A 72,089-nucleotide genomic window follows, 5' to 3' on the forward strand; every position below is an offset into this window, starting at 1 on the left:
TGACCTTCTCTTTCTGTTATACATAAACACACGGACACACACACACACACATATACACACCCAACCACCCACCCGCCACACTCCATCTCCTGTCTCCTGCATCTGGGATTTACTCCCTCCTTACTTCTGCCTCACAGAGGCCCTTTGTCTTTTAAGATGCAGTTTGGTTACCATCTCTAGATGAAGTTTTTCTTGATTCAACCAGTTGATTAGTGTCCTCCCTCCAAAATGGCCTGGTGTGTAGCTACATTGTGTTTGTTTCTATTTATTCACTATATATTTATGCTTAAGATATATGCTCTTGCTGCTTCCTTCATTAGTATGTAAGCACCTTGAGAGTAGCGATTGTTCTGTTCTTTGCACTGGCATCCCACCAGTTTAGATAGCATAATACCTGGCGTTTAATACGTGCCTGTTGCTTCATTGATTGATATGTGATCCACCTATTGTCTCTCAGTTGAATTTCTTAGTTTAAATGACTTACATTCATATACCTCCTTCATTGCTTTGCATGCAGTCAGCACTTAAGAAATATTTCTTTGAAATTAATTGACTTCGTAGTTCTTTTCTTTGAATAATAGAGGCTGACTTTAAAAATATTTAATACTTTATAAACTTTAAAGAGGTTGCAGTAAATCTAATTCCACTCATTTGGAATTTGGCTAGACAGGTTTACTTTTGTGCTATCTACAAAGGAAACCTTTGCAAAGGACATGAATAGTACAAACATTCGCAAATACTTAAGCTATATAAAGTTTTAAAGCTTTGAAAATCATCCTTCAGTTCCTTAGAAGCAGTGATTCTCATACAATTAGTTGGTGTACTAATTATACATTTATCTTAACTCCAATGAAACTGCCTTGTACAATATGTACTTTTTACTTTTCAAATTGGCTTATTGGCACAGCTAATTCAAATCCGTGAGATTTTGCTTGTATCAAATTCATTTTCATCTGCTACTTGCTATGCTTCATTTTGGGATACTAGACCAAAAAGAGTTTAATTTTAATCCAGGTTTTCTTTTCCTTCATGTTGTGGCAATTTATGTTGATCTCCTGTAAAAATCATGCACCTGATTAGGATGTATGTCATGCCCTCCCTCTCTCCTCAGTGAGGCTGTTGAAATACTTCTATGTAGTATCTGTTAAGTGACCTAGTCACTCTTCTAAACTCATTACTAAACTTTGGACTTCCTTACTGTACCCACAATTCTACCCTGAGGCCCCAGGAGAGAAATAGTTTAGGCTCAATCCCAGCATGCCAATCTCTACCATTCACCTGTCATTCAGGCTCAGAAATCACTAGGAATTTAAACAGTCAGAAACGTGCCAAAGTGATTTCTCATATATCAATTGTGAAAGAATCTAGATGGAAATATTGTCTTGATGCCCTTTCCTGTAGATAGAAACAGCACCTCAAATTGCAGATAAAATAAAACTATTCCCAGGGAGTGGGTGGTCCCTTCAGTTATGGTCCTTCCATTCAGATACAGCTTGAATCATCATAGGATCATATGTCGCTGGAAGGAACCTTAGAGATCATGGAGTTCACCCCTTTCATTGTACACATATGCAAACTAGAGCCTAGGAGGTTAAGTGACTTGCTTAATTACAGGCAGACTTAATGCTGCTGTTTGTCCTTTGTTCTTGAAGAGGACCATGACGTCAGGGAGGTGATGCCATGATATGCAAGTGAATTGGATTTAAATGAGGGAGGACTATGCAGTCATCAGTCTCACTTTTTCCTCCAGAGCAATCTGGGTCCGGTGGCCAGATATAGATCAGGACAACTGGAGATGGCCCAGATGCAGTGGGGGACCTTGACCTTTTCGAGCTAGAGTCTTTAACAGGTCTCAGTTTGACTAAGGCAAAGCCCATTTGGGAAACCTGGACAGTATACCAGCACCATGCCAGGAAACGGAATTGCTTCTATCTGAATTGTCTTAGGAAGATTGTGAAGATCACCTGGCAGGATAAGATACCAGACACTGAGGTCCTTTCTCTTTGAACTAAACTGTCAAGCATTCAAACTCTGCTTCAGACAGTGCAACTCCGATGGGCTGGCCACGTTGTTGGAATGCAAAATGTATGCTTGCAAAAAAGACTTTTATGGAGAACTCACACAGGGCAAGCGTTCACATGGTGGTCAGAAGAAGGACAATGACACTCTCAAGGTCTCTCTTAAGAACTTTGGAATTGATTGTGTGATATGGGAGACACTGACACAGGACCGCTCAGCATGGCATGCCCACATCAGAAAAGGTGCTGTTCTTTATAAGCATAGCAGAATTGAAACAGCTCAAGAGAAATGCAAGAGAGAAAATCCACCCCAAAGGTTCACAGGGACTATTTGTGCCTGACCTGTGGTAGAACATTCTGAGCTCCTATTGGTCTGATCAGCCACATTCGGACACACTGAAACTTGACTCTAGCATAGTGCTGTCATTTTGGTCTTCTTCAAAAACAAACGATAATAACAAGATTAAGGCTTAATAAGAAATGAGGCCGAGGATGGCCTCTTAAAAAATTTTTTTCTGGGAGGGGAAACCCCTCAGGGTTTCTGGCCAAAACAAAAACAATTGCTATTTACATTCACTGTGAGCTAATCAGGGCCCAAACCATGATCAAATAGGGCTTGGCCTGGGACCTATTGTGGGCCAGTCAGTGAAAGCCAGGAGAAGATCTGGGACTGACCCTTCTACCTACTACCAGAGTGAGCCTAGGCAAGTACAAAAACTTTCTTTGGGCCTGAATTTCCCCATCTAAAATTAGGGGGTTGAATTTAATCTCTGAGGTCCTTTCAGCTCCAAATCAGTGATCTTATGTTCTCATGAGTCTAGTGGCACCAGGTCTCTCAGACTGCAAGAAATCTATGCATAGAAGTAATGTTTATCAGAGCTCACTGGACTTCCTAGATCAGGAGTGGGGAACCTGAAGCCTCAAGGCCACATTCGGCTCTAGGTCCTCCAATGTGGCCCTTACTTCACAGAACAAATCCAACTCGGACTCAGGCAAAAAGTGGCACCCAAGAACCTAGAAGACCTCATGTAACCTCGAGGCTGCAGGTTCCCCACCCCTGTCCTAGGTTCCTACAAAATTAGTAGTTAAACAAGGTTAGGAAGAAAATAGAAAGGAAAATAAGAGAAAGTATTTAACCAATAAGCACAGATTGTGCACCTACAAATTGCAGTTATGTGGCACAGCACTAGGCCTTGAGTCAGGAAGACATGAGTTTAAATCTAGTCTCAGACACACATTAGCTATGGGCAAGTCACTTAACTTCTGTCTGCCTCAATTTCTTCAACTATAAAATGGGGATAATAACAGCACTTACCTCCAAGAGCTGTTGTGAGAATCATATGAGATAATATTTGTAAAGTACTTTACTCAGTGCCTGGCATATGGGTGCTATATCAGTTGCTTATTCCCTTCCCTTTCCCTTTTAGGCACTAGCAATACAAAGGCAAAAAACCAAAAACAATCCTTGACTTCAAGGGGCTAACGTTATATTATGAGAAACAACTTACCTAAATATAAAAAATGTAAACAGTAAATACAAGATCTCCCTACTCCTATGCAACCTCCACTCAGTTATCAAAGTGTTCTTCCTAAAGCACAGGTCTGATCAATAAACTCCAGTGGCTCCTTCTTAACCTCCAGGATTAAGTATAAAATCCTGTTTGACTTTCAGTCTTCCATAACCTTCCCACCTCTCCCTCCTCTTATGCTCTTCTACCCTCTATGTACTTTACAATCCATTGGCACTGACCTCCTTGGTATCCCTGTCAGGAGATACTGCCTCTACCAACTCTGTGCATTTTCACTGGCTATCCCCCAAGCCTACAATTCTCTTTCTTTTTGTCTGTGTCTTCTTGTCTTGCCTTGTCTATATCCTTCAAGTCTCGGCTAAAATCCCACCTTCTGCAAGAAGCCTTTCCTTTACCCCTTAATGTTAGTGCCTTCCCCATCACCTCCAATTTTATCTTGTATATGTTTTGTTTGTACATAGTTGTTTGTATGTTTGTCTACACCATTATACTTTGAACTCCTTGTGAACAGGGGCTGTTTTGCCTTTCTTTATATCTCCAGCACTTAGCACAGTGCCTGGCACACAGTAGGTACTTAATCAATGCTTGTTCTCTTGACCACATACCTTCCAAGGAAGGCACTGAGTACCTGGAGGGGGCTTTGGGCTCACCAAAAGTAATTAAGCGAAAGCTTTATGCTAAATGAGGGACCTAGGAGTATACTACTAAGGCTTTCCAAAAAGATACTTCTGTCCCTCTCAAAATAACTCACTAACAGTACTAGTCTAGGGGAATGATGGCTTCATATTATGAATGTCTCTTTGTTTTTATTTTGCTTACTTATCACCTGGAGCTGATTTAGAAAGCTGTTACAGGCAGGCAGCACCACTGGAGTTGTGAGTTTCTGGGGAAGGTCTGAGGTTGTTCAAGCTATTTCCCATCTAGACCTGACCCCACCACTGCTGTTGCAGAATGAGTCTACTGCATTATCCAAATTGAACTTGCTTTCAACTTCTATCATCCAAATAACATCCAAAAAACAAAGATTGGGGTATTCATATTCACGTTTTGCTCATCTGGCAAGTAGATATACAAATTGGAAAAGAAAAAAAAAAGATGGACAAAAAACACAAGGGGGAGTAGACTGGCAAGTGCTGGCCAGCATTGGAAATAGAGTATTGAGTGCAATACACTTATGTGACTACAAGGGCAAGACACCAGAGGGGACAGTTAACAAAGAGACTTTCTCTGAAGCTCAGAGTTTCTGGGGAGGGAAAATATCTCTGAGAATCCACCTCATGAAAGCAAATGCACTCTGTACATCAAAGCCTCGTCCTCCTCCACTACAGCATCACTGTAGTGGCAATCCGCCCGTATTTTCTTTGAATGAAAGAATTGCAGAACCAGAATCCTTCCATATGTTTCCAAGAAAGAGAATACACTTGGCACACTGTACTCTGCCTCCTCCTTCTTCTCCTGGTGTCTTTCTCCCTGAATGATGCAGGAACAAGTCCTTATCACAAGTTCATGACTGCAGGGGTCTGTGGAATCTTAGGGAAGTACCTACATCTCCAATGGTCACTCTTTTGCAAGATAACACTCTAAATATCCCAAGGACTCTTAGGACTCACCTTAAAATACTGTGAGTTCAGCAAGTTTTATTTTGGATTTCCCTACCTTTTCTTTCCAACAACCAACAACCCTGCACCCAAACTATTCCTTTTAATGTTCTCTCTGCTCCTTTAACATGACCTTTGAATCAGTGTAAGGGTATCTCAGGTGAAGAAGTTCCCTCCATCAATGCAGACCTGCAACTCTTCTCTAAGTTAGTCTTACAAAGATTCCTGAGAAACTGAGAGATTAGAGACTTGCCCAGGGTCATAAAGACTGTACAACATGAATAAGAGGAAGTACTTGAAATCTGGTCTTCCTGACTCTGAGGCTGGTTCTCCGTCCACTGCCCTATGCTGCCTCTCATCCATTTCCTACCATAAATCATTCACAAGGGTTCCACCCAACATCATTCCAGTTTTGGTATTGTTCAGTCATCCCAGTTGGTCTGACTTTTTGTGACCCCATTTGGGGTTTTCTTGGCAAAAATACTGGAGTGGTTTACCATTTTCTTTTCCAGCTCATTTTACATATGAGGAAACTGAGGCAAACAGGATTAAGTGATTTGCTCAGAGTCACACAGCTAGTAAGTGTCTGAGGCCGGATTTCCTGACTTCAGGCCCTGCCCTCCATCCACTGCACCACCTAGTTGCCCCTCATTCCAGTAGACCTTTTAAAATTACCTGGCCACTAGAGCAATGCATTATGATTTAATTAAATGTATTCCTGTAATACTGTTGTGCTCTAAGAAAGAATAAAGGGGATGGTTCCAGAGAAAACTAAAAATACTTGTATGAACTGATGGAAAGTGAAGTGAGCAGAACCCAGAATATAATTTATACAATAACAACAATATTGTAAAGACAAACAGTTTTGAAAGACTTAGAAACTCTGATCAACACGGTGACCAACCATGATTCCAGAGGACACATGATGAAACATGCTACCCACCTCCAGATAGAAAGGTGATAGAATCAGAATACAGATTTAGATGTTTGTTTTGTTTTTTAGCCAATGCAGGAATTTGTTTTGCTTGACTATGCATATTTGTAGCAAAGGTTTTGTTATTGTTTTCTTTTTCAGTGGGGAGTGGGACTCAGAAGGAAGAGAATGCAGGACTGAAAATAAAATAGAATTTTAAAATAACAAAATATTTCTATGATTGCAAAAATGTAAAACTTTGCTGCTTTCCTTTAAAAGTAGTGAAAACCACAAATTTAGAGGCAAAGGTCATCTAGCCCCTTCTTTCTCATTTTACAGATGAGTAAACTGATGCTCAGAGGTACATTGAGGTTATATAATCAGTAAGTAGTTGAGGCATGCTTAGAACCTAAGTCCTCCAATTTCAAATCTAGTTCTCTTTCCATCGTACCACACTGATGGTAAAGAGACTGTAACAAAATCCAGTTCCCCTGACCCATTCTAAAACACTGGCAAATATATATGTACCTTGGTGATTGATTGTGAGGAATGAAGGAGAAGATTCAAGGTTGAAAATTACACCAAGGTTGTGAAGTGGCTAGAAGATTGGTTGTGCTCTCAACAAAAATAAGGAAATTAGGGGAAGATTTGGAGGGAAAGACAATGTTTCGGATGTATTGTATTTGAGATATCTATTGGGACCTCCAGTTTAGGATAACTAATAGGCAATTACCCATGTGGAACTGGAATTCAGGAAAGAGAATAAAGCTAGAGATATTCACCTGAAATTGTTCCCACAAAGATGATAGTGAATAGATGAAATCACCAGAAGAGATAATGAATTGAGCCTGAAAGTAAAAAATGTAAAGCTAGGGAAAACCAAATTTATTAATCAAATGTGAAAAAAAAGATAAAGATTAAATAAGTAGAACTAAAAATAAAAACAATTGAGCTAACAAAACAGTTATTTTTGTATACGAAAAAAGCTAATTTGATTTTTAAAAAGAGAGCAAAAATAGATGAACAAAATAAAAAAAATGTGATGTAGGAAATTTTCAATGTATGGAGAAGAAATAAAGCAGAAACTGCAACCATGATGAAATGGCATGGCAGCAATATTGAAAACCTAAATAAAAATGTTCATAGGTAGTGAAGCAAAATGGAAAGATTTTGAGTCAGAGGGCCTGAGGTCAAATCTTGATTCTACCATTCCTTGCTTGTGTGGACTTAACATTTTAGGGACTTAGGTTCCTTGTCTACAAAATAAGAGGGTTAGACTAAATGACCTCTAAGATCTTTTCTGGATCTAAAACTATGATCCAGTGATGAATCTCTATCTACAAAAATATGAAAAACTGAAGTTAACAAAATAAAAAATAGATGATATAATAATCTTATTCCAGAAGAGAAATTGAGCAACCCATAAATGAATTCCCATGGAAAAAAGGCTTCAAGTCCATATGGATTTATAAATTAATTCTTTTAAATGTTTAGTAACCACATTATAATGCTACATAAACATTTTTTCCCCAAAAATGGAGAAAAAAGGCACTGTATCAAACTCTTTGCATAGTACAAATGAGGAAGCAATAAATCAGAGAAAGGTAACTGTAAACTAATTTCAGCCATGAGCAATAATGCAAAAATATTAAAGGACTGACAAAGTGATTAAACAATATGTCCAAAAATAGTGATTATTATAAAGTTAGATTTTTAACTTGAATGCATGGATGATCTAATATTAGGGAAAAAATAGCATAATAATTCACATTAATGCAGGAAAAAAACCCTTCAATTTAATGCAGCACTCATTCATGACAAAAACTGAAAACAGGAATGAAAAATTTTTCTTAATATGATCAAAAGTATTTGCCTAAAGCAGTTGTAATTCTTTGTAATGAGAAACTGGAAACTTTTCTAATAAGATCAGAAATGCTAGATATACCCAAACCAATTTTATTTTGAATCATATTGAAAATGGTATAGTAGTAAGAATGGGAAAAGTAAACCATTATATCATTAACAAAAGCAAATCACAGTTATCTCTACTTCTGGATAATAAAATGATATGCTTAGAAAACCCTAAAGAATGAACAGAAAAGGGGCAGCTAGGTACCGCAGTGAATAGAGCACCAGCCCTGAAGTCAGGAGGGCCTGAGTTCAAATCCAGCCGCAGACCAAACATTTGACACTTACTAGCTGTGTGACTCTGGGCAAGTCACTTAACCCCAATTGCCAAAAAAAAAAAAGCAAATGAACAAAAAAATAATCTTCTAGACAGTACTTCTACACTAATGGATTTCACCAATGTAATTACTACAAATAGTGCTCTGAATCACAACCCATCCACGCACACCCTTCTTGTGCTACTCTTGCCCATGTCTTCCTATAAATTTTCCATAAAGGAGCTTTATTCTCCCAGCTTTTTGTGGCTTTCCTCAGCCTCCCATTATCCAGCTTCCTGTATTTTTTATGTATCTCGTCAAGAGGTGAATTCTTCCTTGAGTTTGCCTTCTATTTAGATTAGGTTGCAGAGTTTACAGTACAACCTTTTAAGGGCCCTTTGGGCATGCCCAAATTTTTATGTAGCCAACCTCAAGCTGCCCATTTAATTCCATCAAAATCAGATGTTCACCTTTATTTTTTTTAAGGAATCACAAAGTAGTAACAATAAAACTATAAAAATTGTTAGAAAATTCCTAACAGAGCTTTTCCATTTTTTAAATCCATGTGTTGTCTTTCTTTTAAAGTTTCAGCCTTAAGTGCCCTTGGGATGAGTTTACTTAATTAAGTCTCTCAATAAACTTTTTAAAAACTGATTTTCCCTTCACTGCTTCTCACAGCTTTATGAAACAGTATTTTTCATGATCTTCCACCATCCTTTGCAAATGATATTACATTCTAAAACAATATTGCCTTTGATTGTCTAACCTCTCCATGTTGGCAAGGAGATCAAAGTCTGCTGGCTTCAACGGCTTTTTGGTTTCCTCATTTTGGCAATTGATTTGCATCAATTAAAATTCTGCATTAAATCATTATAATTAGTATTATAAATTAATATTTTATAACATAATATGTAATATATAATATAAATAATTATAGTTAATCATTGAATTTGCCTCCATCTTTTTTTTTACAATGTAACTTTTAAAAAGTGATATACTGTATTCTCTGACTTGATAAGAATTGTAGTGTTTTTCAGTCCAGATTCTAGCATTAGAGAAGATTTGGTCTCAAGAATTTGACAGACAAAAGTATGGTTTAAATCATACAAGCAGACTATATTTTCATGCCCTGCCCTCCTAAAAGAAGTGGTTCATTTGCATAAAAAATAGTCTCATTTGTTAGAAAGGGTTTCTCTGTTTCTCTTTAATCCAGTAGGGACAGCTGACTATTTCCTCACTTTGACCTGTGTTACCAGTTTTTTTTTTCCTTTTAAAGAGGCTATTTATCATCTCTCTACCTAAGAGTCAGCAGACCAACTGGTGTAATTTTAGCCAAGTCACAACCTCAGCCTCGGTTTCCTTATCTGAGAAATTTCCATGTCTTTGAAATACCTGCCTTATTTACTCACCAGATTCCTGTGCTGATCTAATGAAAAATATATGAATGTTTTATAAGATCACAGTTTACATCTCTATGCAAATTATTATTATTAATCATTATCATCATCTCATTCTTTTCATCTTCTCAATGGATCTCAGATAAAGACAGTTCTGGGCCAGGCTACTATCCTATCCAATTCTTTTATGTTTGATGTTCCATAGACCTTGGCATAGGTGAATAAAACAACTCCTATTTGTAATGGAATAAATACTTTGGGATGCAAGCCCATCTTCTGTAGTTTCACTGAAAACGTCACCAGGATATTTCTAGTATCTCCAGAGTTTGAGATCCTTGAAAGTAGAATCATTTCTAAAATAACATTATAATTGCTGATAAGGAAAATATCTTTTCATATATGGCACATTTGGAGTCTGGAGCTACTCTCTCAATCCCCATTTGTACTGGCAGATTGGGTCCTCAAAGGGCAGCTGCTACCTGTCCTCTCAGAATCTAGCAAGTAGCCTTCAGGAAATGGTGGTTATTTTTTCCCTAATGTTATAGTTCATGAATTCCCACGAATATGCTTTCTGCTATGATATTAATTAACCAGGCTTAGTTTTTAGACATAAATATTTACTAGAGTAGTATTATTTGTACGTAATATTCTCTCCCCAAAATCTTTGAAACATTCTCCCCCCAGTTCACACAGAGTACAATGGAAAGTGAGTTTAAACTTAGAGCTTGTGGCAAAAGGGTCAACTCATAGTTCCTGATTGCTGGAAGTCCTGTCCTCCCCTTTGTGTTATGCTCCTGAAATTCCCTGTAGGCATTGTGCAGCTTTTTATTTGGAGGTCCTTGTAGAGCCTTGAATCTGCCTTTTCTCATCACATTGATTCTATTATTGACTCCCTGGGAGTGATACTAGGACTCTGATGGGAAGCTAGAATTCTCCAGTTACTTTGAAACTGTCAGAGCCTTCCTGTGGTCAAGGGGTTGAGGGTGAGGGGTGTTGGGGTAGTGAATAAAATCAAGGCCAAGTCCAAGGTACTCCCCTTGCTCCCCAAATGACTCCTCAGATTGTTAGCACGAACTTCTCTCTGATGGCTTGCCACTTGCTGGAATCTCTTGGATTCTGAACTAGCTCCTGTATACAGGTCTCAGAGGGAATACCAACATCTGAAAAGACTTCACACCTAGAGAAATATCCAGACCTTGTTCACACCTAGTGAAAAAGAGAGATGTTCTCACTTCATAAACATATCAGAAGTAAGTGGGAGTGCTTTCAACGCCTCATTACATTTATATAATGTGAATGTCTGTTCTTGGGATGTGATATGAATGGCTTGACAATTTTCTTTGCATATTCTTTTTCTCTAATTGGCTAAATAACATGATTCCTTTTTTAAAAGCTTTGTATGAAGGCTTATTATAAGATTCATTACTTTTAGATTTTTGTGGTTCTTTCAGTTATGGTACTGACTCTACATTTATTTCTGCTATACAAATCTCATTGAGAACAATATTGTTTTAGGATATGGATAGTAAGATGCCCCTCTTGTCACTGCTAGATTTAATTAGCCTTTTTTCATGAACTCAGACATTTTTTGTTGATGTTTTATTTATTTCTTGACCTAGATTTCTTCTTGACCTTTAACTTTTATATATATACATATATATATATATCTTCATGATTAAAAGTGTTTCTTCACTAATAACTCTATATTTTCATTATAACAGTCTTGAGTATTCAGTTGCAGTGATGTGTCTCTCCTCATAGTTGTACATTTATATTCTTGCTTGTCAGTTTACTCACTAACGTGTGTCTTCTGTAAGTCATAAGTTTACATAATTGTCACAATAGTTATACCCTCTGCTCTATTTTATAAGATATTTTGCTTCCCTGGCTATGCTTAAGATGGCTGTTTTATATCTTTTGGCTGTAGACCCAAATTTGGAATGGAAGATACAGACTTAGGCTCATCATACAAATATAAAAGGAACTCCTTTGTCTGTTGTGTGTGTTATATAATAAGCAAGTGAATTCTTAAAACTCTCTGAGTCAAGGGGAAAAAATGCTGTAAGTCACATTATTACTTTGAGCTTAAATGCTTCCATTTCCTCATCTGTAAAGTGAGAATCACATGAGATATTATCTGTGGAAGAGTTCTGTAAGCTATAAAATGCCAAATGCAGTATATGTATTTATAAGTCAATAAATGGTTGTCTGCCTGTCTATCTATCCATGAAACTGAAGCTCAGAAGATTAAATGACTTGCCCAAGAATACCCAACTATTAAATGTTACAGTTGGGATTTTTATTTGAACCCAGGTATCTCTTGACTCTTGAGTTTAACATTATTTCTGGTGACTACATGTATAAATATCTAAGTTGTTGTTATTATTGTAATGTAAGTAATTATCCTGGCTCTCAAAGCCTTTCACAATGTATCACTTAAGAGATCCAACCTTATTAGCAATTATCCTCCCCACACAAGAAGTACAATGGAAATAGTGCTTAACTTTGGTTAGGAGCTGTCCGAGTTCCAATTACACCTGTGATATTTTATAGTGGTATGATCATGGACAAGTCCCTTAACTTCTGAGCCTCAGTTTCCCCATATGTAGAATGGGAATGATCACATCTGTAGAACTTATATCACTGAATTACTTTGAAGATCAAATAAGATATTGTATGCAGAACACTTAATAAATCTTTAGGCACTATGTAAATATTGGTTATTATTAATATGAACCTTTCTCCCCCAGCCAAAAGAATCTATTAATTTTTCCTAGGACACATGAAACACATTCCCACCTCAGTAGTTTTTGCCCAAGCTTATTCACTCCTCTAAGGGAATTCCTTCCCTTTACCTTACAACTTGTCATAACCTTTCCTTAAAGCTGGAGATAGTTTCAATTCAATCAACAAGTATTTAATATATCCAATAAATTCTGTTGGGAATATAAAACCAGCAAAAAACAGCCCCTCTACTTTAATGAGTCTGGTCTTATGTATTGAAATAAACACTGAATTTGAAATCAGAGGACATAGGTCCAAATTCCAGCTCTCATCCCAAATACTCAAAATACTTAAAATACTCATATCCAAATACTTCCCACATCCCAAATACTCAAAATACTTAAAATACTTAAAATGCTTATACCCAAATACTTAAAGCAAGTCTTGTCATCCCTCTGGGTCCCAGTTTTGTCACCTGTAAAATGAGGGCTTTAGACTAATCAGAGATATCAAACTCAGGGCCTTGTAGCCAGTGTGCCCTGAACCAAATTAAAATGTAATTGGAAAACAGTTAACAATAAAAATAAAAATGCAATACAATATAGATGATGTTAATTTGTGGTTTTCTAAGTCAAAATGCAAGCTGGCAGGGATCCATTTCTAGTTGAATTTGATACCCGTGGTATATGATCTCTAAAGTCCTTTCCATCTCCAAGTCCTGTAAGGCACCAAAGCCCCATCACCTTCATGAAGATTTCTCTAACTGCCTAGCCTTCACTATTCATCTCTTGCTCAGAACTCCTGCAGTATCTTATAGTGTTTATCATTATTTTCACAATATTACCTTCTCTTCTTATCTTTTTTTTTACATCTTTATGACCTGGGTCCCCAACTAGAAAGGAAGCACCTTGAATTCAGGGACTATATCTTTTTATTTCTTTTCCATCCACAACACCTATTACAGTGCTCTCAATGTAATGGCTAATCAGTAAATGTTTGATGATGCTTTTCAGCATCCTACTTCCCTACTTTGCCTTTCTCTTACCTCTTAGCAGTTCATCCCCATGTATTTATTTTTTCTTTTGACTAGCCAATGCTGGAATACCCTTGCTGGGCCCTCCCTGTCTGAAGTATATCATGCTCTAAAATGTCTACTTCTCTGGCATCCGTCCCATAACACACAAAAAATCTCCACCCCACAAGTGCTTTCCATTCCCTCCGTTTTTATTATCCCTAGTAGTAAGTCAGGAGATTATATGAGTACAATAATTTACTCTAATTTTGTGAGTACCTAATTGGCCTAACTCAACTGTGGGATGTTTGTGTTTATAAGAGGAATATCCAATAATCCAGTGAATCTGAATTAGTGCAATATGTGGGGTAGAGTACCACTTATTTACTTTGGTTAGGGGCCTAGTTGTGCTCCTCTCCTCCCAAAAGAATAGGAGCCTATGACTTGGTACCTCATTTCCAGAAAGTTCCTAATCCCTGAGATAATCTATAATCTACCAAGCTGATTTAGAAGCTTTTGTCTTTGCTACAAAATTGGGAGCAGAGCCGCCATAATGTGACAGGTGGTCCAGCAGGTAGAATGATAAGTAATCTTTTCTGAAGAATGCTGGACTTTCCTGTGCCTTTCAGAGTTCCCCAGTTCTCAACATAATAAACCACTTCCCTTTAATCTGTGGTAATCAGCTAGGTCAGAGTCTTCCCTGCTTTCAGCAGGAATGGGAAAATACTGCTAATTCATTTGGCTGTAGCCAAATAGAGAAAATCCTATCTGAGGAGTTCCCAGGGGACAAAGAAAATGAGAATGCAGCTCATTACTTACAGCTTCAGTGTCCTAAACTACCAGACAAGATGTTGAGAAATTTAAGAAAATGAATTATTATGTATTTCAAAGGTTTTGGGGTTTTTTTGTCATTACAATGTTGTTATTATATAAATTGTTCTCCTGGTTCTGCTCACTTCACTTTGTATCAGTTCATGTAAGTCTTCCCAGGTTTCCCTGAAACCGTTGCCTTTACGCTTTCTTACAGCACAATAGTATTTTACCATATTCCTATACCATAACTTACTCAGCCATTTCCCAATTTATGAGCAATTCCTTAGTTTGAAGTTCTTTGTTACAACAAAAAGAGTTACTATTATGAGTCTTTTCTCCATTCGTTGATATAGAGAGCTGATACTGAAACCTTAGCAGAATATAAAGTTTAAAGGACTGCTGCTTAGAAATTTTATAAATCACCTCAGCTTTGCACCATCTCTCTCAGTCTGTGTCTTCTGGGCTTAGGTTCCTCCTCCTTTCAGTGTCCTGTGAAGAAACTACCCTGCCAGTAGGCAGCTTTACTCGATGGACTCGGGACCTTAAAATCTCTCTGACTCATAAGGTTGCTTCCAAGCCTAGATATATTCGCCTCAAAGTTGATTCTTGGTCACACACCCAGAAAAGGAAATACAAAACAGAAAAGGCAGCCAGGGGTCCAGGTGTGAGCTTGCCTAATGGAGTTCCTCTACTCCAGCTACACCCTTAGAGGCAAGGTAGGAAAAGGCCAGTCCATCCTCCTCTCCTCACTTAAAAAAAAAAACCCATAAGATTTATAGATTTTTATTTATTATTATTCATAGGACTTTAAAGTTATTTTGCATTATTATATTACATATGCATATATTGTATTATATATGCATTATTTTGCATATTAAGAAACTAGCATACCCCTCCTCCAAAGGTTAGATTACTTGCCCAAGGTCTCACAGGTAATACGTAACAGAACTGAGTCCTCTGGCTACAAATCCAAGACTCTTTCCACTTAGTTGTGGTACTTCTTTCGTGTTCCTTAACACTGAATATCAGTCAGGCCTTTGCCAACTAGGTTTAAGAAAAAAAATAGGCTGTCTGAATTGACTATTTCCTTTTTCTTAACGATTTTGGTGGTGGTAGTCAATACATTGGGGGAATTTGCTGTGGGAGAAACCACTTTCCATGGTTCAAATGAAGCATTACCACACACCATGCCAATTATGATGCTATAGAAAAAGCAAACACAATAACATAGGGGCAAAAGGAAACTATTCATATGACTTAAGTCTGTTCAGTTGGCAGCCCTGGTTTCACTATGCATTGAGTAGAGGTTTCAGTTTCTAGTTTTACTGCTTTTCACTTGCAAGAAAAAAAGAATTCACCTCTTGATCACCAAGGTCAAGAATCCAGAGATTTGTTTCTTTTTTTCTACCTTGCACATTGAGATATTTTTCCTATGTATGCCAAATATTCTGTAGCTTCTTTCTCATAGTAGTAAAAAAAAAATGCCACAAGAGTTACATAGATACTGTATCACTATCACATGTGATAACGAGGGAGTTACAAAGACAGTATAAAGTTAGATTGCTGTTGTTTGGAAAGGAAGCCTCACAATGCAGTGAAAGTTTCATTAGACTGAGAGTCAAGAGACAGCATTGCAGTTGTGGGGAGCTGCTCCCTCTCTTCTCTAAAATGGACAATTGGGGTTTGGGGGCGGGCTGGGCTAGAATTCTAAAATCTCTCAAAGCTCAAAAGTTTTTATACCAGCTACTGCTTATGTGGTGTGTTAAAAGCTTGCAAAAAGCACTTTAGAAATATCTCATTTGATTCTCACAACAACCCTAGGAGGTAGGTGCTGTTATTATCCCTGTTTTAAAGATGAGAAAACTGAGATAGACAGGTTAAATTACTTGCCTAGCATCATACTCTAGTAAGTAAGTGTCTAAGGCTGATTTGAACTCAGGTCTTCCTGACTTGAGGTCCAATATGCTATCTGACACAACCTATTTCATGAAGGTCAGCTCAAGAAGAGAAATAGTGGATTCACCTGTTTTTTAATTTTTTTATTATAAATATAAGAAATGTCAACAATCATGAATAATCCAATAAACAAAGAGCAGTAAAGGATATTCTATATGTTTTAGGAAACTGACCAATAAAAGCTCATCCTCAGAGTATGCTGAACATGTTCTGCCTGCCTCCAAACCTCATGGAGAGACTTTGGTGAGCTTACTTCTGGAATTTTGTAAGGATGGGTAAAAGAAGATTGCTGGTCACTACAGATCATGGATTGAGAGTGGGGGAGACAGAGAAGACGTGGAACTCAGCCTTTTTTTCTTCCTTAATGTCCAGCAAGGAGAATAAGTTGCTTTGGGCTTCTGCTTAGGGAGATGCCTGAGACTCTGTCATGCAAGGAGAAGGTGTGATGGCCCCAACACATGACCCTGCTGTTGTTGAGGGAAGTAGCAGCCAGTACTAGTGGGCTACCCTCCAGTAGATCCAAAGCTGAAAGCACTTGGCTTTGCCATTTCCTTGGGTCTACTTCTTTCCCATCTTGGGCAACGAATATTGGAGATGGAATGGACTAGGCTGTGACCTTGGGAGCTTTGAAAGGTTGGGACAGTCACAAGAAATGTGGGAGCTGGTATCTACCGCATCCACCCAGAGGCTCACAGCGGCTTGTCCCTCTTCTGGACACCCTTGAAGGAGCTACTGGTAGGAACTCTCACTTCTGACTCAGGTCTGTTTCTTCTGATCACCAGGTGATCAGACCAGGAATAGTCATACCTGCACAAGCTTTGAAGAGGAGAGCAATGTCCTCTATTGTATCAAGCTTCCAGAAGTAGCTTCACCAAACCTTCCCATGTGGTTTGGGAAGAGATAGGGCAGGCATGCTGTGAGAATGGTGCTCCCATTGCCCAGGGTACCCTTTGATATAGAAAACTATAACCTTCTGTCCTGTAGGGTTTTTGGAAAATATTATACACACACACACAAACACACATAAAATTTAACAGGGTAGTAACAAAACTGCTCTCCTTGTCAGTGTCCTTTTCTGATTTCCTTCTGCTCTCTTCTCTTTATGTTTCATTGACGCTCTTTCATTTCTTCTCTTTATTCTGTACAACCCTCTCACCATAATAATAATAATAATAATAAAATAACAATAACTAACCCATATACTTACTTATAAATGCACTTACTATATGCCAGGCACCATGCTAAGCATGTTACCAGTATTATATCATTTAATCCTCACAACAACCCTGGGATATAGGTCCTATTATTATCCCCATTTTACAGATGAGTAAACTGAGGCAAACAAAGATTAAGTTATTTCAGTACTCTATCTGTGATGCCACCTAGCTGCCTCATTATTATATAATTAATGACTTGACATCTCAGAAAAGTCCAAGTTCTTATGACCATTGCGGTCTCTTGGGTTTGGCCTTTAAAAAGTCTATATTGAGCCTGGGATCTAGAAGGAGGTCTGTGAATCCTCATGAGAACCACATGCACCGAGGAGCCACTGCCATTTGGAGACCTGAGAGAATAATCTGGCCCCAGAGATAGAGAAGTAGGCCCACAGAGAGGAGATGGACCAGGCACAGACATCTGTGCAGCGATAGCCTCTACAGAGAGACACCTACACTGAATCCTACGGCTAAATGGAGACATAGAGAGATCCTGTGCCTGGATAAGAGATGGAATGGAGAGAGAGATAGAGATCTGCCTCAGATCTGAAGAGAGGCCTGAAGGCTCTACTTCAAAAAACCAGCCCAGCAAAGAGTGATGGCCAAAAGGAACCTATGGCTCCCTTTTCACTAGTATGAAGTCCAAGGGACTGTTAGGGAATAACACTTTTCTAAAAGAAGAGAGTATTACTTATTGTCTAGGGGATCAGATATGAGCCTAGTCTGCATTTTCTGTTGATTCAGATAAAATGGTTCTATATTTGGTACCTTATTAGCCTGGATACTTTTAGGGAAGCTGAGAGCTAGAAACAGAACTAAAATCTCCTATTTCCAGGGGAAAACCAAGGCATAGGCATGAGCCAAAGGGAGGCTGCAAGAGCCTCCTAAATGTCGGAGCATAGAGTCCAATTACCACATTAGTTTCATGTATCTTCACATCAGACAAGAAGTGAAATAACACTAATACTATTTATCCAACTGTCTTAAGGCATAGTTTATTAGTTTAACAAATAGTATTCAGAGTGTCTTTTTTTTTAATGATCAACAAGGCTAATCTATGGGAAAGTATTCCCAAAAGTAGTCTTGATTTTTAAAAAAGCTTTATTTGGGCTTTTATTTTTTTTTAATTGGGGGATAATAGGGAAAGGTATAATTGATAGAGTTCCTAAAAAGAAAAGGAAAGGGAAAAAAAAGGAGGCAATGATATTTTTTTAAATGCACAGAAGACAATAGAAGGAAGGTCAGAAGGATAACTTTGAAAGTTGATTTTTATTGTATTATTGATTAATAATTAATATTAATTAATTAATAGAACTCTTCCACCTCTGCAAGGAAGATGAATAACAGGTGACTTTTATTTATTTGTTTATTTTTGGTTAGCTTTATCTAGGTCTGAAAAGGGTGCATTGAGGTTTCTTCACTATTACATTTTACTATGTCTCCTTGTAATTCATTTAGTTTTTCCTATAAGTATTTAGACACTATGACATTGTATATATGTATGTATGTATGTATGTATATATATAGGATTATTTCATTGTCTATGGCTCTTATCAGCATATGGTAGTTTCATTGTTTATTTCTTTTAAGTCTTTTTTGTTGTTTTTTTGGGTTGTTTGTTTTGTTTTGTTTTTGTTATTTGGTTGGTTTTTGCTATTGCTTTGTCTGAGATCAAGATAGCTACCCCTGCCTTCCCCTACTCCTACTTTGTGTTTAAAAAGAATGAAAGGCAACCACTGAAAACAAAAGATTTAGCTACTTCATAATTTTACTTGAGGTCATTCCTACTTAATTGTGTTAGGAGAAATAGAAACTATGCTCTGAGGTACCTTTGTCCTAGTGCCGTATAGGTAGCCTAGATACATGCGAATAAGTAGAACATTGCTGTTTAGTTTTTGCTGGTTGTCAATGCTGATTTGCACAATTTATGGAGGGGTTTTTTTTAACATATTTTTATTTTTTCATTAAATATTTATTCATTAAAAAAATTTTGAGTTCCAAATTCTCTTCCCCTTCCTGCAAGTCCCCCAACCCTTGAGTAGGCAAGCAATATGATATGTGAATCCAGGCAAAACATGTTTGTGTATTAAACATGCTGCAAAAGAAAACACACACAAAAAAAGAAAACCTCAAGAAAAATCAGTTCATCAGTTCTCTCTCTAGCATTGTTTTATCATGAGTCCTTTGGAATTGTCTTGGATCATTGTCTTGGTGAGAGAAGCTAAGTTTTTCACGGTTGATCATCGTTACAATATTGCTGTTACTGTGTACAATGTTCTTCTGTTCTGCTCAATTTGCATCAGTTCATGTAAGTCTCTCCAGGTTTTTCTAAAACCATCCTGCTAGTCATTTCTTATAGCACAATAGTATTCCTTCATAATCATATACCACAATTTACTTAACCATTTGATTGGCATCCCCTTAGTTTCCAATTCTTTTTCACCATGAAAAGAGCTGCCATAAATGTTTTTGTATACATATGTCCTTTTCATTTTCTTTGATCTCTTTGGGATACAGACCTACCTGGTAGTGGTATTGCTGGGTCAAAGGGTATACACACTTTTGTAGGCCTTTGGGCATAGTTCCTAAATTGTTCTCCAGAATGGTTGGACTTGTTCACAACATCACCAATAGTGCCAATTAGTGTCCCAATTCTTCTACATCCCTTCCAGCCTAATTGACCTCCCTACAAAGAGCCAGTTGGGAGAATTTTCCTTTTCTGTCATGTTAGCCAATCTGATAGGTAGAAATGGTCAATTTATAGAGTTTTTCAAAATAGTTTTTGTAACTTTATTCCACCCAAGCCTGGAGTGGTTTCCTGAGGAATGGTTCAGTGGTACTGACAGATGTCTGGTGGAGTGGAAGAGAGTTGAGATGTGACTCCTGATTGACAGACATCTAAACCCTCCAAGGTGCATTCCTGTATGAATGAAGATACTTTTTTGGGTAGGGAGAGGCCAAGAAGGAGTTGGAGGCAGAGGGTGAGAGACAAGCTTGACTGTGTAACTGGCAGACATGTGGGAAAGCTGTCCCCCAACATGATCCTTTGCTTGAAGTTGCTGAAACTCCAGTGATCACTAAGAGAGAATCCTTCCCATCCATCATGGTTCTCAGTTGAGCTGTTATTGTCTTGCTACCCAAGTACTCACTTTTATGTATTCATTTGCCTACTGTATAAAGTCTCTGATTTCTGGATTCTGATGAAGCAGTTTGCTAATTTTCTGTGATTGTCTTTCATGTAACCAGCCTTTGATGGTAGGGAGCTAAGCTGGTGAGAATAAGCTAAGTATTACCTTCCTCTTTAGAGCAACCAGGGAAAGTACCTTTTATTCTGAACCTCTAAAATGGAAAGCTTAATACCCTTAGACTACAAATATTTGAGGCATGGTAGATTTCCAGATCTCAGACCAGATATCTGTCTATCCAGCCATGCTTATTTATGTTAGAAGCATTCACATGTGGGTTAGGAAAATAGATGCGTAGTCTGACTTCACTTATTTTTAAAGAAGTTTTTGTTTTTGTTTTAGAATGTGTTAATCATTATATCATCATTCTAAAGAAATTTTCTTTTTGTTTTCTTTTTAATTAATTTTTTTGAATTAACAAGCATTTCTTTTTCTCTTCTTCCCACTTTCCTATCCCCCTCCTCTGAAAAAGAAAAAGAAAACCCTTGCAACCAATATGCAGTCAAGAATAAACAAATTCCCACATTGGCCATGTGCAAAATTTTATATCTTATCCTGCATATTTATTCCATTATCTCTCTGTCAAGAGGTAAGTCAAATTCTTCATCACTGGTCCTTTACAATCATGGTTGATCATCATATTGATCATTGTATATTGATTAGAGATCTTAAGTCTTTTAAAATTATTCATTTGGGTAAACCCATTTTCTATATAACATTAGTTTCCTGGTTTCTTAGAGGAGTCAGAGGCTAGCAAAGGATAATCTGAGTTTAGTTGGGTTTATCTTTAAAAAAAAAATCATCTGAAAGGAAAGAAATACACCTTATTTAATCAGCTTTAAAAACCAATTAACAAAACACCACCTGACATTTGGTTTTTTTTTTCTATTTTTAAATATTAAATACTTCTGACCACTCATTCAAATGGGGTTGGAAGGGTGGTGGTGACTTTACAAGTAAAGGATGGGTAATGTAGTCATACTTGACCACCCTCCACAGAGCTAGCTGGAAGGATTTTCATGATGTCAGGCCATCAGGCAGCTGGAGGGCTGTGAATGTGTAAGGGTTGATGGGGAGGGGAAGATATCGGTGCTGTATGTTGGTGTTGCTAATGGTAGGCCACTGTTATTCCTTTATCTCCATTACATATGTAAAAGTACAAGTTACCCAATGGGTCAAAGACCAACTGTTGTACTAAATGGTCTTTAGGAAATAGTCCCAACACAATATTTGATGACATAATCACCTTTAGATTGAGAAGCACTGAACTAGGAGTTTTTATTTGTCAAGAGGCAGGAGGTGGAACAGAGAAGTAATTGGAGTTTTGGTTTCTGTTTGACAGTGTGGCCCAAGGTCTAAGGTTTGTGGAAGTGATGATACATAGTAAGGTAACACAAAGGTAGATCCTTTTATTATACAGTGTCCAAAAACAATTATAATACTCAAATGCCTCTGTGATCTCATCAGTGTGGATGGTCCCTCCCACAATGAGTCTTACAGCCTATCCATGCCTGCCAGTCCTGTTCAACTTTTGTCTATGTCCTTATGTAAGTTCACCACAGGATTCTACTCAACCTACCAGAGGCCTTTGTTGATTTCTGTTAGCTTCATGAGGACACCAGTGGAGCATAAAGCTGCCCATCGTTTGTCCCTGCCTATTATCACATGACCAGGTTATTTTTCTTTTTTGGTCATATATTTCTTTGATGACATCCTTTACTTCAGTCCTCCTTTGTAAAATTCCTTGTTTCTAATGTATGAGGCCATGTGACATAGTGGATAGTGACTAATATAGAAATGTTGTACATGATTGCACATGTATAACCTATATCTGATTGCTTACCATCTTAGGGAAGGGGGAGGGAAGGGAGGGAAGGAGTGATAGAATTTGGAACTCAAAGCATTAAAAAAAAAAGTTAAAAATTGATTTAACATGCAATTGGGGGAAAATATATATGTAATGTATATTTTTATATATATATATATATATATATATGGTTTTTTTTTTAAGAGAGAGAGGTGACTTCAGCATCAAGGAGATCTGGGTTAAAGTCAGGGATGTCCTGGAGTCACCTCAACTCAAGAGCTGATTGTTATATTTTCAGCATGAGCATTTATACCTTGGGCAAATGAGACAAATTAGGGCTTGATTTATTGTTTTGGTGATTGTCTAGATTTAAGAAAGTGAGGGATAAAATGGTAATAATGCAAATCAACTGAAAAATGTGTCCTAGGTTTATTTTGTCCCCCTAGACAGCTGATTGTTAAACTTTATCAGCACCCCCTTGGTTCCTGCTCCAACTTTGACACATACTACTCGTGTGATCTTGGGCAAAATGATAGCTTCTCAGGAAGTTCTCTAAGATTACAAGTTGCAAAACAGTGACTGATAAGCAGTGACAGAAGGAGTTTTTATGCCAATGAAATCACAGGTCTTGTTTCCCCCTGCTCCCCCAAAAAAGGGTGCAATATAGACAGAAAAAAGAACATTGCCACTGGTTATAATAATTTCATATAGAAGTTTAACTGGCATGAACCAACTGCTCTTATTAGGTGACTAGAAGAGCCAATAAAGCGTTTATTCAGCAAGCAATAGATTTGCTTGCTAAGCAGAGAGATAAGGCAGGCAAGGCTAACACTGGTGGAGAATAAAAACTTGGTTGTAAAGCCTCATGGGGAAGAATGGTGAAGAGTTACAAGCTGTATTGCCCTGTAAAATAGCAAAAGAACCTAAAGGATAAGACCATTTTAAAGAAGGCTTGGTGAGAGAACCAACTAATTAAAGTCAGCCTGAGGCCATTTTTAGGATGAGAGTGGAAGGATAGCAAAAAGATATAAGATGGAAATAATTTTCAAAGAATTTTTAGAACGAACTTTGAGTTACAAATTCTCTCCCATCCTCCCTCCTCAGCTCCCCGCCACTGAGAAGGCAAGCAGTTTGATATAGGTTATACATGTGTAGTCATGAAAAACATATCTATAATAGTCATGTTGTGAAAGAAAACAGACAAAAAAACCCCTCAAGAACAATAAAGTTAAAAAAAAGGAATTTTTAGAACAAACTCTCTTTACCCAAAGGACAATGGAGCCACCATACTTGTTCTCCAACATCCTGGTGCTGGATGTCCTTAGAAAGGAAATAGAAATTACATGGAATGTAAAAATGAAAAGCAGCTATGCTAGACCAAGTGTAGATGGACAGACAGATCTATATCTATATCTATAATTATACATCTATTCCATAAATATTTATACCTCTTTAGGCCCATACCCCAAAGAGACCAAATAAAGAGGAAAAGGACCTATTTTTAAAAAACTATTTATAGCAGCCCCTCTTTTATGGTGACAAACTAGAAACTGGACTGAAATAAGAACTGGAAACTAAGGGCTACCTATAAATTGAGGAATGGATAAATAAATGATGTTGTGTTGATACAATGGAATATTATTGTGCTGGAAGAAATGATGAAATGGATAATTTCAGAGAAATCAGGGAAGGCTTTTGTGAGTTGATGAGGAATGAGCAGAACCAGAACAATTTATATTACATGATAACAATGTTGTAAAAATAAACAGTTTTGAAAAACTGAAGAACTCTAATGGATACATTGACCAACTATACTTCTAGGTGACTGATGATGTAGAATGCTGCAGAGAGGTGATGGACTAACTATGCAGCATGAGACACTTATTTTTGGGTAAAGCCAATAAGAGAATTTGTTTTGTGTGACTATGCATATTTGTTACGAGGATTTTGTTGTTGTTGTTGTTGTTTTTTCCTGGCGGGGATGACAGTAGAGAAAATAAATGCTTAGTAATTGGAAATAATTAGTTTAACAGGAGGCAATGGAATACTTATCACTGGAGTTCTTCAAATAGAGGTTGGGTGCCAACTCATCAGTAATAGAAAGGATTCCTGACCATATGCGGGTAGCATTTAGACTTAGAGATCACTTCCAACTTTGGGATTCTGTGATTTAGGAACACCAGGCATAGATCTCTTACCAATCATCTACCCAACTGTGGCTGCAGAAACTCCCCATCTCTCCCCACTGCTTTTGGTGATTTCCCTTTCCTTTCCCTTCCCCACCAGAAGTACCAGTGCTGTACTCCTCTTCCCCCAACATTGATTCCTTATTTTCACTTCTCTATAGTGAAATCTGTAGGGCTAAGTGGGGGGAAGGTGCTTGTAGAGGTGGAGGAGAGAGGAAAGAGAAAAGCCTTTCCCTCACCATCAACTAGCACTTGTTTGTGAAGCCAAATAGGGAAGAAGAAAAATCCATCCCCTAGGCAGGCGTACTTTGGAGGAGGCAGGGTGATGCAGGGCAGGACAGGGTGTAACAGGAGACAGTATATCCATGGTATCCCAAATTGGCTATTTTGAACCCATTTTCCCATTGGAAAAAAAAATTGTTGTGCTTGATACTTAGATTCTTTAGAATTCTCTCTTACGGCACTGCAGGTACATTGCAAGTTAATTAGATCATCTGTGTTCTGATTTAGAAACAGAACCACTAGGTGTAATTACTTCTATAACGATGATGACAGTGAAGTTTGTTAGGAGGTAGTATAAGGGCTTTGGAAAGAACAAAAATGGGGTTTGGAGTCTTGAGGACTTGACTACAAATCCTCTGTGATTTACTACCTTGAGTGACCTTAGCTAAGGTTACTTCACCTCTCTCTGGGTTTCAGATTCTTTATTTATACAATGAAGGGGCCTGACTACATGACCCCTACTATCCTTTCAGCTCTACCATCTCGTGATGATGAGTTTCAAACAAATGAACGTAACCCTGCTTATAAGCTGGGAAGTTTGGGATCAGTCTTCAGTCCCTAGGTTGCTCTCCCCTTTGAAAGTGAATTCTGGGTGCCTCAAGTCAACAATTCTGAATATCTGTCATTTCACCTTCATTCACACCCTCTTTCAGTACAGGGTCTCAGTTTGCTCATTTAAAAATCACTTTGTTGACACAGACACTTAGTTGGTGCTTAATAAATGTTTATTAATTAAATGGTTGATTATCTTGGATTTAGCTATGTGAATTAATGAAGTTTCACCTAGACTATTGCAATAACTTTTTAGTTCATCTCCCTGACTTAAAGTCTCCCTTCACTCCAATCTAACCTTTACTCAGTTGCCAGAGTAATTTTTCCTCAAGGATAGGTGGGGTCATGTAACCCTCTGCCCTACTCAATAGACTCCAATATTTCCCTGAAGTCAGGAAGACTCATTTCCCTGAGTTCAAATCTGGCCTCAGACACTTACTAGCAGTATGATCCTGGGCAAGTCACTTAACCCTGTTTGCCTCAGTTTCTCCATGTGTAAAATGATCTGGAGAAGGAAATGACCCAGTACTCCAGTATCTCTGCCAAGAAAACCCCAAATGAGGTCACGAAGAGTCAGTCTGAACAGCTGAATAACTGAAATGACTGAACAACATAGAAACAGATATGTAACATTTAAAGCTCTTCAGAACCTGGCTCCTTCCTATCTTTTTGAGCTTCCTCCCTTCCCACAAATTCTGCAGATACTTCACTTCCTGCTTTTGCACGACTGATTCCCATGCTTAGTGCTTTCCCTTCTCATCTCCTCCTTTTCATTTCCCTGGTTTCAAGTCCGAGTTCAAATACTACATTCCTTAGTTCTCCCAGCTGCCCCTGCTTCCTCTGAGTTTACCCTGTTTGAATCTTGTATTTATGTAGCTAGTTAGACACATGTTGTTCCCCCCTTAAGGATGTGAACTTCCTGAGGGTAGGGACTGTTTAGATCTTTCTTTGTATCCTCAGTGCTAACAGAACCTAAAACCTCTGGTCAGTATAATCACCAATAATCAATTAAGTGTGAAGGACTGTGCTAATTACTGCAGATAACCCCACCTAAAAGAACTCAAAAACCAGTCCCTGCTCTCAAAGATTTTTACAGGCTAATAGGAAAGACAATATACAAATAATTATGGTGTGTGGGTGGGTGGGTGGGGGGGGAGTTGTGTACCTTGTAAATGAAATGTGAACTTGGTGGGGGGGGGGCAGGGATGGACCAGAAAGATAAGAAGATAGGATTTGGACTAAGTCTTGAAGAAATAGAAGGAAGCCAGGAGGTGGAGCAGCTCTCTGAAACACTTATCAGGTACCATCTGACTTTATAGCTATTTGTGTGTGACATACCCTGAATCCCTGCTATTTCATAAATTACCTAAAGCAGAGGTGCCCCTGTTCCTTCTGCCCCTCCCCTCCTAACATGCTGTTGTGTGCACTATAGATGATGATGATAAATGGTGATTGAATTGAATTGAACTTGCTGCATCTTTGATGGGGAGGGGGGTGAGAAAAAAACAAGCACAATGTTTCAGGATCAAATGAAACTGCTGAATACTTCAACATTTTACTTCCAAGTACCATGGAGCCAGAATCTATGGAGAGGGTAAACCATTTCCCTAACCTCAGTCACCATTGTGGTTCTGGTTAAATCGATCTCCCAGTTGTGAGTTTGAACTGGCCTCTAGCCACCTCTCCCCCAGGTCCACACCACCCTTGTCAGGACACCAATTATTACTTTGGAGGCAGGATGGTAGAATGCAAGGAACCCTGAATCAGGAGGCAGAGGGTGACTGCAGAGAGGGTGCTGAATTTGAATCCAAGCACTACCACTTGCTACCTGTGTGATCTTGAACAAGTCATTTACTATCCTGTGCCTTAGTTTCCTCATCCACGAAATGGGAGGGGTTGGATTAGATGACTTCTAAATCATAGATGTAGTCTGAGTCCTGACTCAGCCACTGCACAAACCACTTAATTCTCTGACCCTTCAATAAGCTTTTTCACTTTGTGAAATGAAGATAATAATACCTAAATTACTGACCTCACAGGGCTCTTGCATAAAGCAATGTCAATGAGTTATTTTTCAAGTTTACTGTCACAAAGTGAAGTCCTAAGATTATTCACCCTACTGCAAAAACCAAAACAACACAAAACACAAAAACCAACTCCCAATCACACAAATGCATCACAAAATCAAAAAGTTAAAGTTACTACCCTGTGAGGTGGGACAAGTGTCATTGTCCTGATTGTTTGGATGATGTAATTTGTCCACAGTCACAGTTAGTATGGTAGTCAGGAAGAGAACTTAGGGTCTCCCCGACTCCAAGGTCAGCTGCACTCTTTTCTTGATACCTACCATACAGCATTCACTTTGTAGCATGATTTCCCGGCATAGCCTTTCAGGAGGGCAGGGCCATGGCTACTGCTTAGGGCACTGAAAATCTCTATTCTTGTTACAGACCAAAATAATTGGGCTTTGCACCTGATTTGCAAGAATAAGCACCCATTGCCCATATCCCATATGACCTGTGCCTAGCTTTCCTACTCCCTGTACCCTAGGGGCTTCAGTGTCCAATGATCCCTCCACCCCCAACATGTTCCCTCGCCCAACTAAATTCTTTAAAAGTTGGCCTTTCATGTTGCTTGCCTTGGTCCTAGAATATCCAACTGTGGTTCCAACTCCCGGTTAATAATTTTAATGATTTTTCTGTTGGGGTGGAAGGTAGGAAGTATAAACTCTGCAAATCCCAAACTGCTAAATATAGCATACACCTAATAGCAATCTGCTGAATAAGCAACTTTCAGTATTTGCAATGTGTTTATTAATGTTCCTTGGAGATTGTTTATTATGATATCATGATCCCAGTCATAACCTACTTTACTATAGAGCAGAGAGGTTATAATGGTTGTCCAAGTTCATACAGACAAAGATTGTGAACCACCCCCGCCTTTTTAACCTCAGTCTTACAAAAGGTTTCATTTAGCGTCTGTCTTTAAAAATGTATTGCTCTTTTAAGATCTTCATTTTCAAGTATCTCCACTCCAACCTCCACCAGTCCCCTCCCCATCCTCCTTGCCTCCATTTAGAGAGTTACTACCGTCCCAACAGAGAACAAAAAAAGGAAAAAATCAGCAAAACCAAAACATCAATAAAATCTTGTGCTATATGAAATACTCCACACCCTTAATCCTCTAGTCAGTCCGTCAGCCAGTCAGCCCACAAGCATTTATTTAACTCTTACTAAGTGCCAGGCACTGTGCTAAGCGCTAAGGCTACAAGAAAGGCAATAACACGGTCGCTGCACTTAAGGAGCTCACGTTCTAATGAGGAACACAATGTGTGAACGATTATGAACATACGAGACATATACAGAATAAATGGGAAATCGTGTCAGAGGGGCTGGGCAACCAGGAAAGGCCTCCTGCAGAAGGTGGGATCTAAGCAGAGCCCTGAAGAAAGCCAGGGAAGCCTCTGCGAAGAGGGAAGTGGGTACATTTTTTCTACTTTGAGCTCCGGTAATTTTCAAGTTACTTTCGCAGATCCTTTTACCTAGCCATCCGCAAGTCAAACGATACGGGAGTTGCTAAGATAAGGGATCCTATTCCGTGTTTTGAAGTTAGAAGAAAGGATCAACTCAATCAATATTTATAGTGGAACACTGCCAAAGTCCAGATTGCAAGTTGCCTGTCTGATCCTTGGGGAGGGAATCGGGGTGGAGTAGGAATAGATAGGCAGTGCCCCAAAGCTCTTTCACCGAGAGACCAGAAAGAATGAACAGCTCCTGTAAATGCAGTTTCTACTGAACTTTCCACTGCCCCCCTCTCCTGAAATCCCTCAATTCTCAGAACATACTTAGCATTTTCTATTTAAAAAGCAAAATATTGTCAAGAACTTTCAACCCTTCTACCAAGTATCATACGGAATCCTCAAATCACAGATGTTCAGAATTTGGGTCCTAATTAAAGTCCCGCAAATACTTTCGATTCCAATTATCTGTGCAGGCTCCCCAGGATCTAATTAAGCTTAACAAGGGGTGAAGCTGGTCACCCCCTTCAGCTTCCGGGCCGGCTCCTGCGTTCATCTGCCGCCGCAAACACAGAGATGATGAAAAAAAATGACCATTAATACAAATTGCTGCATTCCTGAAGTGGGAAGACGGGGCGTGGAAAGCCCAGGTTACTGGCAATTGGCTCAGTAGAAGAGGTCCGCGGGCCAAGACTGGCCGCAGCCGCCCTCCCCGACCCAGGAATGGAGCGGCTGCCAGCGGAAAGGGAGGAGGGAGGAGGGGGAATAGTGGCGAAACCTTCAGGGGCAAGGGAGTGAGCAGGCCGTTCCCAGCAGTGAGGAACTCAACTAAGGGTGGAGCTCGACTCTCTTCCCAGCACTGTTAGGCAGGCTGTTAACATCACTCCTCCAGGGCCCTCCCGCACGGGACTAGTGGCGTATCACAGGGTATTAGAGTTTTGGTTAGAGAGTCCTTCACTTTACTAAAGGGGAAACGCAGGCCCAAAGACATTAAGTAACTTGTCCATGGTCTCACAAACAACGGTTGCAGAGCTGAGATTTGAACCTCTGTCTCCAAATCGAGTAGTCGGAGGCAGAGGACCAAGGCTCAAACCCCTCACTGACACTTAACAGTACTTATGAGACACCGAGGAAGGCACTTAACCTGTCTGGTGGAGCTCGGTTTTCTCCCGGGCAAAATGAGGGAGCTGGGCCCTAACCACCCCGTCCTTTCTAGATCTAGAATGTAAACTTGTTGAGGCTGGCTTGCTTATGCCTGGTATATGGTAAGATCGATCGATCCCTATGCCACTGAAAATATAGTGACTGAGTTAATGAAGTGGGATGGGAATAGGTTTTGGCCCAATTCGGAGTGGGAGTAGCGAGGAGCCTTTGGTGGGGAGGTTAAGGATGGGGAAACAGGATCTTCGAATAGTAGAGCTTGCTCCAAACTCATTGGCGGGGCAAGGTGGGAAGAATACACACTCTCTGCACACTGGTTCTTTTCCCAAGCTCGCACTTGGAGAAAAGATCAAAACCCGCAGCTCCTCCTACTCACCAGGACAGGGTGTCCTCACTCTCTCTCCACTGGAGTTTTTTGGTTTTTGTTTTTTTTTTTTTTTGAGGGGAGTTGGCACTACAGCTGGGAGCTGCGGGGAGCTGCTTCCTGTCTCGCAGCTCCCTTCCAGAATTATTTGGGAATTCCCCAGTAGAGTAAATCGTGCCCCTCAACTAGTCTCGCCTCTCTCCTCTCTGGTTTCCCTGGGCCCTAAGTTCCACCCCTAGCTCCGCCCCCAACTCTTCTCGGGTGCATTTAGACCCTCGGCACCTAGAGGGGAGGGGGAATTTCCCACCTCCGGGACGCAGGCTTCCCCTGCGACCGGGGCCACCTCTTTCTGATTACACATTGAAAGGGGAAATGGAAAACACCAAAGAGAAGGGGGCGGTGTCGACTGGTCTTCTCCGCAGCGCCACCCGTCGCCGGGCTCAGACGCAGTGAGTGAGTCAAGGAGCTGGCTGCGTCTAGGCGCTTAGCAGCCGCCAGTTCACTTTTTGCTGGGGCGGAGACCCAGGGCCCGCACCCTGGCTCTCTCCGCGGCTCTGAGCTCTTGCTCCACCCCCTCCTCGTTCCCGTCGAACCTTTCAGGCGACACGGCTGCTCGGCGTGCGCTCGGCCCTGGCTGGGGACCCACTCTGGCAGTGCGCGAGCTGCGGAGCGCTGTGCCTGGACGGGTCCAGCTGCCCGCCCGCCGGGCTGCACGGGGACTCCAGGTAGGAAAGAAGCGCGAAGCTCAGGCGTCTCGGGGGCATTAGGGGACTCGGGTGGAGTGGGGAGAGGACTTTTTTTTTTTTTTTTTTTTTTTTTTTTGGGCAGCGTCGTCTTCTCCGTCCCTGTGTTTCTCCGCTTGGCTGCCGGGAAGAGAAGGGGAACTCCCCGGGGGCTAGCTGAATTTGTGAAGCAGCCGCTGCTGCCGAGTTTCCTTCCTCTCGGACCCGGTCGGGATGCTGCGAGATCCCGCTGGAAAGCACCTTGCAAAACTCTAACTGGTGGCCGTCTTTCGACCCCGCCCCCTTTCTTCTCTCTCCCGGATCCCTGCTGTCCGCAAGACTTGCTCGAGGTTGGTAGTGCAGGTCTGGGCTGTGCCCGGGAGGGGTGGGATGGACGCCTCACCTCCCTTCCAAGGCCACTGGGGAGCTCGCGGAGCTCGGTCCCAGGTGAATGCCACCCAGACCAGAATCGGCGGTATCCGGCCCCGGCTGCTCTCTGCGTCCCTTCAAAAACATCAGTAGACCTAACTATACTAACAGATCACCCTCATGCATTTTGTTGACCTAATCCTAAGAATTATTCCTAAACTGCAGGTGTTCTAGGGACTGATAATTTTAATGAATTAACAGGAACTGGGGAGGCAAGGCTGGGGGCTGGGGGCGGGGGACGGCAGGTTCACTGGGGAGGGAGGAAGGAGTTTGGGGCTTTTGGGAGTCCGACTCAGTTGCTCCGAGTATTTTGTAAAGGGCTTTTGCGTCATAGCATCAAGACTGGGCTTTGGGGCTAGAAAGGCTATATCAGCAAGCGGGGGTGGGAAACTTCATTGAAGGTATTAACTGAGGGCTGCTTTCATTCTGACACCCTGAGGCTCAGCGTCCAATGCTTGTGGGCTCAAACTGACAGGTTCAACCTGAAAGTGTTGAAGGCTATGCTTCAAGTTGTTGGATGGGATTTTTCAAAAGGGAGTGAGGAAGGGAGAGGGTAGAGCCCAATCTAGCCTGTGTGAAGTGATGTAAACTCTTGCTAATTTTCATCTTGGAGAGTGGGTGGTTTGAACCAAAATAAGGGGCTGTTCCTTGAAACTAAAAATACATCAGCTTTACATACCATTACTTTGAGTAATCTATATAGGCCAAATAGATTATCTCACCCGAAGATTTTCCTTTGTGCTTACTATTTGATGACCTTCAAACCAGTTTTTCTCTATAGTATAGATCTTTTGGCTTTTTGTGATTAACTAATGCAGTGCTTCAGTCCAATTAAAATACATCATCCTTAGGCTTTATTCTGAAAGGTCTCTATTAAGAGATTAGAAATGCTATTTGGACAGCTGGCTACCTGTGAGAAAGGGTACACCTTTTATTTGCATATTAAAGCAAGAAATCTTTGCACCTGGAGTAATTGACCACTAAGTAAAGCTTCCCCCCCCCTTTCCAGGGGAAAACTCTGTTTAATACACACTAGTGAGGGATTCTTAACATTGATTGCAAGGGAGTAGCCACCTCCTCTATCAGAATTCTTGCAACCTACATCCCACAACAAGATTCTTGCAGATGTTTAGGACCTTATATTTTTAGGGGGCTGCAGTTTTAAAAGCCAAATAGGTAATCTCTTTTGCTTCTCCAGGAGTTTGAGGTAAATAGATTAGTATTATTTTTCCTAGTTGCTTTTTTTTGTTTTTTTACAGATAAGAATACACCAAGGCTAATAAGGTGTGAAAGTATTGGGCCTGAAGTCAGGAGACAGTGTTCCTGAGAGAGTACATACACACTTACTATGTGAGACATTGTGAACCTCTGTTTCCTCAAATGTAAAACATAGTTAATAATACTTATACTACTTACTACCTCAAGAGTTTGCTATGAGGAAAATAATCCTTAAGGCACTAGAGAGGGGAGTTATAAATAAGAGCATTAACTTAGGTGACAGCTGGCCAGTTGCAAGGTAGGAACTGGAAGCCAGGACTTCGGATTCCACTTTTGATATCAGTTTAACTGAAATTAACCTAGAATATTGTATTGGTTACCTCTTCCAGGGCTTTCACCTGGTGACTTCAGGCAAATGATTTTGTACTCCTCTCTTCCAGGTGTAAAGTTTTGCAAGGATATGTTTTTTGTCAGTAAGTTGCTTGTGCTCTGTAGAGGGGAGGCAGTGCATTTGGCCTACACATGCTACAACTCATTGATTGCTATTCTAGAACAACTTTGCAGTTAATTCATTCTTTCTGTAGCTGCTTGCTTTTATTCTGTCCAAGTTGTCTTAGCTTTTTGAATCTCACTTTGCTCATCTGTAATACAGAATTTTAATGGTACCTGCCCTACCATGTGTTCTTGAGACTAGCTCAGAAGGTATCAGTAGATTGTCTAGTCAACTGAAAAAGCAACTCAGAAAACTTCACCACCTGCATCTGTAGAAGTATTAAGATGTAAGTTGTCCTCAGGGCCGTATTGCTGGTATGTCAGTGAGAGGGATGTGGCCAACAGAGCTTGGATACTGCTTAGGTTTCATTGAGCAGTTAGTTGCAGTTTCTTCTTATACAATCCAGGCTTGAAAAACAGAAGTTGTGACAAAAAGTAACTCTACTTAGCATCCTGTTGGCTGGGGAGGACTTATTGACTTACTAATCAAATATGTTTCTTAAAAAAAAAAGTCCATGGGTTCACATGACTTCAGAGAGGAAGCAGGGGAAAATTCCACAGAGTTTGCAGTTTGCTCAGTCGGTGCCAATGTGAAAGGCACGCTTTTTAAATTCCTGCAGATTGTCTCAAGAGTTTACACCAGAATAACTTAAGAGGTAAGCCTGATCAAAAGATTTAATGTTGGACCCTAAAATTGTTTTCTTCTGAGACCTACAATCTGAAGTTAAGATTTTGGAGAGCCTTTTTTTTTTTTTTAACTGCTCTGTAACTTCATCCATGTAAGGAACTCCCTCCTCCAATAGAGATTGACCTCTGCTCTTCAACCTACAGTCTAGAAGATGAATTAAAATAATGTGAGGATGAGAGGAATTAATTAACTTTTCCCAAATGTCAACAGTATCCATAGCAAGATTTGTCTTTTTTCATAATCACCCTTCTTTACACAAGGGCCATGAGGACATATTAGCTGTACTATACTGTAGTATATGTAGGTTGTCTTCATGTGACAGCTAAAGTACTTCATACTTTAAAAAAAAAATCTGATTTCTAGAAACTCCACTTATGGTAGCTGTTTGACCACATCATCGTTTTTCAAAGAAGCATCTAAAGTGAAATGTATCCAGTAACTAAGGCTAGGTACTAGCCTTCGGTACTACTAGGATTCAGTTCATCCATTCACAGCCTAACACTGTGCACTATATTCTCAGAACTCTGATCTGAGGTACCAGTTTGCCGGGAGGAGAAGGTTATGATCTTTCTCACACTATCTGGAGACTGTTGGGCAGTTTATGGTTACAAGATCCTTAAATATTTGTATATGTATGCAGGGTGGGGAGGTGTTATCCTTTCAGGAATGCATGTCTGAACTAAAGGTCATTGCCCATCTTCCAGGACCTGTTGCCTGGTTATTGCCTCTTAGTTATCCCAGTAAGAGAAAATATAGGATAGGGATAGGAATTGGACCTTTAATTTCATTGGTATAGGATGGTGGTTCTCAAATGTTTTGATCTCATGACCCCTTTTACACTCTTAAAAATTGAAGGCCTCCTCCTCCCCCCACTTTTATTTATGCGAGTTGTATTTATTGATATTTACCATGTTAAAAATGTCTATTATTATAAAGATAGTTCTGACCCCTTGAAAGGATTTTGAGGCACAAGGGGTCCCCAAACCATAATACTCCAAACCACAGCCGGAAATCATTGGGAAATATTTAACAAAATAAAAACACAATAAAATATAGATAATACCGTGTTTTATCTAAGTTAATCTATGGTGCAAAGTGCTGTATTTGTGGATTAGTGGCCCCAGTTCCTATTTGAGTTGAACACCACTGATTTAGAGCATTGTGCGGTTGTGATTTGCTTAGTCACAAAACCAGTATATGCCTGAGGTTAGACTTGAACCTAGATCTTTTGAACCCAATTTTCTATCCACCAGGTTGTGTTACCTCTCTCCAAAGAAAATATCCCTTCTGCTCCTTTTTGAATTGAAATGTTCCCTTGTACTAAATAACTAGTTAAATTCCTTCCCTTCCCTATTATCTTCTTTTCTTTTGAAAATTCCCAGATGTTGCACCTGATGTATATACTATAATTATAGAGGCAGCTAGGTGGCACAGTAGATACAGCATAGACCCTGGAATCAAGAGGACTTTTTGTGTGACCCTGGACAAGTCACCTAACCCTAATTGCCTCAAAAAAAAATGATACTGTAAGTGTTGGTTAACTTTATTGTAAGAGCTAACAGATTTTTCACTTTTGAATTACTAATGCTGTATTCCTTTACCTGTTCTTACTACTGCTGCTTGCAGCAACCTTATAAACAAAATCATCTTCCATAGTAGCTTCCAAATACAGTGGAAGTATATGTTTTTGGTGAAGAGAGGTTAAAAAAAAAACCCTACTGCTTAAGTGGCATGTCTCCAGACTTGCAGGCACTGGCAGAACTAGAATCTGAAACTATAATCTTTTTCCCTATTAGCTCTTTTAACCTATCTATTCATTTAGATCCAGAACTACTCTCAGAAATAGAACTTCTATCTGATGAGCTCCTAAAGAATGTAAGCCAAATTATTTGCATACAGACTGACTCCAGAGGGTGAATTTCATTTGCCAAGTTAACTAATTGAAAGCTGTTTTATGATGTGCAGATTTTGCATATAGAGATTCTTGTGGAGAGAACAGTGTTGTTTTTTCAGGGGTGAGAGCCAAGGAAAGGTGTTTGGCTTGAAACTAGAATTATGTTGGGCAAGTGGCCATAGAACTTCTGATCTTTGGACCTCCTTGATTTGGTTTTAGTTAACTGCAAGGTTTTGATTTCAAAGTTGTATCTTCTGCTTTTTTTCCTTTCTACCGAGCTTTCCATGGTTCTACTGGGTTTTGCTTCAGGTTCTTATCATTTGGGCTTTGAATATTCTATGCCAATGGAGAGATGTTCCTCTTTCCATTATGTGAGTAGCTGAGAAGGAAATACATTTCCAGAAGCCTGCAAGAAGGAGGAAAAGTGTATATTAGATTGTTTTCATACTTCCATATTTTCTGCATAATATATTATGCAAATTATATATTTATATTGATATGTGTGCCCATGCATTGTATATACAAGTGCTTGCCCATGGCATGTAGGTGATTTTCTTTCTGATCCCTGTTTTTGCTCTGTCTAGTGCTTTCATCTATGCAGTAGTCTTTTTCTTTTTTTTAAAGCTTCTACCAGGTTTGTCAAATTGGACTAGACCTTTTTTTAATGATTACTGAATTTAATGTATTTGTGTCACTTGTGTTACTTAAATTTAAGGAATTGGTGTCCAGAAATAAACTAAAACTGATCAAGTTGGAAAGGTTCATTTATTATGCACTTGTGGTATGGATCCCGAGCTTAAATCACAGTAAACCCTGTTCTGGAACACAGCTAGTAAGTGTCTGAAGCCAGATTTGAACTCATGAAATTAATGAGTTTTCCTGATTCCAGGCCCAGAGCTGTGTGCGCTATGGTGTCACCTAGCTGCCCTAAATGTTGGTGTCTGGGGTGGGGAACCTGCAGCCTCGAGACTACATGTGGCCTTGTAGTTCTTCAAGTGTGGCCCTTTGGCCCATCAGTTGGGGAATGGCTGAACAAGTTGTGGTACATGAATGTAATGGAATACTATTGTGCTATAAGAAATGATGAGTAGGCAGACTTCAGAAAAACCTGGAAAGATTTATATGAACTGATGCTGAGTAAAGTGAGCAGAACCAGAAGAACATTGTACACAGTAACAGTCACATTATGTGATGACTGACTTTGATAGACTTATCTCTTCTTAGCAATGCAAGTATCTAAGACAACCCCAAAAGACTCTTGATAGAAAATGCTGTCTACATCCAGAAAAAGAACTATGGAGTCTGAATGCAGATCGAAGCATATTATTTGCTCTCCCTCTTTTTTTGTTTTTGTTTCTTCTTTCTTGTGGTTTCTCCCGTTAATTCTAATTCTTCTTTACAAAGTGACTAATGTGAAAATAGGTTTAATATGAATGTGTATGTTGAGCCTGTATCAATTTACATGCTGTCTTGGGGTGGGGGGAGAGAGAAATGGAGAGAAAATTTGGAACTCAAAATCTTTTGAAGGTGAATATTGAAAACTAAAAGTAAATAAATTTATTAAGAAAAAAGTATGGCCCTTTGACTGAATCCAAACCACAGAACAAATCCCCTTAATAAAAGGACTTAGCCTACACTGTAGGTTGTCTTTATTTCAAATGATCTGTGCTCCATAGAAGCTGATGCTCTTGAATTTGACCTTGCTTCTCAATTTTCTTTCCTATAATTTCTCAAGGGGATAACTGTATAATGCCATAATGCACAATGATATTTTTCTCTAACTTTAAACTTATGGAGCTTAAATATCAATCAATCTGATACTTACAAACTATATTAGCAAAACTTTGATACTTAAAATAAATAACAATTTACCCTTCTGGCTGAAGACTTACTTAAAAATACATAATAATAATTTACCCCTCTGGTTGAAGACTTACATTATTTTTTTCCCTGCTGGGCAGAATTAATGGTTACATTTATATCATATGATAAAATCTTTGACTTACACATAAAGATGTAAATACTGAAATCTGTTCTCAGCCTTTTTCTTTTTATTCATTTCAGTACTGATTTATGCTTCTTACTGTAACCAATCATTGTCCTTTGACTTTGCAGTTGATTTAGAAAACACAGCAGTAATGGAGTATATGAGCACGGGAAGTGATGATAAAGAAGAAATTGACTTGTTAATTGAAAACCTGAATATGTCTGAAGTCATAGATATGATGGAAAATCTCTACCCAAGCGGAGAACCTGCAGTTTATGAACACAGCCTTGTCAAGATGGGCCAGGACTCTAATCAAAATGAAGAGCGTGCAGAATCGCTTCTGCTCAGTGGCCAGGAGGTTTCTTTGCCATCATCTGTCAGATATGGAACCGTGGAGGACTTGCTTGCTTTTTCGAATCACGTTTCCAATGCCACAAAGCATTATTGTGGACGCCGGCCACAGGAATCTGGAATCCTACTGAATACAGTAAGCAATTCACCTGTCAAGTTTTTTGCTTTTCATGATTTTTCCATTTGTATTGTTGCTAAATGTTGACTAGTCTAGAGATCACCCAGTGGAGAGAAGGTAGCAAGTAGACCAGTGTAGCTTAAGAGTAGTTTAACTTTGGCCAGCTTTCACAGCACCTACAAATGTGGTAAGAATCACCTTGAAGTTAAAAGCTCAATACAAAATCTTTTAAGATTTCAGTTCTGATTTTTACTGAATGAGACTGAAAAGCAGTAATTGCAGCTCATGTTTCTATGGTGTATCCCCAGAGTCTACGTATAAAACCCTTTCCCTGCAATGACCTTCCAAAGGGGATAGTATGAGTATTATTATCTCTAGTTTACAGATGAGGAAACTGAGGCTCAGAAGTCACACGACTTGCCTGTGGTCTTATAACTAATAAGTATTGGAGCTAGTATTCCTCCTCAGATCTTTCCTCACTCTGAATCAGGATGCCTTTTAGCTAGCCCCTATACCATATTACCTCTCTTTAAATATTCAAAGACTAGTGTTTCTAACAGTGGCCAGTCTGAGTATTCTGAATGAGGGGCCTCATAAGAAAAGCTCCTTCTCTCTTATCATGTAGTTTAGGCAAAATGATAGTAAGTATTCTGCTGAAAGAAATATTCTTATTCTAAACTAGAAATAATAACTGTACTTAACTTTTATTTGTGAAGACCGAATTTCTTGTTCATCTCAGTCATTTGGGGGGAAGGGAGGACTGAGTGAGGTTCATCAAGTCACTGGAATTTTACCGGTAACTAGAGTGAGTCTTTGCAACTATACAACTTATAAGCTACAGACTGCAAATATCTAATCACAAGCTCATCCTTTTTGATTGGCAGACCGTGAGTGAGTGATGAATGTTGTGTTTGCTAGTCATCCCTAGAATGCAAATAATCTAAAACATTATGGCAACAAATTGATGTCCCAAGAGAAGATCATGTGACGTGCTCAGGTGTGCCAGTGTTATGTTGATGTCCTTCATGTTTGCAAGGTGGGGTTAGGTATCATCAGAATCTAACCTAATTTAGAAACAACTGCCCACACAGTACTGAGAGTAGTAAGCAACAACTTATAAATAACACTTATTGAAAGTGAAGACCTTTATGTTATATCCCTTAATCACAAAATAGGTAACTTTGAGGAGACCCATGTGGAAGGAGTAAAAACAGCCCATGCCTAAAATCTGCACTTGATGATTTTTTTCATTTTTATTTTGAAAGTCTGTTGTCCTACATTCACTTAGATAAAAACAGTATTCTCACTTGGGTCAGCTGGGTGGTTGAATGATTTGTCTTTACTGGAAGCTGGCCATGTTCAGCTGTAATCCGATATTGTTCAAGATAAATCTGTACAGTTGGTGTTTGCTTTGCTTGATAATATGGCGACTGTGAACTCTGCTGAATAGTAGACTGAGTAGTAGTAGTAGAATAGACTGAGTAGAGTTCCTTCTTCTTGGGTGCCTTTGCTTTTTTTGGATGTTAATTTCTTCTGGAAAATATCTTGAATTATGTATAATGCTATGATCAGTCAATAAACATTTATTTAGCACCTACTGTGTGCCAGGCACTGTGCTAAATGCTAGGGATTCAAGTATGAATAAAAGACAGTTCCTGCCCATAGAAGTTTACAGTCTATTGGGGGAGCACACTACAGAAAAGGGAGCTAGGAAGTGGGGACAAGGGATAGAAGTTAGTCAGAAGTCCCAAAGTAGTGCAACCAGGTGAGAGGTGAGGATTAAGTGGCAGCCTGTTATTAAATATTTAGCTAGTCATCTTGAAGGTTAAAATGATCTATATACCTGCAGTGAGGCATACATATTATAATTTTATATATATATACATATGCACACACATATATCTTATTTAATATATGGTTTAGTAAAATTGATGCAGAAAAGGAGACGCTTTCTTTGTGTTGGCTTCAGTCTCCATTTCCATTGTTGGCTGCTACTATTTTTCTACTACTAATTCATGTTTTTAGCCAAGTTGGACAATTTAGTGTTCCTTGAAATGCTTCCTATACTTTTCTTATCTCTTTCCCTTGGTTCATGCCATTCATTTCCTTCTACCTGGAACAGGGAGAACGGTATCTCTGCCCATCAAAGCCTTTTCCATTTTTATAGGACCAAAGTAAATGCCACCTCCTTCACAAAATCTTCTGGGATTCACTAGTTTCTCCTTCAAAACCAAATCTGATCTGCCCTTTCCAAGTGCCACCATACCCTACTTGACCATATAAGCCCTAACTGGCTTATACCCCTGTTATAATATGGATGACATTCTACCTCATCTTAGTTATTTGTGTGCTTATCTCTTCTCCCCACTGGACTCTGTAAGCTTCCTGAGGAGAGAGGACAGCACTGTCTTGTTCATCTTTGAATTCTTCTTCCCCTGTCCTAAGACCCTCGTGCAATGTCTGATATAGAAGAGGTGTCCAGTAAGTTAACGGCTGGTTCACATTGCAAAATTGAGTCCTCCAAAAAAAGTGACAGAAGTCACTGCAGCATCAGCTCTCATTGTGAAGAATCTGCAGAAGGTTTTGGAAGTGGGCGAAAAAATCCCAAGTAGCTCCAATGGTCTTGGCAGTGCTTTTAGAGAAGGCTATGGATCCGGACCCTGGAAGGTATAGAAGTACAGACTTTTAAAAATTTGTTCTCCAGGCCTGTAAAGATCATAATTACAAATAGAAGGTTATGGCAGCAGAAGAGTAGGTAGTATTGTTCTAAACATGTCATTGTTGTCTTCACTAAAAGAGTTATTAGGAGCAGAATGGCCTGGATACTCAACAGGACTTTGTGATAAACTGATTCTAATAGATTAATCTAGCATGATTTCGTGCTAGTGCCGGATGTGATGGTGGTGGTGGTAGTAGTGATGGTGGTAGTAGTAGTGGTGATGGTGGTAGTAATAGTAGTAGTAGTAGCAGTAGCAATAGTAATGGTGGGTGATGATATAACAATAAAAATGATAGCTGGCACTTGTTTAGGGCATTGAGGTTCACAGATTGTTTCAGAATGTCTCCTTTAACCTTCACAACTCTGTAGATGGAGGGTAAGTATAATTTCTGGAACGTATGTTTCTGTTAATAAGGTTTCTGATTCCTACTCTTCATATATTCCAGCATAGCAAACTGTGGTGACATCATCTGAAACAGACTGGATGCTTGTGGTTTTGTAGCCCAAATTAGATACTGCTGCCCTTGGACCCGTTGGTCCAAGACATGTATTTTCTGATTAGTAAGCTTTTTTTGAAGAGAAACAAAGATCCATATCATATTTATTTATATTAGGGAGGTAGCGTGACATTGTGAATGCCCATGGCCTTAGTTCAGATCTTGCCTCTGACACTTACTAGCCCTGGGTTGTTGTTGTTGAGTCATTTCAGTCATGTCTGACTCTACAGTGACCCCATTTGGGGTTTTCTTGGCAATGATACTGGAGTGGTTTGCCATTTCCTTTTCTAGCTCATTTTACAGATGAGGAAGTTGAGGCAATGATACTGTCCAGGGTCTCACAGCTAGTAAGTATATGAGACCAGATTTAAACTCATGAAGATGAATCTTTCTGGTTCCAAGCCCAGTGCTTTATCCACTGCATCATCTGGCTAACTGGTTACTAGCCCTCTGACTCTAGGCAAATTACTTATCCTCCCCAAACCTCAGTTTTCTCTTCTGTAAAAAGGGCTTAATAATATTTTTGGTACCTATCTCATGGGGCTCTCATGAAACTCAAGTGAGAGAATAAAGAGAAATCATTCTGTACACTTTAAGGTGCTGTATAAATGGCAGATGTTATAATTATGTCATGACACAGAGTGACCCCTGGCCCAGACGAGTATGTAGCATATAGATAACCAATCAAGGCTTTTTTACATTTGTTTGTTTGTTTGTTTTGGTGAGGCAATTGGGGTTAAGTGACTTGCCCAGGGTCACACAGCTAATAAGTGTCAAGTGTCTGAGGCCAGAATAGAACTCGGGTCCTCCTGACTTTAATGCTGGAGCTCTGCCCACTGCACCACTTAGCTGTCCCTCAACCAAGGTTTTTGCTCAGTTTTCTCCAAGTTTTTTGAAGAGATGATATTTAAAATCATCTTCAAAGATTTGTCCTGAGTCTAGAACTTACTATGTATATCAGCAATCTGCATAAATAGGAAAATGCTTAAAAATATGTATTAATTTAAAGTGGATGTGTTTTTCACACATCCTGGATCATTCATTCAGGAGAGGAGAAGGTAGATGTGTGCTTGGTGCCTTATAAAGGTAGGCTGCTAGTAAATTTATTTTGATGTTGTTACTTTAATGATGCCATTCAAATAAGTAAAGGGCTCTTACTTAGAGGGTGGTAGCTACTTGTTCTCTGTCTCTCTGGGAGGAGATGGACTTAAACTACAGCATGAGGAATTAGGGATAGATAGAAGTAGTGTTTTTCTGATAGAGAAGATTGTTAAAAATCGAATTCATTTACTGAAGGAGCTTATGGAATTTCTATTGTTATTATTAATTTTTTAAGAACAGGAAAACTATACTCCAACAGAGGTGGCAAGAATTATTCTGTCTGAAGTCATATGATGAAGTAAATTAATCACTTACTGTATTCCTAGTATAGTATTAAATGGTTTCTTAAAACTCCTGCCAGCCCCCAAGATAATGTGGAAGGATCTGGTTTTGCCAAGAGGCCAACATTATGTTTTATGCTTTTTAACCCCAATAGTGGCCTGATCCAAAGTTTTGCACGCGTTAGGTGCTCAATAGATTTTGATTTCTATAGTGTTAGACTTATTCTCTGCCCCAGTAGGTGCATCATTTGGAGAATTTTGGCTAAAGTAAATTATTTGGTCTCTACTGTTTTTAATAGTATACCCATACAGAAGGCCAAAGTCATGATCATGAGAATGTTAGACACAATGAAATATAATTTAAATTCTCATTCTCTCTCCCTTATTCATTAACTTTTTAGTACTATTAGTCACACACCCTTTTCCCCTTCCCCCATCTACAATCTTTCTTTTACTGAAGCTAAATAATCCAAATGTCATGTTGCAAGATAACCTCCTATTTAATAATATTTTGATTCAAATTCATTACATTTGGGAAAAATTATGGCAGGGTTGATTTTTTGGGAAGAGTGGGCATATATTTAGCCCATTTACTAAAGGCTTCATGTGCAGCCTATTATGGTTTGATTTTAACTTTCAAATTTGGTTCCCAGTGTTAGTGTAGAAATGGCTGTCTTTTGTGTCCCAAACGGTGGAGACAGCCTATGCAGAAACCGCCCTTTGGGAATATTTTTACATTATTGTTCTATATAACCATTCTTTAGGTAGTGCCTTTCTTAAAATGGTTCAGTCTCACCTTGACCTACTGTTTTTAGAATGCTCTGTGACCATTGGTTAATGTCTGAGGTGTGCATCATGTGTTAGTAATAGCTATGTAGACTAACAGGTTATCATATTCTACTTAGAAACAAATCAACCTGCAGATCTGTTTATGCAGTCATTGTTTTAAGTCAATCAGCGTGGTATGGCAGTGGTGTTCCATGGTGAAAATAATTTTATAGGTTGCAATTTAAAGAGCTTACTCATGCTAGATGGAAATTTGAGCAGGTTTCACCAGGAATGAGTTTTCACATGCTTCCTTTGCCTTGTCAATGGTTCTAAATATAGCTTTCTGTATACAGTGTGTCATGGTGATCACATATGGTCGGTGGCATCTCTTCAGACATACAGTACTTTGTAACATGTATCCAAAAGGATCTTTTTAATTGAGGCTCTGCCTTTTTAAAAATCATTTAACAGGTCATCACCCCCCAAAATGGAAGGTACCAGATCGATGCTGATGTTTTCCTTTTTCCATGGAAACTGACTTACAGGAATATTGGCTCTGATTTCATTCCCCGGGGAGCTTTTGGAAAAGTATACTTAGCACAAGACAGGAGGACAAAAAAAAGAATGGCATGTAAACTGGTATGTATTTATAGCAAAAAATACTCCTTCCCATTCACATTTTCCCCCTTTTGCATGTTTCAAATATTTTCACTGGATTATAGTTCCTTTGGCTGGATCCCGTCTATGAGATGACCCATTTAAAAACATCTGTATTCACTGATTGACTCGCTACCTAAATTCTTGCAGACTCTGAGTCTGTGTGCTTCTGTGACAAAAAGAAAGGGCTTGCAGCTTACCCAGAGCTGGGATTTCACTTGTTTACCCACAGCTTCAATGCTGTTATTACTCCCACATTTGGGGGGAGGCGTAGGACAATTGCAAGTTGTGGTTGACTCCATGACTCTGAGCCCACAGACCCCTTCTTCCTCTTTTTGAGGATGAGAACTGGGCAGGGAAATAATCAGAGGCTGGGAGAGTAAACTCGCCGGGTTGTTTGTTTTCCTCAGTTTGTAGGACTTCTCAAAACTTAGACCCATCTAAGAAGCAGATAACTTTAAAAGGATGCATGTATACGAGAATGCTTAATAGTGGGACTGTTGTCATATTTTTATCTATGCTTTTTATTTATGTAATGCTTTTAAACTATATTACAGATTAAATTTTATATTTGTGTATTATATATATAAATACTTTTATAAATATAGACATAATTTGTAAATGTATCTTGAGTCCCCAACTTATGCTAAGATATGAAATTGATATGGTTGGCCTCGTTGGTTGCTCCATAAAACACCAGTGATTGGAGCTTATCGGCTGCCCCATTGTATGAGACACATCTTCACATCATTCTGAAAAGTCAGTGAAGGATTGTCTAATTCTGCTAGCATTTGAGAGCCCAACATTTATAGGAAGCAACTGATTTGGGTCCCTTTGTTATACTAAAAATAGAAAAGGACAGTAAATCTAGGGTTCTATCTAAAATCTAACAGTAATATTTCTTGTTCTGGCCCCACTAATCAAAATATACTTTTGTGGCATAGAAGAAAAAGTCTTCCTTTATTGGAGTACCCATATATTTAATAATGAAAGATTACAGTCTAGGTAAGAAAATCGCACAGTTCAGATATGTGTATATATACATAAATATATAATATATATATCACACACATATACATACATATATGTATATGTGTATATATATGTATTCAAAGACAGGATTTTACACACACACATATACGCATACATACATATGTACATATCTATGTATATTTTTATATATATATGTAATCCTGACCTACAGGGTAGGTCAATGTTACGTTAAGCAAACACTTTCCCTCAGACCTTATGTGATTCCACACGGTTCAGACCATTCTAGAGGGCAGTCAGCGTGTCTGAACTGTGAGGATGACCACTCTTTCACTTTTTCAGGGGGTGGGAAAGATAAACAGTAATGACCCATCACTCGTGGGAAGTCTGACTTAGCTGCGTAGCATTATGTGGATTTTCCAGTCTGGCTCTGTGGAGGCTAGCCTATGGCTTAGTCATTATTGTTACAATTATAATAATAATTATTTGTCCTGTTGCATTGGCCATCTAAATATATCCTTTTGGCTACCTAGTTTATCTCGATTGATTCTCTGCTGGATCCCCATCGCAAGAAGTGAAGGAATTAGCATTATACTGTCCTTAATCTGCCTCCTGTTTTTTGTCATTTAGATCCCAGTAGATCAGTTCAAACCATCCGATGTTGAAATTCAGGCCTGCTTCCATCATGAAAATATTGCAGAATTATATGGTGCTGTTTTGTGGGGTGAAACTATCCACCTCTTTATGGAAGCGGGCGAGGGGGGATCTGTTATGGAGAAGTTGGAGAGCTGTGGACCTATGAGAGAATTTGAAATTATTTGGGTCACGAAGCATGTCCTGAAGGGGCTTGATTTTCTTCACTCAAAGAAAGTAATACACCATGATATTAAACGTAAGTTGTGTTTTGTAGTCTTGGAAGGGGGTGCAGGGGACGGGCTTGGGAGGGAGAGGCAGAACTGGATCTGTGATTTCATTTTTCCAACAAAATCCATTTTACCCTTGCAAATTGGAAGTAATTCTGCAAATTATAATTTTGGAGCATTACTTGGGGGCACCGAGAGATTAAATGACTTGCTTAGGGTCTCATAGCTAATATGTGTCAAGAGGCCAGACTTGACCCTCCTCTTCCTGATTCCTCGTCTGGCTCTGCCTCCTGTTGTCTTGCTTAATATATTACCATTTGTTGAAATATTTGGTGGGTTGGACCCATAATACTCTGACAGGAGACAGATGGTTTTTCACCTCTAAATTTTTAAGTCCCTTAAAGGCAAGGGTAGCATTTTCTCTGAGAGCTGGTGGCAGTAATAGATATGTTTCCATCGATTTTTTTTTCCCCCTTTCCTCCATGGAGCTCTTCCATATTGAAAAAATGCCACGGCACTGACTTAGAAATTTGACAAGATAGACATAAAGAAGATCACCCTATCTCAGTCTAATAAGTGCTACTATTCAACTACTCTTTAAGTCATTAAATATCCTTAAAAGACATGCTTCCCCACCCCCCCAAACAAATTTTATTAAAAAAAAATTGGTATCTTTTATTTTTATACTGCCCTTTCCCCTGTATTCCTCCTGCTCTCCCATCCCTAAAGAGCCATCACATATGACAAAAGATTTTTAAAAAGAAAAATAGGAGGAGGAGGAGGGGAAAAATGAGCAAAACTGATTGATACATCAGGAAAAAAATCTGAAAATCTATGTATTATTCACCCCTGTGGATCCCTCATCTCTGCAGAGGAGTCAAGAGAGGTTGCTTCTCATCTCTCTTTTTTGGGACCATGTAAAACAAATAGATTAAATGTTTGGAAACTCTCCTAGTAATATCTAGAACTAGATAGAACTCATGATGTCCTACTCTGGTACCCCATTGTGGTATGGAGATGACCCTGGATTCCTGAATACTATGCCAATGGAGTGCAAGCTCTGGCAAGATTTAGGAGTATGGACCCCAAAACAGGTGATCTTGTCCACGGCCCAATCTAACTATCACTGGAGAGCTTGCCACTAAGCACAGATATTTTTCTGACTATAACAATTCAAACCCCATGAATATAATCTGTTAAGGCATTGCAGCCTCATCATCTGTTTTCATAAAAGGAAGAGCCTTGTGGATAACATCATGAATCCTTGAAATTTTCTAGCAACATGAATCAGCAAATCTGAAAGAGAACCAGTGTAAAACTTGGTGTAAGCGTTAGGCTTCATTGCAGGCTCAGCTTTTATAGGGTCAGAATTGGGATTGTTGTTTCTTCTTTCAGAAGAATGATATGGTCACAATGTGACACCATTCACATCTACATTTTTGGCTCTGAGAATTTGAAGCTTGAGTCCCTGACCACTTTGTTGGCCTATGTTGGTCATTTATGTACAAAATGGCCTCCTCCTATGCCTAGATTCTGAATCTTTTTTTTTTCCCCACCTGCATTTTTCTGAAAACTACACTAGATGCCCTTTGGACACTGTTGTATCATAACATACGTGTACATTTTTAGGCTAAAAAAGTGTTTTCTTTCTGCTGCAGCCAGCAACATCGTTTTCATGTCCACGAAGGCTGTGTTGGTAGATTTTGGGCTGAGTGTTAAGATGACAGAAGAGATCTATTTTCCTAAGGATCTTCGGGGAACAGAGGTAATTACATATCCAAGGAAATGACTTTGTCTTTCTGAAATTCTTTTTGGTAAAGATTCTAGAATCCCTGTGAGAGAGGGTAAAGGGAAGGAAAAGCCTGTGAAATAATGTTCTATAAGTTGATAATATCACTAGTTTTCCTTAAAGTACATGTGGGATTACGGTTGAATTTAATTTAAATAGTGAATAATGAGCAAATCTGAGCCAAAAACACAATAGCAATAATATTTAAGGTTTCCACGAAGCAAAAAGGAACAGAATTTCCTACAATGGAGACATGTCCTCAGGGTTTTTCATATGTTATAATGCTTAGATTTGTCATTAATAAATTCCTTAATGGGCCATAACCATTTTGAGTATCTACAAGTGAGATGTTCTTCCCTCTCTCTCCTTCCTCCATTTTGTAAGGAGGGATTTTTATTTTTTTGGCAACTGAGTCTCTCTCCCCTGGGCTGGAAGTGTAGTGGCCACTCAACCCATTACTCATTGGCCTGGAAGCTTTGACTCTTCGTTCTGAGGTGGGATGGTCTGTCCTTATTTCATCAGCCTGATGGCTCCTTGGCAGCTTGTCATATGGGTGGCAGATTTAGGGAGCATATCTCATGGGCTTTAGGCCACTGCAGCTCAGAACTCTTGAACTCAAGCAATCCCCCTAGCAATAGCCTCCCCTAATAGTATAGATTACAGGTATGCACCATCAGGCTGGACCCTAAAGGGACTATTTTTAAACTATATAATCTTTGACCTTGTGCATGGATGTCTGTGAGCCAGAAGAGAAGGAAGCTTGTAGGTTTTTGACCTGGTATAAGTTTTTTTTTTTCTTCTTTACAACCTAATATGAAAAAAAAAAATGAATGGGAAAGTTATCTTTAAAGTCATGAAGACCTGTGTTCAACTCCTGCTTTTGACTGATGCTCACTGTCTGACCCTGGACAAATCTTTGGAAAACGCTTCAGGATATCTTATTAGTTTAAAAATATTAAGCCTCATAAACTTTTTCTCTCCCTGGACTTGTAAAGAAAAAAGAATTAAAAAACCAAACTAGTTATGGTATTAAGCATAGGAAAAACTTCTACATTTCAATTACCCACATCTCACTCCCCTCCCTCCTACTACTTCTTCCTAATAGTGTGATTAAATTAAGTATTTTGCAATGCTGGAGAAAAAAAAAAACAGACCTTTTCTGGGAATGTTCTTTGAAAAAAGGCAGTGCCTGTTTGAGTTACAAGTCTAGCAATGTAGTGTTCTGCTACTAGATAACATTTATGTTATCTTTTTTTTTTCTGCAACAATAAATTGCTTCTTATGGATCGGCTAGAATGGTTTGCAAGAGAACTTCATGAAGATTTTTCAGCTCCAAATGCCAGAACTAGTCTATATCTTGGGAGTATCAAAACTACAGTTGTCAAATTTTGACTCTGGATGGAAAGTTTGAAGTTGAAGAAATAATATATCTGGACAGTAACATTCCATTTTCTTTCTTTCTTTTTTTTCTTTTGGTGAGGTAATTAGGTTAAGTGACTTGTCCAGGGTCACACAGCTAGTAAGGGTCAAGTATCTGAGGGCAGATTTGAACTCAGGTCCTCCTGGCTTGAGGGTTGGTGCTCTATCCACTGCACCACCTAGCTATCCTGGTCAACATTCCATTTTATTTTTTTGTTTGTTTTTGTTTTTGTTTTAGGCAACTGGGGTTAAGTGACTTGCCCAGGGTCACACAGCTAGTAAATGTCAAGTGTTTGGTCTGAGGTTATATTTGAACTCAGGTCCTCCAGACTTCAGGGCCGGTGCTCTATCCACTGTGCCACCTAGCTGCCCCTTCAACATTTGATTTTAATGAAAAAACTGGGAAAAATCAGAAGCTAAAATGTGTGAGAGAAATTAATCGGCATTAGGATGATTAATTTGAAGCCACCCCACCTTTTTCTTCTTCTAGAAGATTATATATTTTTTTGGTTAAAATATCTTGTTTGGTTTTAACCTACGTGGTGGATCAATTAATTAATCACTGAGCATTTGTTATGCCCCTGTCATGTGCCAGGCACTGTGTATTTTGCTAGGGATGCCAGTGACAAAGAATGAACCAATCCATACTGTCAAGAAGGCTTACATCCTAATGGGGGAGAGAATAACACATATATAATAATTTACAGAATAAGTTTTAAAGAGAATAAATACAAATAAATGGAGTACTGTTTATGAGAAACAGAAAGACCAGTTATGCTGAATCAGAGCACAGGCAGGGAAATGATGTAAAGTGCGGCTGAACAGATAGATTGGGGCCAAGTTTGGAAGCATCTAAAACTCTTCCCAAAGCCAAACAGAAGTTTGTACTTTATCTTTATCTTAGAGGAAACAAAGAGCTGCTGGTGTTTATAACTATGTTGGGGAGAGACAGCACGGAGTGGTGTAGTAGAATGATCACTGAGTACCTTTATTCATAAAATCACTGGGTGGGTGAGCAACCTACTGCAGACATTGACTGGTGTGACCATGGTGGTCGCTGAACCTCTCTGCACTACCTCCATTTTCTCATCTACAAAAAGGAATCGTGAGGATGAAATAATGTGTATATGATGTCCTTTGCAAACGTTAAATTAGTCAATGAATGCCAACAGTTGTTCTTTCCTCTACTAGTCAGCAAGCTCATTGAGGACAAGGATGGCTACTGAATGTTTTTATCCCCCTGCATCTAGCCTAGCACCCAACTGGGTAGTAGGTTGCTACTGTGTTTGCTGTGTGTAATTGCGCAACAAGGCCTAGATTAGAATTCAGTCAAGGCTGAATTCTGGCCATCGGATCATTAAAAAATGAAACAAAGCAACAAAAGTCACCTTCTGTGGACCACTATGTGGAGGTCCCAGAAGAATACCCAAGGAATGCAGACTCACTGTGGTTTAGAGCTAGCATCTATTTGTCCTTTTCCTTTTATAGACACAACTTCTCAGTTCCAAAAACACAGAAAATGAAAGAATTTACTTTAAAGAATCTGACTTTTTTCGCCCCGGAAGGGACCTTCCAGTAGTTTCTCTTTGATTCAACCCTATCATTTTACTGATGGGCAAACCTAGGCCCAGAGAGGTTCTCTCTCCTCCAAGGTCCTGCAGTTAGAGACAGAGTTGTTGCTAAAGCTCAAGCCTCCCAGCTTCCAGCCCAAACTGTAGCCCAAAGTACAGTGACTCTCTTATACCAACAATGCAGTCACTAAGCTGTCATTAAAGTGTGATAAGGACCAACTGTAAGACCACAGATTCTTAACTTTTTGTGTGTCATGGAACTCTTCGGCAATCTTGGGAAGCCTATGGAGCTCTTCTCAGAATAATGTTCTTAAATGCATAAAGTGAAATACGTAGGATTTACAAAAGAAACAGAAGATTAGTGAAAATAAGGATATGCATTGTTTTTTCCATTCCAGTTGATGGACCTTCTGAAATCTATAGGATCTTACTAAGATCCCTAGCCCCAGACAGTTTGGCTTTGTTATTGAAAATCATCATATACATTCAAATTCATTTCTTAGAGGATGTGGAAACCCTTTGAAATCCATTAATTCTCCAGTGCTTGACCCAGATTATTTGGAATCACTGTAGACTGTCTAATTTGGGTTCTCAAAGAAAACTGTCTTCACCTCAGTGTAGTGTTTGGGCTTCAGGAAACAGTTGAGTAGGAGTCAGGATGCGGAAAAGTCATTCTTCTTGAACTAGGTCTTTGATAAAACTCAATTCCCAGAACATTAGATACATTTATATTAAAATGTAAATAAAAAACCCATTTTCAAGCCAAGTAGAAATGATTTAATGATTATCTAACTTTAAGAGCATTCATATCCCTGTGTGAGTAATCAAAAAACTATTAATGTTAAGCTTTGGACTAAGAAGGATCTGTGGGTTATCCACTTTAAATAAGAAATGAGATTCATATTTTAATTTTAAAAAGCCCTTCCAGCAAGTAAGGTGTGGTGGTGCAGCTCACCTGTAATCAATGCTTTATCCCATAGGCTGAGACTGGCAGATCTCTTAAGTTCAGGAGTTCTGAGCTGCAGTGGGCTGAGTCTACTGGCTCTGTATTAATATTAATTGTGTAATTAATAATAAAAGTTCGATATTGCTATGGCGAGCCCCCAGGCATGATGGAGGTGATAGGTAGGATACTTAAGGAGAGTTGAACCAACCCAAGTGGGAAAAGTAGCAGGCTAGGACAGACCAAGTCTTAAAAAAAATTAAATAAAAAACAAAAAGCCCCCCAACTCACTAAGAAAACCATCAAGTGCAGTAGGTCGTTTCTTCCAGTAAGATGGAAATTCTGCGTCCTTTGCTTGGCGTCAGCCCTCTTCATGACCCAATCTGCAGCACCTTCAGCATGTGATTGAAAGGTATTCTTTGTCAGGCTAAGTTTACTCCCTCCAGCCAAGGTTGCCTGGCTCCCAAATAAAGTGTGTCTCATTTTCCTTACCTAGAAGAAGCAAGCATTGTCTCTTTTGCAGAGGGTAGAGGGTTTGATAGAAATGATAAGGCGGGGGAATTCCCAGAACTGGAGCAGGGAAATAAATACTAAAACAACCAAATGCGGGAACATCAGGCTGATTCTCACCTTCCCCCCTCCTTTTTTTTTTTTTTTTTCCTCCAGATTTACATGAGCCCAGAAGTGATTCTCTGCAGAGGTCATTCAACAAAAGCCGATATCTACAGCTTGGGGGCCACCCTCATCCACATGCAGACGGGTACCCCTCCCTGGGTGAAACGCTACCCTCGCTCTGCCTACCCATCCTACCTTTACATAGTAAGTATGAGCCATTAAACCAGCCATGGGAGGGATGGTTTGGTCTGGGCTGGGAAACTCCTGCTCAGACAAGCTTCCAGGCTCTCACAGAGAGTTGAAATGATGTTAAGAGAGCTACAAGTGTGTCCTATGTTGGAGAAAATTAATAATAATAGTAATAAATAATATAAAAGGGAAGGGCCTCTTGGGCCTGAATCAGCCATCCGTGAAAGATCATTTCTTTTTATCTCACAAAATTAAAAGTACTTGGTAGCAACCTTGAAATGACCCCAGCCTCCAAGCCAGAGATGTTCTATGTGTACTTTGAACTCTTCAAGTTGGGGGTTCTTAACTTGAGATCAAGGGGACCTAAGATTTCAGGAGGTCCATGAACTTGGATGGGGAAAAAAAGACAACCTTATTTTTACCAATCTATAACTGAAATTCAGCATTTCCTTTAATTATAAATGTAGAAACCAGCATTTTTTCTGAGAAGGGCTCTATAGGCTTCACCACATTGCAAAAGAGGTCTATGACACAGAAAAGATTACTAAGCAGCCCTATGCTAATAAGTGCAATAGAGGTTAGAGCCTTTTGACGGCCTGGAATCCAGGAGAGACATTACCACCTTCCTTTCTCAGAGGAGAAGAACATAGTGCCGAGACTTTGCTAGAGCAGCAGAGATAAGTTGAGGCCATGGCTCTGTTGTGGAGACAGCATAGAAACAAGGTGCCCCATTTGTAAATTCAGTGGTTTTAGATTTTGGATCCAGTGTTTGAATTTAAATCCATGCTCTTGGAGAGTGATAGTTGTTGCTTTTGTTGGCAGTGAACGGGGAAATTGGCGACAGAATGTAATTTCCAGTAACTAGTCCCTAGAGCATTTTCACCCGTGAGACTATCCCCCTCCCTCCTCCTTCACCCACCAAAATACTCTTTGTACACTAAAAAAAAAATGGGTTTGTTGTTAGATTCATAAGCAAGCACCCCCTTTGGAAGACATTGCTCAGGACTCTAGCCCAGGCATGAGAGAGCTGATAGAGGCAGCACTGGAAAGGAACCCAAACCATCGTCCAACTGCGGCAGACCTGCTGAAGCACGAGGCCCTGAACCCTCCCCGAGAAGACCAGCCACGTTGTCAGAGTCTGGACTCGGCCCTTTTTGAGAGGAAAAGAGTAACGAGAAAGGATTTGGAGCTGCCAGAGAACATTACAGGTATGGAGAACATTACAAGAGGGCGTTGCCTGCAAGCTTGCTTTTCATCTGAGGGTCCTTCCAGATTTCTTTCTTTGAAGTTTGTGGAATGAAAGCGGAACATGAGTTTTTTTTTTTTTTCATTGAGAATCAATTTGCTAGAAAATCATAATGTGCATCTCTGGTAGATGGGCCTCAAATCAGTCACTGTGGGTTGGTCCATACATCTGGATATTCCAATCCTATCCTGAGTGGTTTCTGACTTCACTTGTTCACTTTAAGTAAATGAGCCATAATAGTTTGGGTCTTGATAAAGTATCATTCTAGGCGTTCACAGCAAACTTCCTTAGGCCCCTAGCCCACTGAATAATATCCCAAGTGGCCCATGATTACAAAGCTGAGTTTGAATTTAAATGGCATTTCTGATTTTTTCCTAAAAATCTTTTCCTCTGACAGAAACCTTCCCAATTTAGAAACTATTCTAGGAATAGTGTGTTTGCCATTTTCTTTTTATTAAAAAGCTATTGAGATTCATGCTCTGTCCCCATGTGTCTCTCCTAAAAGTCCCATGGACTTTCTCTGGCCTTTTTCAGTGCTACTCTTTTAAGAAGTATCTGCATGTTGGGTTCCTCTATACCATCTCATAGTCATTTGCTTTCTGAACTGCTATTTGGTCTGTTTCATCTGAGATGGACAGTTGAGGAAAAATACTCAAGCTTTTGGAATAAAATGAGATTTTTAAAAGACTTCTCAGCAGGCCCCAAGTGATTGTGTTTGTTGGCTAAATGTGTATCTGATCTGTCCTGGATGGCGAATTTACAATCCCCCAATTGTTGCGTTCACAGATTCCTCTTCATGCACGGGGAGCACAGAAGAATCTGAAGCAATGAAGAGACAACGATCTCTCTATATTGACCTCGGAGCCCTGGCTGGTTATTTCAACATTGTCCGGGGGCCTCCCACGTTAGAATATGGCTGACAGCCACCATCATCTGCTCCAAGTCAGGGTTCAGTCTTTATCTCCTCCTAGGAGATTTAGGAATGACTCTACGTAGTTGGTAGTACCACAGGTCTTCTAGCTGGAGAGTATGGGCTCTACATTGCTCATATGCAGTTAATCTTTGAAACTAGACTGGTACATATCAAGAAGAGATGTTCTCATACCCCTGATGATAAATCCCAAGTAAGAAAGTTGAGAAGATTAGAATGACTTTCTGGTGATCGGTTCTACCTTCTGTGCACTTTGATATTTTCAGTTTTGGACAATTATAAGAATATATTCATGTAGAAATTACTACTTTTGTTTCTAAGTTGGATAAGAAATCTTCATTTATTGGAGAATGTTTATTGTTTTTAAACAGTATTTCCTTGAGCCATTGATGTTAGATTCTGGCAAAAATTGAATTGACTTTTTTGAGGGGTGATAAGAGCCCAGAGTACTGCTTTAACCACCAATAAGCTCGGCCAGTGTATTGGAATGGCTGATTGAATGTATCCGTAGCTACCTGTCACTGATGACAAGTCCTGTTATGTTCCTATGGAAACAATTCTTATTGTACATGCTATGCTTAATACATTTAAAACACAATGTTTTGGATGTTGGCAAAACTGTGTAAACCACATAATTCTGTACATCCAATGGGATGAATGAGTGAACTTCTGGGAAATACTGAAACCTTTGTAATGCTGAAATGCTTTAAGCATTTGAGTTTTGAGAGAGCATACTGTGTATGTTATATCAAATGCTTTAAGGAACAATCCTGTACTTTTGACATTGTAAAGTATTTAAGAATATTATTAAAATGTGTTTTCGGGTAATGCAGATGAAACAAAGTATTTTGCGCAATGTGGACTAGTCAAGTCGCTGAATAAATGCCATATTTTGTCTTAGCTGTGGCGTGTGGTTTTCTTCTTGACCGTGATTGTTTCATCTCATACCCTTTTATGCCTGTTCTTCCCTCGAATCTGTTCTGCTACTCTTTCTCCTTCGTTCATTTGGAGACACAAGACTCCACCCTGTCTTTTAAAAACTCAAATTGAGATCTCGAGCATCAGATTTTAATGAAAGTTGTTGAATCAAATCAATTCTGGAAACGCTCTGCCCCCTAAATAACTTTGAGAATAGCCGTTATACACAAAGGGATAGTACTAGTCTTTAGGAATTCTGTTTTTGAGGTCAAAGCTTTGTTAGATATCTTTATTATTTCTCTGTAAGATATATGAGGCTAAAATATATCTAGTACCGGCTATGATTTCAGTACAGTTAATAAAAACTTGGGGAGGAATGGAGGGAGGAAGTGACATAGGAGAAGAAGAAAGACAGGAACAAAACCTCTTAAAATTGACCAGGATAAGGAAGAGAGTTAAGGAAGTTCCAACCCCTTCAGCACAAGTTGGAAGTGAAAGTGACCAAGAAGGAGACAATGATGTTATCATAGACATAGCCCTTTCCTGGTTATGCCCGGGCCCAGTTCCAGCTCAAGAAAGAGGAAAAGCTGGAACTGGAAAGACCTGTGTGCTTGGGAGTGGGAATATGATTTATGGGTTGTATTGCTAAATAGGAAAATGCCCTAAAAGAAGGAGGGAAAGCCCCTAAAATAGACCAAGAGGAGCAGAAGATCTTGACTCTTCTTTGCTAAAGCATCTTAGGGAGAGAATCAGTTTTGGAACACTTGTGTCCTATAAAATTTCCACCTTGGGTAACAATTTTTGGCAGTGAAGTATCATTGAAGGCCATCTTCATTAATAGCTATTACTGAAATGTTCAGTAGATGAACAGAAAATGTGAATAAATTTTAGACTCCATGGTTTTTTATTCCTCTGTAATTTCATGTTAAAAAAATTCCCCCCTCCTCTTTTTTCCCCCAACTCTATCTTAGGTCTTAATAGCACAATGTTCAGAGCCAAATCACTTGGGTAAGGCCCACTAATCTCTCCCAAGTCAAAAAGTAAAGAAAGATTAAAAGTAGCAGAATTAATTTTCTTAACCCTATATATGTCTATCATTACTCAGCCTTCAACTCTTTTAAAATTAAACAAATCACAAGGCCAACCATCTCTTCTCCCCACCCCATGGACACCTTTGTCTGGAAATCACTGAGAGAGTGGACCAGAAAACCAAAATTCTAATGTCAAGGAATGAAAGAAATTATGAATCCAGTCTCTCTTTGGCCAATATTGAGATATCGACATCCAAGGAAGTACCATCAAATAGCACTGGTTGTCGTTATCTTCTTACCTGCAAGTGTGCACCTACAGGTCTGTGAAGTTACTTAGGTTGCCTGTATTCTTTTTTTTTTTTTAATAATTTTTTATGTTCCCCCCAATTACGTGTTAAAACAGCATTGCCTACGTTCCTGTGTAAGTGAAAGCTGCGTAGGAGCCTGACCTTGCTTATAGAGGCAGCTTCTCTCCAGAAAGAAGTCAACAAATTGTACCCTCTAAGGGGATACCCTTCCTGGAAGGAAAGGCTATATTTTCTTAGGCTATATCAACTGATGTAAGCCTAGGCTCTACAAAAAAATTTCATTTCAGGCAAGTAAAAATTTAACAAAAATGTGAAGAATTAAGACTGCTTCTGACTCCTTGAGCCTCGATTTCTTTATACCTTAAGGCAACTTCATCCTAAAGTACCTTCCTGATGTGATGTGTTGACTGTAGGATTTGTAGCATGGTATAATAGAGAACTGGCCATGGGTCAGGATGACCTGTCCTGTTCAAGTCCCAACTCTTGATGTATACTAGCTGTGTGACCTTGGACAAGTCACTTATCTTCCAAGCAACTCCTTAAGACTTTTAGTCACAGAGAAAGTGCTGATCTTCCTCACCTGGCAATCCCCTATGCCAATGAAATGAAAAGCCCATTCCCTATGTTGTCCTCATATCTTACTTCTGACTAGTGAGTTTTGCTGGCAACAGACTCCTAGCTTAGAGTGGCATTCAATTCAAGGGATTTGGAAACGTGTATTCATAAAAACACAATTAGAAAACTAAAACATGGCAATGCCCTTCAAATTAACATATTTGTGCTAAGAGTTAAAAGGCACAAACAATTGGAAGGGAATTTGATTGGAGGGGAATTGGAGGGGATTGGAAGGGAAGTTGAGAGTCAGTTTTTTTTTTTAATTTAGAGTTTTATTTTTACCCAGTTACATGTAAAAACAATTTTAATATTCATTTTTAAGACTTTGAATTCCAAATTCTCTCCTTTCCTCCCTACACCCCTTCATTGAGAAGGCCAGCAATTTGATATAGGTTGTACATGAGTAGTCATGCAAAGCACTTCCATAATAGTCATGTTGTGAAAAACTAACTGTATTTCCCTCCATCCTATCCCGACTGCCCCGCCCCCATTTATTCTAGTCTCTCTCTCCTTTCACCCTATCCCTCTTCAAAAGTGTTTGCTTCTGACTATCCCCTCCCTCAATCTGCCCTCCCTTCTGCAAATCTCCCCTTCTCTTATCCCCTTCCTCCCTACTTTCCTGTAGGGTAAGATAGATTTTGATACCCAATTGAGTGTGTATGTTATTCCCTCTTTGAGCCAATTCTGATGAAAATTAAGGTTCACTTACTCTCTCTCCCCTCCCCCTTCTTCCCCTCCACTGTAAAAGTTTTTTCTTGCCTCTTTTATGTGAGATAATTTACCCCATTCTACCTCTCCCTTTCTCTTTCTCCCAGCACATTCATCTCTCACCCCTTAATTTTATTTTTTAGATATCATGCCTTCATATATATAATGTATATATGTATGTGTGTGTGTGTGTGTATATGTGTATATATATATATATATGCACACATCCCTTTTGTATACACTCCTAACTATCCCAATAATGAGAAAAATCTTATGAGTTACAAATATCATCTTTCCATGTAGGAATGTAAACAGTTTAACTTAAGTAAGTCCCTTATAATTTCTCTCTCCTGTTTACCTTTTCATACTTCTCTTGAGTTTTGCATTTGAAAGTCAAGTTTTCTATTCAGATCTGGTCTTTTCATCAAGAATACTTGAAAGTCCTCTGTTTCATTAAATATCCATTTTTTCCCCTCAACAATTCAGTTTTGCCGATTCTTGGTTTTAATCCTAGCTCCTTTGCCCTCCAGAATATCATATTCCAAGCCATCTGATCCCTTAATGTAGAAGCTGCTAAATCCTGTGTTATCCTGATTATGTTCCCATAATACTTGAATTGTTTCTTTCTGGCTACTTGCAATATTTTCTCCATGATGGGAACTCTGGAATTTGCCTATAATATGCCTGGGAGTTTTCATTTTGGGATCTCTTTCAGGAAGTGATCAGTGGATTCTTTCAATTTCTATTTTACCCTCTGGTTCTAGAATATCAGGGCAGTTTTCCTTGATAATTTCTTGAAAGATGATGTCTAGGCTCTTTTTTTGATCATGGCTTTCAGGTAGTCTAATAATTTTTAAATTCTCTCTCCTGGATCTGTTGTCCAGGTCAGTTGTTTTTCCAATAACACATTTCACATTATCTTCTATTTTTTCATTCTTTTAGTTTTGTTTTATAATTTCTTGATTTCTTATAAAGTAATTAGTTTCTATTTGCTCCATTCTAATTTTTAAGAAATTATTTTCTTCAGTGAGTTTTTGGACCTCCTTTTCAATCTGGCCAATTCTGCTTTTTAAGGCATTTTTCTCCTCATTCATTTTTTGGACCTCTTTTGCCATTTGGCTTAGTCTATTTTTTAAGGTGTTATTTTTTTCAGTATTTTTTTGGGGGGTCTCCTTTAGCAAGCTTTTGACTCATTTTTCATGATTTTCTTGCATCACTCTCATTTCTCTTGCCAGTGTTTCCTCTACTTCTCTTACTTGATTTTCAAAATCCTTTTTGAGCTCTTCCATGGCCTGAGACCGATTCATATTTTTCTTGGAGACTTTGGGTGTAGGAACTTTGACTTTGTTGTCTTATTCTGAGTGTGTTTTGATCTTCCTTGTCACCAAAGTAAGTTTCTGTAGTTAGAATTTTTTTTCCTGTTGTTTGCTCATTTTTCCAGCCTATTACTTGACTTTTTAACTCTTTGTTAAGGTAGGGCTCTGCTTCCAGGGTGGAGGGTACACTGTCCTAAGCTTCAGGGGTTTTGTGTAGTTGTTTTCAGAGATACTTCTAGGGACCTGTAAGTTTTCAGTTCTTCCAAGGTGGTATGATCTAAGGATAGGTGTTTACTCCTCTCCTGGCCTGTGCTCTGGTCTATGAGCAACCACAAGCATTCTTTTTTGCCCTAGAACTGTGAGAAGGGTACCCTCTCCACTGCTGCCACAAGCTCTGCTATGTTAGTGGCCCTCCTCGTCCCAGGACTGCTACCCAGGACTTTGACCCAGATCCAAGTATGGGCAAAGCAACAGAGTCCTGCCTCAGCACTAGCAAAAAGACCCCTATAATCTCCTTCTGGGCCTGTGCTGGACTGTACTCCTTTCTCACCCAGGTCCAACAGGCCTTTCCTGCTGACCTTCTAAGTTGTCTTTGGCATCTGTGGGCTGAGAAGTCTGGAAACTGCCACAGCTGCCAGGAATTCAGTCCCTGAGCCCTGCTTCAGGTTTGCTGGGGCCCTGGTCTACGCTGGCATGGCCTATGTTAGACTGCACTCCTGTCTCAGCCTGGTGCAATAGACTTTTCCTGTTGATCTTCTAGGTTGTCTTGGGTTGGAATTTTGTTTCACTGTCTTTTTGTGGGTTCTGCTGCTCTAGAATTTGTTTAGAGTAATTTTTTACAGGTATTTGGAGGAGTTTGGGGGAGAACTCAGGTGGGTCCCTGCCTTTACTCTGCCATCTTGGCTCTGCCCCTGAGCGTCAGTTTTGCAACAGTGCTCATGCTAGCATCCTCTGCCAGTTTCTTGTTGACCCTCATTTCTGCCCTAATGATTTGATCGGGTTCAGGCCAGAATATGAAGAAATTCTTAGGAGGAGAGGGCATAGGATAATATATTTAGAACTGAAAGATAGCTTAGAGGTCACTTAATCTAATCTCTTCATTGTATGAATGAAGAAACTGAAGCTCAGAAAGATTAAGCAATTTGGCCGAGGTCAAAGGTTAAATAAATGGCAGAACTGAAGTTTGAACCCACATCCACTGATTCCAAACCCCCATACTCATTTTTCTTGTGCTTTTCTCCACCCAAAGTGCCTTAGACCTTCAGGCAGCATATGGCAACCAAGGGTACCCCGGCGTCCAATGTTTTCCCTATCCACAGGTTCGTAAGAAAGTTTTTGTTATTTACTCTTCCACATGTTGCTCAGATACTTGCAAAGTGGTTTGTTTTGCTTCTACATTACAGCCTAGCAAAAACCAGGCACATTTCTGGGTGGCCACCTGTGAGACAAAATATGGCTATTCAGTATCAGTGCTAGGAAGACTTCTGAGAACAGAGAAATTCAGAGATTTCAGAGAAATCTGTGGCCACCCCATATTATGGAGATGGAAGTGATAATGAGTGGAGTACCTGTCTGCTCAGAGCACAAGAGCTATTTTCTTGAGATTCTGTTAATATCTTGTGACCTCACAGAGGAGTCGATACGTGAGTATGGTAAGTGTCTGCTCATTAAAGCTTTCTGTTAGGTTTCCCTTGACTGGTCTTCTTCTTCCTCTATACATTATGCCACATGATCATCATTGTTATTGTTGAGTCATTTCAAGCATGTCCTACTCTTCTTGACTTTGGGGTTTTCTTGGCAAAGAGACTAGAGTGGTTTGCCATTTCCTTTTCCAGCTCATTTTTACAGATGAGGAAACTGAGGCAAGCAGAGTTGAGTGACTTGCACGCCTCCTTTACATTTGTCTCATTCTACTTCTCCCTTCCCTTTTCTCCCAGTATATCCTTTTTTCTCACCCCTACATTCTTTTTTTGGAGGATCATCCTGACATAATCAAGTTACACCCATGCCTTCTCTCTATCCTGACTCTTTCTAACCACCCTAATAATGATAAAGTTCTTCGGAGTTACATGTATCATCTTTCTATATAGGAATGTAAACAATTTAACTCCATTGAGTCCCTTATGATTACTCATTCATATTTATCCTTTTATGCTTCTCTTGAGTCCTCTGTTTGAATGTTAAATTTTCTAGTCAGCTCTTGTCTTTTCATCAGGAATGCTTGGAAGTCCTCTATTTCATTAAATACCAATTTTTTTCTCCTGAAGGATTATGCTCAGTTTTGCTAGGTAGGTTATTCTTGGTTGTAATCCTAGCTCTTTTGTCCTCCAGAATATTATGTTGTAAGCCCTCCATTCCTTTAACATGGCAGCTGCCAAATCTTGTGTGATCTTGATTGTGGCTCTACAATATTTGAATGGTTTCTTTTTGGCTGCTTACAATATTTTTTTTGACCTGAGAGTGCTGGAATTTGGCTATAATATTCTGGGGAGTTTTCATTTTGGGATCTCTTTCAGGAGGTGATCAGGGGATTCTTTCAATTTCTATTTTATCCTCTGGATCTAACATATGAGGGCAGTTTTCCTTCACAAAAGTTTTTGAAATATGATGTCTGGGCTCTTTTTTGATTGTGGCTTTGAGGTGGTCCAATAATTCTTAACTTTTCTCTCCTGGATCTATTTTCCAGGTCAGTTGTTTTTCTGATGAAATATTTTACATTTTCTTCTATTTTTTTTATTCCTTTTTGTTTGATTGTTTCTTGATGTCTTGTGGAGTCATTAGCTTCCACTTGCCCAACTATAATTTTTAAGGAATTATGTTCTTCAGTGAGCTTTGGTATCCTTTTTTTTCATTTGGTCAATTCTGCTTTTACGGAAGTTTTTTTTTTTTCAGTGAATTTTTGTGCTTCTTTTACCATTAGGCTAATTCTGTTTTTAGAAGGTGTTATTTTCTTCAGTATTTTTTTTTTGTGCCTCTTTTATCAAGCTGTTAATTCTCTTTTCATAATTTTCTTGCATCACTATTTTCTTTTCCCAATTTTTCCTCTACTACTCATCTCTCTCTCTCTCTCTGATTTGTTTTTGCTAGGCAATGGGGTAAGTGATTTACCCAGGGTCACACAGCTAGCTAAGTGTCAAGTGTCTAGTCTGAGACCGGATTTGAACTCAGGTCCTCCTCACTCCGGGGCCAGTGCTCTATCCACTGTGCCACCTAGCTGCCCCTCTCTCTCTCTTTTAAACTTTCCCAGGAATTCTTGCTGGCTTTGGGTTTAATTAACATTTTTCTTTGAGGCTTTGTTTGTAGCTGTTTTCACATTGTTGTCTTCTTCTAAGTTTACATGTTGGTCATCCCTGCCACCTTAGGAATTTTTTATGGTCAAGTTATTTTTTTGTTGTTTGCTCATTTTCCCAGCCTATTTCTTCACTTTGAACTTTAACATAAAGTTGGGATCTGCTCACCTCAGGGTGGGAAGACACTGTGTCAAGCTCCAGGCTTTTTTGTGCTGCTGTTTTCAGAACTAGTTCTGGAGTGCTGCAAGTTTTTCGTGCTTCCATGATATATGATCCCAGGAGAGGTGTGGTCATTGCTCTCCTGGTCTGTGATCTGGTCTTTACCCAAGAGGGCTGCTCTTTTGTAGCCACGAGTGTTTGTGCTCCTCTTGGCTCTCAAACTGTGACCAAGGCCTCTGCAGCCTTGTGAAGGACCCCCAGAGCTCCTTTCCACCCTGAAACTACAGCCCAGAATTGCTTATGGGCAATAGAGTTGCCAATCAGTGCCAATTGCACCCAATGCCAACAAAGGATCCCCTGTAATATCTTTCTGATTACTTATCCAGCCCCTTACCATCTCTGGGCTGAGAGCTCCTGAAGCTGCTGCTGCTGCTGTCCTGGTCACCTCCAAGCCCACCACTGGTATTCCTGCCACATCCTGTGCCTGTGCCCACCCCAACGTCAGTAGACTTCTCTTGCAGACTTCCTAAGTGGTCTGGGGCTAGAAAAACGTCTTCCTCTGACCTTTTGTTGGCTCTGTCACTCCCACATTTGATTGAAGGCATTATTTTAAAGTTTTTTGGAGGGGAATATTGAGAGAACTCAGCTGGATCCCAGCCAATACTCCATCATCTCGGCCCTGCCTCTCAGTCCTGGGACTTCTGTAGAGACCTTCTACCCATTCAGACTTCAGACAAAATTATCAAGTCCTACAAAGCTGGAGAATATATCTTAGACATGTTCCTAATGCCTCTACTGCATGTAGAATGTTGAATATACTAGCATCTAGTATAATTTATTTAGAACTGAAAGGGACAAGAAATGCCATCTAGTCCAACCCCCTTATTTTACAGATGAGGAAACTGAGTCACAGAGAAGTTAAATGACTAGCCACAGGATATGGAGATAGCAAGTGGCAGAAGTGGGGATTTTATAAATATTTATTTTATAAATACATAGTTACTTGAATAAAATGTTCATATTTAACAATAATGCTTAGCATCTCAAAAAAGGCATCAAAGAAAATAGAGCCATAAAAAGAGTAATGGACTGAAATACAGGAGATTGAGGCCGTTTCACTAAAGCTGTGAGATTTTCAGTAACTCACTTTACCTCTCTGGGACAATCTTTCCATATATGTAAAATGAGGGGATTAATGAAATTATAGAATTTAGAAACAGAAACAATCTGAGAGACCATCCTGCTTAGAGACTCCTAACCTTTTTTCTGTGGCCTGCACCCCCTTTGGCAGGCTGAGGAAGCCTGTGGAACCCTTATCAGGAATCATGTTTTTGAATGCATAAAGTGAAATACAAAGGATTACAAAGGAAATTGATTATATTGAAATATAATTTTTTAAATGTTTTAAAAATAAGTTCATCGACTCCAGGTTAAGAATCCCTGATCTAGCCAACCTCCTGGCTTCAAAGTTCTAAAAGCACTTTCAGGATATGAGGACCTTAATGGATATCCCTGAAGGATTTTCACAGTTTATGAATTTTTAAACCAAGGAACTGCAGATCACTTTTGGTTCGAGATTTTTTTTCACACATGCCATAGTTTGAATTTAAACAGTCACTCCTGAGAAGCAAATGATGCCAAGAGGAAGAAAAAAAAAACAAAATGCAATAACTCAAAACAGGTCTTGGTGCCAAGGATGGTCTTCAGCCAATTTTTCAACTTCTGTGATAAGGCTAACACACACATAACTTCCCAGCTCCCCTTCTGGCATGGGCATTTCTTCTGTGGGGAAATTTTATTCTTACCAAAGTTTTTGCTCTTACCAGTCAAAAGGATGGAGGGAAAAGGTTAATGGTGAGTCAGAACAGTGGAGGCCTCCTTGTGGCTCACTCACTGCTTCCTGCTCCTTTTTTGCTACCTCACCAGCCCCAAGTACCAAGCAAGCAGGCACCCAATGTTGTTCACTAATTAAGTATTTTATACAGTGAAACAGAAAGAAAAGCAGTACAAATTTATTGCAAGTGCATTCATATGGAACCCAGAGGTTACCAGGCCTGGTTGAGTAGCAGGCAGCAAAGAGGCCTTCCTGGACTGCTAGTTCATTTCTCCTTTGCTTTTTCCTCACTCGTCTCTAGATCCAAGGAAAGCTATTGCCCGACTCCAATGTGGGCCCCAGATTTGTTTGGTTGATTCCTTAGTGGGTGTAGAGGATAGACATTCTGTATTTCCTTCCTTTGTAAAACCCTCCTTCTCCTCTCCCTCCCCCTCACTCCCAACCCACCTCAACTCACCATAGCATGTCTCATTTAATGTTCCTTAATGGGTGGTTTCGGAAGGAAAAGTTTTATTCAGACAAATACTTGCATAATGCTTCATTCTCTTTTTGAAAATGGATTTTTATGTAGAATGTAGCAAACACCAAATGAAATGGGCATTGCTATATACATAGAAGAGAAAGAGAGGATTGTACATGAAACTGGAGATGTCTGTTTTGTAGTGTTTACTTTCCTTTAAAAAAAAATATAACAACTGCAACTTGTAGCTGTATTTTACTCTGAAAATGTTCTCTCTCTCTCTCTCTTTCCCCTATTTTCCAGAAAAGGAAAGCACTGAATTTGGAGATAGAGGCCCTATGTTCAAGTCCTACCAATCACTACCTATGTGATAATGGGCAGGTCATAACCTCTCTGGCCCTCACTTTCCCCATTTGTAAAATGAGGGGATTAGATTAAATAATCTCTAAATTCTCGCCCACTTCCAAGTTCTATGAACCTGAAAGTCACAAGAGTTTAAGTGACTTGCCTAAGGTTATATGGCTAATGCATGGTGCCAGCAGACTTGATAATAGCTAAAAGCTGAATTGTGGTGGATTGATGGAAAACGGGTGGCTTAGCATCATAGATTTAGAACTAGAAAAGATCTCCAAGGACATCCAGTCCAACCTTTTAATTTTGCAGATGAGGCCCAGAGAATTCAAGTAACTTATCCCCGGTCACACAGCTGGTCAGTATCTAAGTTAGATTTGAACCCAGCTCTCACTCAGTCCCAATCCAATACTCTGACCATGAAAGAGCCACTTCACAGAGAGCAGCAGGGGTTCTTGGGAGAATCAGGACTGGAGCCCCTGCTGTCTGACTCCCAAACCCATGTTCTACTGAAATGAACTGCTGTTTTCCAGCTCTTTCCAAGGCACAGCTTCTAGGGGCAGATGATGAACTGAGAAATCCTGAGGCTTTTAAGAAGGACTTTTAACACTTAGGAGCATAGATTTTGAGTCACAAAGTATCATGGAAATCATCTAATCTTAACTCCGGGTTCATTAACCCAGGGAAGGATTTTGAGAAGGGGCAAGGGGCAGGGGAAGGGGAGTGTGTGGAAATTTGTGAACTTGGATGGGAAAATAATTGCATCTTTATTTTCAGTAACTTCTAACCAACATTGAGCATCTTCTTCAATTATGAATTTAAAAACAATAATAAACCTTCTGAGAAAGGGTTTTACCAGACTGCCAAAGGCATCCATGATACACAAAAAGTTAAGACCCTTGGTTTAAGGCCAATTTTATTTTCTAGGTGAGGAATCTATGTCCCAGAGCATACAACCAAGGCCACACTGAGAGAAATGGCAGGCAGGATTCCCATTTCCTCTGGATCTATTGCTCTTCCTGCCCCATCATACTCCCAGAACTTACACTCACCCCTTCCAAGGGCTTCATTGGAGGTGGGATGACATCATAGGATGTGGTGTAGGAACATAAGAGGGAGCCATGTGGAAGGACATGTGGGACAAGATCACCACAGAGGGGATTAATTCGACAGAAAAATAAAAGAGGAAGGAAGAATGATATCTTGGTGGAAGGAACTACGGCAAAGTTATGAGGAGGAAGGAATAAGAGATACAGCTCATTGAGGGCCAACAATGTGTCAGTGGGGTAGGGAGTATATCTAGGGGTTGGTGGTGGTGGTGGTGCAGAAACAGTCCTTTGATGAGTAATTCCCCTGGATACAAAGAGAACTTTTTTTAAAAAATCAATCAATTAATTAATTTTGTATTTTCAACATTCACTTTTATAAGATTTTGAGTTCTAAATCAGACCCCCACTCTCCCCTCCCCAAAACACCATGCAACCTGATATAGGCTACACATGTATGATCATATTAAACATATTTTCACATTAGTCATGTTGTGAAAGAAGAATCAGAACAAAAGGGAAAAACCATGAGAAAGAAAAAACAAAAAAACAACAAAGAAAGAGAGAATAGTATGCTTTGATCTGCATTCAAACTCCATAGTTCTTTCTCTGGATGTGGATAGCATTTTCCATCATGAGTCTCTTGGAATTGTCTTAAATCATTGCATTGTTCAGAAGAGCTAAGTCTAACAAAGTCAGTTACTGCATAATGTTGCTGTTACTATGTATAGTGTTCTCCTGGTTCTACTCGCTTCACTCAGTATCAGTTCATGCAAATCTTACCAGGTTTTTCTGAAGTCTGCCTACTCATCATTTCTTTTTTTTTCTTTTCTTTTTTTCTTTTTTTATTAATTAATTTTGATTTATCAACAATCTCTTCCATAAGCTTTTGAGTTTTAAATTTTTCTTCCCCTCTCTACCCCCCTCCCTCCCCAAGATGGTGCACAATCTGATATAGGCTAGCCAAATACATTCCTATTAAACATATTTTCACCTCAGTAATGTTGTAAGGAAGAATTAGAACCAATAGGAGGAACCATCAGAAAGAGGAAACAAAACAAAACAGAAGAAAAAAAATAGCAAATAGTATGCTTCGATCTTCATTCAAACTCCACAGTTCTTTCTTTGGATGTGGATAGCATTTTCCATCATGAGACTTTTGGAGATGTCTTAGATCCTTGCATTGCTGAGAAGAGCTATGTCTATCAATGTTAGTCATTGCACAACGTGGATGTTACTGTGTACAATGTTCTCCTGGTTCTGCTCACTCAGCATCAGACCATACAAGTCTTTCCAGGTTTTTCTGAAGTCCACCTGTTCACCGTTTCTTATAGAACAATAGTATTCCATTACATTCATATACCACAACTTGTCCAGCCATTCCCAGTTGATGGGTATCTTCTCAATTTCCAATTCGTTGCCACCACAAAAAGGGCTGCTATGAACATTTTCATACATGATGGGTCCTTTTCCCTTTTTTATGATCTACAAAGAGAACTTCTTTTAACAAAGCCGGGCTAGGTGGCAAGATTTGAGGGAAGTTCTAACTTCCTCCTCGGTGTCAAGGGCTGAGGAGGAGGAGGAGGAAGTAGCCACTATTTTACCTTTGAATTAACCTTAGTCAAAATGGGAGGGTGGGGATCCATTGATTATTCTATTCCACTTAAAAGTAATTGCCTGTTGAGTAAGAAGGCTTCTCAATTGACTCAATCAAAGCCAGTGGGTGAAAGTCTTGGCCATGCCCTAAAAAGTTTGTCTAAAAGGGGGGAGCTACCTCAGAACCAGGAATTCCAAGAATTTGGAAGGTGAGGGAGTGGAACCATGCAAACCTGATCTAGGAACAGTTTAGTCCCAAGGCAACCAGTGAAAGGAGAAAGAGAAGGCAAATGCTGAACTATGGCAGAGAACAGAAATATCAAGGAACACATTGACTCTACAGATATATAATAGCAAAAGACCTGGGCTCGCACCACTAATGTACTCACCAACGTAAAGACCTAGAGGAGTCCCATGGAAATGTCAGCCCTTTCACCAATTTTCCCCTTGCAGTGCCTGTCCACAGACATCATAATACAATCTCTTCTTTCGTTAGCCAAACATTATCAATAATCTGATATTTTCCTCAACCACAAAGAAGCCAACAGTCAACTAAAGATAGATAGAGATATAAATTTAAATAGAGAGCCCAACCCCTGCCTAAATGTTAGGAATTTTTTTTAATCTGGGAGCTCAGAATGATTATATAATTTAGGACATTTAATTGAAAATAAATTCCCTCAGGTCTTAGAGGAAAGAATCCTGTGGACCTTAGGGACTATTTAATTGCCTCTAGGCTTAGAGCTAATGGTTGTAATGAGGTGTTACCAGAGGACCAAGAAATGGAAAGTCTCAGAGAGGATGGAGTTCACCCTCACATCCTATAGTTACAGAAACTAAGTTCCAGAAAGAAGCAAAATTGCTTAGCCAAGGGCACACAGGTAGTAAGGAGAAAGCAGAGCCTTTGACTCCAATGGGGAAGAACATGGTTCCAAATGGCAACTGGGTGATAATACTTCTGGGACTGACAGAAAGTGACTCACTTTGGAGCTGGAGAGGGACCAAGTAGAGCATCTATGAGAGAGACAGAGACAGAGAGAGAGAGACACAGAGACAGAGAGAAAGACAGACAGATACAGAGAGAGAAAAAGACAGAAACAGAGAGAGAGGAACAGAGAGACAGACAGACAGAGACATACAGAGACACAGAGAGAGCACACACAAAGAGAGAGAGACAGAGAGACAGACACAGAGACTCACAAAGAGACAGATACAAGGAGAGAAACATACAGAAACAGAGACAGACAGAGAGACAGACAGAGAGACAGACAGAGACACAGAGAAGTACACAGAGGGGAGAGAGAGAGAGGGAGAGGGAGAGAGAAACTGTGAACCAGTCAAGACCGTGTTTGGGCCAAAAGGACTAGGGAGATGTAGGCTGCCCTCTCAGGAGAGAAAGGAATGAAGGAGGGGGCCCACGTAGGCACAGCACGGAGGGTATTCAGATCCTGGAGCACATTTCCATGCCTCCCAAATTTTGTCTTATGTTGATAGTAAAGTTCTGAAAATTACATATGTTAGAATATCTCCTCTTCATTGAATTCTTATTGTGTGAATTAAACAAATTCAACAAGTATTTGTTATGGCAATTTTATGAAAGGATCTCTGAACTTGGAGTTCAAAAGAGATTAAGATTCTAATCCTGCCTGTGTGACCCTGAGTAGTCACTTAACCGCCCTGAGGTTCATTCACTTAATGAACTTTGTTCCTGATCATTTATTTTTCAGGCACGTCTGACTCTTTATGACCCTATTGGAGGTTTTCTTGATAAAGATACTGGAATAGTTTGCCATTTCCTTCTCTAGCTCGTTTTGCAGATGAGGAAACTGGGATAAACCAGTTTAAGTGACTTGCCCAGGATCATATAGCTTGTGTCTGAGGCCATATTTGAACTCAGATCTTCCTGACCCTAGGCCTGGCACTCTATCCACTGTGCTACCTAGCTGTCTACATATGGATCATATTCTCTCACTAAAGTCTTACTCTGGTGCCTCATTATGACATGGAGGCTATTTAGTTAACAAGTATTTATTTAGAGTGTACTAGGTACGTACGTACCTAAGCACGTACATTTGGTGAGCCAGCTTTTGGGAGGGCCTGATGATGAAGAATAGAGGGGCCCAGCTCTCCAATGCAAAGCACGTGCAGGCATTCCATCACAGTTTCAAAAATATCTGCTTCCTGCAGGGTGAAGAAAAGGACTTTTGACTGGCTGCTGAGTCATAACTGGGCATTCATTCAAAAGACACTAAATGGCCCATCCTTCTGTCTCTTTCCTTCCTTGTCATTCAAGTGAGTAGGATGAGCTACTGTGGGGCTCTGGGTAGGAGAAAGTCACCAGTTTCTCACTCACCTGTACCTGTCATGAAGCACACCTGTAGCTGGTATGATGTCAGAGGCAAAACCCCTGATCTTTCTGAAAGAGGTGAAGGAGTATCAGACACGGAACATACTAGAGTATGATTGAGTGTGCTCTCCCAGGCCATAGGCTCAAAAGCTAGAAGAACCACAGGAGATCTGGAGGCTGGAGACCATGCATAGTTTTCAGGCAGCTGACCTCAGCCTACCAACACAGCCAGGTGGATCAGTCAATAACCAGGAAGCTTAAGCCCATTTTCCCCCGGGGACTGAGGTGGTATAGGGAAGATTGTTGCCCTAATTCAAGGGAATGCTTTCTATTTCTGCTCTTGCTATATTTTCTCGGTAAATATCCTTTTGGAAAAGCTAATTAATGGATGTTAATTGGTCAAATGGTATTGGAGTATTAGTTATTGGAGAGTACTGATGATATAGAGGAGATATTAACTGTAAAAACACACCTGAATCAGACTCAAGCCAGTAGTAAGACAAAGACACTCACTCCCAACCTCTAATAGGAAGGTGTGGTCTTGCTCTGAGGACCTGCCTTGCTAGATTTTGTAAGAACAAGTGTAAGAGCAGAAGGTTGTAGCCCACCATGCTGGGGGAGTGAAGGGGTGTGTGTGTGTGTGTGTGTGTGTGTGTGTGTGTGTGTGAGAGAGAGAGAGCAAAGTCGTGTGTATAAAAGTGAATTGGGATAAGGACCCCCAGAACTTACAGAGACTATATCATTACCCATGAACTGTCTATATTTAGATATATGTATATATGTGTGTGTGTATAAATATATCTTATTTATTTATATTTATCCATAAATGTAGGTAATATATGGATATCTATATTTATATCAACATCTATGTATCTATATCTATCTTGCCTGTATATATTTAGACAATCTGTAACTGTAGTGTTTATATATATATATACGTAGATAGAAATAAAGACAGATAAATATTTATAGATATCTCTATAGATATCTGCAGATATCTATGTATATCTATTTCTATATATTGCCTATATATTTAGACAAGTTACATTTCTCTCTATAGATATGTGTAGATAGATACATAAGATAAATACCTACAGATATCCATATATTTATAGATATCTTTATAGAGCTACATTTATCTATATAGAAATGCCTAATAGAACTATATATTGCTCTAGAAATTTGTCTACATTTCTATATCTATATAAATATATAAGATATTATATCACATATTTTATA

At 39.4% G+C, this 72,089-nt stretch overlaps 1 protein-coding gene across 4 annotated transcripts; it reads left to right on the forward strand.

The window, feature by feature from the left end:
* Positions 1 to 31,068: 31,068 nt before the first annotated feature.
* Positions 31,069 to 55,752, forward strand: MAP3K8 (mitogen-activated protein kinase kinase kinase 8). 4 transcript variants are annotated; one of them, XM_027841523.1, is made up of 8 exons: positions 31,069 to 31,118; positions 37,952 to 38,310; positions 44,130 to 44,297; positions 45,936 to 46,197; positions 47,827 to 47,933; positions 52,557 to 52,709; positions 53,659 to 53,902; positions 54,727 to 55,752. In XM_027841523.1, the coding sequence occupies exons 2-8, from the start codon at positions 37,975 to 37,977 to the stop codon at positions 54,858 to 54,860; spliced, it is 1,404 nt and encodes a 467-aa protein (XP_027697324.1). In that variant the 5' UTR covers positions 31,069 to 31,118; positions 37,952 to 37,974; the 3' UTR covers positions 54,861 to 55,752. The 4 variants fall into 4 exon arrangements, with proteins under 4 accessions (XP_027697324.1, XP_027697325.1, XP_027697326.1 ...); XM_027841524.1 differs by lacking the exon at positions 31,069 to 31,118 and adding an exon at positions 33,860 to 33,910; XM_027841525.1 differs by lacking the exon at positions 31,069 to 31,118 and adding an exon at positions 35,449 to 35,468.
* Positions 55,753 to 72,089: the final 16,337 nt, after the last annotated feature.

Source organism: Vombatus ursinus, unplaced genomic scaffold (assembly GCF_900497805.2).
Source record: "Vombatus ursinus unplaced genomic scaffold, bare-nosed wombat genome assembly UNPS02014861.1, whole genome shotgun sequence".
NCBI lineage: Eukaryota > Metazoa > Chordata > Mammalia > Diprotodontia > Vombatidae > Vombatus > Vombatus ursinus.

Bases quoted from the DNA above. Each gene is read 5' to 3' on its own strand.
- MAP3K8 (XM_027841523.1), top strand. From the start codon at position 37,975: ATGGAGTATATGAGCACGGGAAGTGATGATAAAGAAGAAATTGACTTG. The intron at 47,934-52,556 runs GTAATTACATAT...TTTTTCCTCCAG, and splicing joins AGGATCTTCGGGGAACAGAG to ATTTACATGAGCCCAGAAGT. The intron at 52,710-53,658 runs GTAAGTATGAGC...GTTTGTTGTTAG, and splicing joins ACCCATCCTACCTTTACATA to ATTCATAAGCAAGCACCCCC.